Source organism: Spermophilus citellus (genome assembly GCF_964194105.1).
Source record: "Spermophilus citellus genome assembly, chromosome: 7".
In the NCBI taxonomy this organism is placed as follows: Eukaryota; Metazoa; Chordata; class Mammalia; order Rodentia; family Sciuridae; genus Spermophilus; species Spermophilus citellus.
In genome coordinates this window covers 82,877,842-82,949,930 of record NC_138188.1, presented here as the reverse complement: position 1 = coordinate 82,949,930, position 72,089 = coordinate 82,877,842, and the positions used below count along the sequence as shown (strand labels likewise).

At 35.6% G+C, this 72,089-nt stretch overlaps 2 protein-coding genes and 1 pseudogene across 3 annotated transcripts; all 3 read right to left on the bottom strand.

The window, feature by feature from the left end:
- Positions 1 to 17,950: 17,950 nt before the first annotated feature.
- LOC308653879 (olfactory receptor 5AC1-like) lies at positions 17,951 to 18,862 on the bottom strand (annotated as a pseudogene). Its single transcript has one exon. The product of its transcript is annotated as an olfactory receptor 5AC1-like (transcript).
- A 21,531-nt stretch (positions 18,863 to 40,393) lies between these two features.
- Positions 40,394 to 41,317, bottom strand: LOC308653927 (olfactory receptor 5AC1-like; the record flags this gene model as incomplete). The annotated part of the gene is made up of 1 exon (XM_081302699.1): positions 40,394 to 41,317. One exon carries the CDS (start codon positions 41,315 to 41,317, stop codon positions 40,394 to 40,396), a length of 924 nt encoding a protein of 307 aa, XP_081158825.1.
- Positions 41,318 to 66,400: 25,083 nt separating this feature from the next.
- Positions 66,401 to 67,324, bottom strand: LOC308653774 (olfactory receptor 5AC1-like; the record flags this gene model as incomplete). Its single annotated transcript, XM_081302451.1, has 1 exon — positions 66,401 to 67,324. One exon carries the CDS (start codon positions 67,322 to 67,324, stop codon positions 66,401 to 66,403), a length of 924 nt encoding a protein of 307 aa, XP_081158577.1.
- Between the last annotated feature and the right edge of the window lie 4,765 nt (positions 67,325 to 72,089).

Sequence of the window (72,089 nt, the reverse complement as noted above, 5' to 3'; positions counted from 1 at the left end):
TAAAGGGTGCTTGAGGGCCATAGGTTGTTACAGCCTCCTTTAATTGCTCTACTGTTTTGAAATCTAAAGCACAGTGAATACATTGCCCTCCTGCCTGCTCAAGTACAGGGCATGCTAATCTTTGGGGTCCTGCCTCAGAATTCCGTCCATCAACTACGGGAGTTGAGGGCCGCTCAGCTGTAGATGGAGCTGTTGGTTGAATTACGCCCTCTGGTGATAGAACGGAGTTAGTAGCAGCCTCCTGTTGTAATTCTCCACCTGATGGCTGTTTTTCCTCTAAGCTTTCTTTCTTTAAATTTTCCTCTGTCTGACTAGCTTGAGAGACCTTCTCTTTTGCTTGACCTAACGTTCTTTCTACCATAGTTTGGACCTCTAACAATTTACTTAACAGTCTTTTGGTTTGTTTTTTACTAGATTCTAATCTACTATAAAGGTAACGTAACCCAATAAGATAGGATAAAACAAAGCCGAAGCAGAATGAAACAAAAACGGAGCAGAGAATGGTTGTATCAATTTTCTCTTACTCAGGGCCGAATAACTTCAAACCTTGAGCCAACCATTTTTCCCAGTTCACCTGAGAAAATTCTAGGGCTAGGGAGCTTGAAATAAAAACAAAATGAATCAAAACAAGAACACATTGTTTTTTGAAATGGTCACCCGTTCTGTCGCCTTCCCTCAGGGGCAAGCAATTTTACTCATCTCTAAGCTTCAGGCGTTCCCCGTCCGGGCCACCAATTGCCGCAGTCTAGCTGGGCACAGAATCACGAGCCACTCAAGCAGGAACAAAACTTTATTTTTGAAAATGCCGCCAATACCACATACACGTCCGGCAAGCAAGCTGGTTCACCCACGTCTACCGGAACCAGAGCCCAGGACCTCCCCCGGAATTCCCTCCTACTATCCTTCCCCAACCAATGGGAACTCTCCAGGAGTCCCGTAACATGAGTCCCATAGCAGGCCAAGGTGAACAGCAGGAGTCCAATTTCCATATGAATGTAAATCTAAACATAATCATATCATCTCAATGGCTAGCTGGCGTCACCTTACAACCAAAAGTGCCATGCATCATATTATTTCATATTATTGGTTATGGTTCCTAGCAACTTTTTATACCCTAACCCCAATACTATCCCCACCCAAAATTCAGTACTAAGCCTCCATTTACTTCAAGAACTGCAGCAAATTGTACATGAAGCCATACATATTTAGATGAATGTTCATCAGACTTTTGGCTTCCATGACTACATTTTCATTGTATAATCATAAACTGGTTCACATTTACACATTTAAATATACTTTACAGTTGCATCCCTCATATATTAAAATGTATTTGTTTGATGAGCATTGAACCATCCCCTATTGCAAAATATGTACATTTCTGTTTTCACACATATATACTTATGAATATTCATGTTTCCTCACATATCTTTTTAATCACTAACTCTAACCCTAACCCCACCCAAAATTCAATGCTAAGCATATGGTTACCCCAATAACTGCAGCTGAATTTAAATGAAACATACATACATAGATGGAAGTCTTCAGGCATTTTGGCTTTTAAGCTTGAATTTTCACTGTATAGACAAAAACAGATTCATGTATTGAAAAAAAAATGTGTTTATACGATCAACATTGAACCATTCCCCAGTGCAAAAAAAAATGTACATTTCTAGTGTTTTCCTACATGTTTTCCCACATACATTCTTATAAATATTCATGTTTCCTGATATATATTTTCATTCCCTAACCCTAACTCTAGCCCTACACAAAATTCAATGTTAACCCCAACCATATCCAAACACTTGCCCCTGATTGTACCAAAGCCATACACAATTAGATGGATGTTGACAGTTTTGGCTTCCATGACTCAATTTTCACTGTATAATTATAAACAGATTCACAGTTATGCATTGAATACAATATACAGTAATATCTCTCATATTTGCAAAATGTGTTTCTTCAACTAATATTGAACCATTTCCCATGGCAAAACATGTACATTACTATATGTTTTCCTACATGTTTTCACACATACATTCTAATGAATATTATGTTTTCTGATATAACTGTGTAGTAACTAACCCTAACCCTACCCCCACCCAAAATTCATTGCTAAGAAAACCCTTACCAAACACCTGCAGCTGATTTTACATGAAACTTTAGATACATAGATGGATGTTTACAGGCCTTTTGGCTTCCATCCCAGAATTTTCACTGTAAAATAATTACTGATGCACATGTGTTCACATATATCATTTATATATGCATCCCTCATATTTAAAAATATGTTCTTCAACCAACATTGAACCATTCCTCATGGTAAAAAACTATACATCTCTATATTTTTCCTACATGTTTTCACTTGAACATACTTATGAATATTCATGTTTCCTAATATACCTTTTCAATCCCTACCCATAACCCTAGCCCCACCCAAAACTCAGCAGCTGAATTTACATAAAACCAGAGGTACTCTGATGGATGTTTTTGGTTGTTTTGGTTCCATGCTTGAATTTTCATTGTATAGTCATAAACAGATTCATGTGTATGCATATGGATAATTTACATTTGAATAACTTCTATTGAAAAAAATGTATTCATATGACCACATTGAACCATTCTGCATTGCAAAAAATGTACATTTCTATATGTTTCCTCACATACATTCTTATGAATAGTTTTCCTAAATACCTTTTCATTCCCTAACCCTAACCCTTGCCCCACCTGAAACTCGATACTAAGACTACACTTACCCTAACACCTGCAGCTGACTTTACATGAAAATATAGATACTTAGATGTTTTCGGGTGTTTTGGCTTCCAAAACACTGAATGGTCATAAACAGATTTACATTTATACATTTAAATATACTTCACAGTTGCATCTCTCATATATTAAAACATGTTTGTTCAAACAACATCGAACCATACCCCATTGCCAAATATGACGTTTCTATAAGTTTTCCTCCATGATTTCAGACATACTTATGAATATTCATGTTTCCTGATATACCTTTCCAATCCCTAACTCTAACCCTAACCATGTTATGCTTGAATTTGGGACCCCCCAAAAGACCACCAGAGACCAAGATCGATGTAAACAGCAAAGAGGTGTTTATTGCGAGCTAGCTGGGTCCTCCACACACACACACACACACACACAGCAACTGGTGACACTGAGAGGCCGAGAGCCCAGGGTTTGCAGCAGTTTTATACATTCTTAGGAGAAGGCAGGGACCCCCACATACATCATAGCATCTCTTAGCAAATCATCACACACCACGGGAAAATCAAATAACAACTCTAAAACATGATTAGCACATTCATTGGCGGGAACAAGTTGGGTAGAGGTGATTGGTTACTACAAGAGGGGGATTCATTTGAACTCATTGGTTTAAGCCAAAAGGGGTGTTCTGCTGAACTACATGGTTTCCCAACATGTTATCAACCACCATAAACTACTGGGAGGGTCATCTGGCATCCCAGGTATTTCCCTGTCTCATGCTGATTGGTGGCTGCTAGGGGGTTACTATGGGTCTCCACCTAGCCTGACTGAGTCAGAGACACCTGGTGCAGCAGATCTCTCCTGTTATTTGTAGATAAACAACTTAGCAGGGTGGGAATGTGCCTAGGAGTGCTCTGTGGGTCTTTTCAAGGACAAAGGTCATGTCCCTTCCTTGGACAGGCTTTGCTCTGAGGTAGAGGCTGGTTTTTCAACCCCACCCAAAATTTGGTGCTAAGCCTACATTACCCCAACAACTGCAGCTAAATTTAAATGAAACCATACATACATAGATGGTAGTTTTCAGGCATTTTGGCTTCCAAGCTTGAATTCTCACTGTATAGTCATGAACAGATCTATGTGTATGCATATGTGTTATTTACATTCACATACCTCCTATTGAAAAAAAAATGTGTTCATATGACCAACATTCACCCATTCCCCATCGCATCATGGTTCCCATGATTCAATTTCACTATACATTTCTATGTGTTTTCCTACATGTTTTCACACACACTCTTATGAATACTCATGTGTTTTGGTAGACCTTTTCATTCCCTAACCCTGACCTTAATTCCATTTGAAATTCAGTGCTAAGCAAACCCTTACCCAAACATCTGTAGTGGATTTTATATGAAACCATAGATACATAGATGTATAGATATGTATAGATACACAGATGGATGTTTACAGGTGTTTGGGCTTCCATCCCTGAATTTTTATTGTGTAATCATTAACTGATTCACAAGTATGCACCTAGATCATTTATATATTTATTCCTCATATTTTAAAAAATGTGTTCTTAAAACCAAATTTAACCATTCCCTATTACAAAAAAATGTACATTTCTATATGTTTTCCTACATGTTTTCACTTGAACATACTTTTGAATATTAATGTTCCTAATATACCTTTTCATTTCCTAACCCTAATCCTAGAACCACAAGAAATTCAGTGCTAACCCTACACTTACCCCAACACCTGCAGTTGATTTTACATGAAACCATACATACTTAGATGGATGTTTATGGGCACTTTCTTTCCATGACTCAATTTTCACTATATAATATGAACAGATTCACTTTTAGGCATATAAATATAATTGATGCATCCCTCATATAAAAAATATGTTCATGAGACCAGCAATGAACCAATCCCCATTGTAAAAAATGTACATTTCTATAAGTTTTTCTACATTTTTTTCACAGATGGATATTTACAGGTGTTTGGGCTGAATATTCATTTTTATGAATATTCACGTTTCCTGATATCATTTTTATTCCCTAAAAATATTGCCAGCCCCACAGTAAATTTTGTGCTACCCAAATGCTTACACAAATGCCTACAGTTTATTTAGATGAATGTTTATTAGTGTTTTGGCTCCCATGATTCAATTTTCACTGTATAACCATAAACAGATTCAGATTTATGCATGTAAATATAACACATAGTTGCATCCCTCATATTTAAAATACATTCATTGAACCAATTTCCGTTGCAAAAAAAATGTATTTCTCTATAAGTTTTCCTATATCATTTCATGAGAATATTCTTATGAATATTCATTTTTTCTGGATCCAGAACATGGCCGCCGACAAGGAAGCAGCGATTCTAATGTCTCCACATTAACGGGATCAGAAAGACCCTTTGGAACAGCAGCAGTCTACCTACTGAGGAACTTCTAGCAAAATTCCGTGAAGTGGGGTCGTGCCGGGAACTGGTAGGTTTATTAAAAGTGACAGTTTGTGGCCGCCGGGACTCGGGGCCCGGGTACTGCGGTACTTGCCGGAGAGGGGCTGTCGCCTCCCCGGCCCCGGGCGCCGCTGGAGCCGCGAGCCGGAGAGACACGGAACGGGCCTCGGTGCGGCCAGAAGCCGGGAACGCCGGGGGCGGAGAGAGTGACCGGGGCAGCGCTGGCTGTGGGGGCCACGGCAGAGAGAGGCGCGGGAGCCCGAGGCTGAGACACACCGGAGGGAGCAGAACGAGAGCCCCGCCATCATCCCGAAATAGCGAGAAGAGGAAGATGGTGGCGGGAAGTGAGTAAGCCTCTCCGTGCTCCGCGCCCCACCCCGCCGCGTCTGAAAAGCTGAGACAGACAGCTGTGACTCTGCATTAATCCATCCGGCTGAGGCGGCTGGTCAGCCCTTCCCATCCTACGGAGGTGGATGCCTGCCGGGCCTTCGTGGGTAGTGGCCGCAGGTTCCAGGCGGGGCTTGGGAGAGACAGTGGGGACCCGCCCGTTGCGTTGGTCACCCGGCAGGGGGAGGCGAACTGTTGCCGTTTGCGGGGGACACCACTGTGGCGGAGGGCTGGCGTCGCAGGGCTGCGGCGGAGGAGATAACTTCATTGAAGCCTGCTGCTACAGGTGTGTAACCCCCTAGATTTCCCTCTCCACACATCAGGGAAACCTTAAGGGCCCCTCCCAGCTCTCCCGTGAGTGCTACAGTCAGCCCGAGGGAGTCAGAGGTGGTGCGGAAACCGCGGTGTGGGACTGCCGCTCCCGCCAGGGCTGACTGCTGAGGTCTCTTGCACCAGCTACGGGGGAGTGGCTACCGGAGGACAAGTAAAATTCACTGAGGATTCTCAGCCCCAAGCTCTACAAACTTAGGGTATGAGGGAATGGCAAACTGGAAGAGTGTGCCCAGTCGTTCATGAAAACAGGGCTCCCGGGAGCAGCAGACCTGGCCTGTAGCCAATATTGTGGTGAGAGGGGCCTGGCTAGAGGAAAAGTGGAAGTGATTGGACACAAGAGGAGGCCCTAGGCACTCAGGATTGGAGACTCGCCCAGTCTGGGAGGAGCTGCTGCACAGTGATTGGTTCCCGCATACTGACAGGAGACACTTGACCTGGTGGGCACATCGCCACCTAGTGGAAGAGAAGTTAATCAAACTCTAAGACGGCATTTATTAGTTTGTTTTTTTTTTTTTTTTTGATTTGGGTTTTTCTTTCATCTTCATTTTTCTATTTTGTTTTTTTCTTTTTTTTCTCTTTTTCTTCTTCTTTCTCTTCTAATTTTAATTTTAATTTTTTTAATTATTATTATTATATTTAAAATTTTTTTTTCTTTTTTTAGTTCCTATTTCTTTCTTCTTTTGTCTTTTCATTTTTCTTATCCCCCTTTCCTTGAATTCTACCTGCCTACTCTCATTCTCTTTAGTGACTTCTTCCCTTCCCTTCAAATACCTTTCCTCCCAAGCATCAAATAAATTTATAGGAGTAAACAGTAACTCAGCAGTCAAACAGAACAAGAAGCAACATGAGCAGCTTCAAGAAGCAAGGAAGAAAAGGAGTACAAACAATGCAGGACAGCCTAAATATTCAGGAGGACCTAGAGTCATCAGAAAAATGGTCATATAAAGACCTCAAGGAACACCTTAGACAGATGGAATGGAACCTTAAAGAGGATACAAGACAGCAAATTCAAGGAGCGAAAGAACACATTGAGAATGAATTACATAAACAGCTAAAAGAAGAAGTTAATCATCTTTATCAGGAGATAGAGATTATAAAAAAGAATCAAACAATAATTCTAGAAATGAAGGAAATGATAAACCAAATTAAAAACTCAATTGAGAGTATCACTAACAGAGTGGAGCAAGTAGAAGCCAGAACGTCAGATAATGAAGACAAAATATACCATCTTGAAAAGAGTCTAGCCAACTCAGAAAGGCTGGTAAAAAATCACGAGAAAAACATCCAAGAGTTATGGGATAACATGAAGAAACCAAACTTACGAGTCATTGGGATAGAAGAAGGTACAGACATTCAAACCAAGGGAATGAGAAACCTGCTGAATGAAATAATTACAGAAAACATTCCAGAAATAAAAAAGGAAACAGATATACAAATCGAAGATGCATACAGGACACCGAGCACACAAAATCACAGTAGACCAACGCCAAGACACATTGTTATGAAGATATCCAATATACAGAACAAAGAGAAAATATTAAAAGCTACAAGAGAAAGGAGACAGATTACATTTAGGGGTAAACCAATACGGTTAACAACGGATTTTTCATCACAGACCTGAAAGCAAGAAGGTCATGGAACAATGTATTTCAAACACTGAAAGACAATGGATGCCAACCAAGAATTCTGTATCCAGCAAAATTAAGCTTCAAGTATAACAACGAAATAAAGATCTTTCATGATAAACAAAAGTTAAAAGAATTTGCAGCCAGAAAACCAGCATTGCAAAGCATTTTGAGCAAAACACTACACGAGGAAGAAATGAAAAACAATAACCAAAACCATCAGTGGGAAGTGCCTCAGTAAAGACAGAGGGCGAGGGGAAAGATAATCACGAAGAAACAAACTAAATTTTTTTTAAAAAAAAGGATAAACAATCAAACATGGATGGAAGTTCAAACCATATATCAATAGTAACTCTGAATGTTAATGGCTTAAACTCTCCAATAAAGCGACATAGGCTGGTATCATGGATTAAAAAAACAAATCCAACAATATGCTGCCTCCAGGAGACACATCTGATTGGAAAAGACATACACAGGTTGAAGGTGAAAGGATGGGAAAAAATATATCACGCACACAGTTCTCGTAAGCAAGCAGGGGTGGCCATCCTCATATTGAATAAAATCGACTTCAAGACTAAGTTAATCAAAAGGGATAAAGAGGGTCATTATATACTGTTAAAAGGAACCATTCACCAACAAGACATAACAATTATCAATATTTATGCACCAAACAATGGTGCTGCGACATTCATAAAACAAATTCTCCTCAAGTTCAAGAATCAAATAGACCACAACACAATAATTATGGGTGACTTCAACACACCTCTCTCACCATTGGACAGATTCTCCAAACAAAAGTTGAATAAAGAAACTATAGAACTCAATATCACAATCAATAACCTAGATTAACTGACATATATAGAATATATCAACCATCATCAAATGGATCTACTTTTTTCTCAGCAGCACATGGATCCTTCTCAAAAATAGACCATATATTATGCCATAGGGCAACCCTCAGTAAATATAAAGGGGTGGAGATAATACCATGCATTTTATCTGATCATAATGGAATGAAACTGGAAATCAATGATAAAAGAAGGAAGGAAAAATCCTACATCACATGGAAAATGAACAATATGTTACTGAATGATCAATGGGTTACAGAAGACATAAAGGAGGAAATCAAAAAATTCTTAGAGATAAATGAAAATACAGACACAACATATCGGAATCTATGGGACACAATGAAAGCAGTTTTAAGAGGAAAATTCATCGCCTGGTGGTCATTCCTCAAAAAAAGAAAAAAACCAACAAATAAATGAGCTCACACTTCATCTCAAAGCCCTAGAAAAGGAAGAGCAAAACAACAGCAAATGTAGCAGAAGGCAAGAAATAATTAAAATCAGAGCGGAAATCAATGAAATTGAAACAAAAGAAACTATTGAAAAAATTAACAAAACTAAAAGTTGGTTCTTCGAAAAAATAAATAAGATTGACAGACCTTTAGCCATGCTAACGAAGAGAAGAAGAGAGAGAACTCAAATTACTAACATACGGGATGAAAAAGGCAATATCACAACAGACGCTTCAGAAATACAGAAAACAATTAGAAATTATTTTGAAAACCTATATTCCAATAAAATAGAAGATAGTGAAGACATCAATAAATTTCTTAAGTCATATGATTTGCCCAGACTGAGTCAGGAGGATACACACAATTTGAACAGACCAATATCAATGGATGAAATTGAAGAAGCCATCAAAAGACTACCAACCAAGAAAAGCCCAGGCCCGGATGGGTATACAGCGGAGTTTTACAAAACCTTTAAAGAAGAATTAATACCAATACTTTTCAAGTTATTTCAGGAAATAGAAAAAGAGGGAGCTCTTCCAAATTCATTCTATGAGGCCAACATCACCCTGATTCCGAAACCAGACAAAGACACCTCAAAGAAAGAAAACTACAGACCAATATCTCTAATGAACCTAGATGCAAAAATCCTCAATAAAATTCTGGCGAATCGAATACAAAAACACATCAAAAAAATTGTGCACCATGATCAAGTAGGATTCATCCCTGGGATGCAAGGATGGTTCAACATACGGAAATCAATAAATGTTATTCACCACATCAATAGACTTAAAGATAAGAACCATATGATCATCTCGATAGATGCAGAGAAAGCATTTGACAAAGTACAGCATCCCTTTATGTTCAAAACATTAGAAAAATTAGGGATAACAGGAACTTACCTTGACATTGTAAAAGCTATCTATGCTAAGCCTCAGGCTAGCATCATTCTGAATGGACAAAAGTTGAAGGCATTCCCTCTAAAATCCGGAACAAGACAGGGATGCCCTCTATCTTCACTACTATTCAATATAGTTCTGGAAACACTGGCCAGAGCAATTAGACAGACGAAAGAAATTAAAGGCATAAAGATTGGAAAAGAAGAACTTAAATTATCACTATTTGCAGATGATATGATTCTATACCTAGAAGACCCAAAAGGGTCTACAAAGAAACTACTAGAACTAATAAATGAATTCAGCAAAGTGGCAGGATATAAAATCAACACGCATAAATCAAAGGCATTTCTGTATATCAGTGACAAAACTTCTGAAACGGAAATGAGGAAAAACACTCCATTCACAATATCCTCAAAAAAGAAATAAAATACTTGGGAATTAACCTAACAAAAGAGGTGAAAGATTTATATAATGAAAACTACAGAACCCTAAAGAGAGAAGTTGATGAAGATCTTAGAAGATGGAAAAATATACCCTGTTCATGGATAGGCAGAACTAACATCATCAAAATGGCAATATTACCAAAAGTTCTCTATAGGTTTAATGCAATGCCAATCAAAATCCCAACGGCATTTCTTGTAGAAACTGATAAAGCAATCATGAAATTCATATGGAAAAATAAAAGACCCAGAATAGCAAAAGCAATTCTAAACAGGAAGTGTGAATCAGGTGGTATAGCGATACCAGATTTCAAACTATATTACAGAGCAATAGTGACAAAAACAGCATGGTACTGGTACCAAAACAGGCGGGTGGACCAATGGTTTAGAATTGAGGACATAGAGACTAATCCACAAAGTTACAACTACCTTATATTTGATAAAGGGGCTAAAAGCATGCAATGGAGGAAGGATAGCATCTTCAACAAATGGTGTTGGGAAAACTGGAAATCCATATGCAACAAAATGAAACTGAATCCCTTTCTCTCACCATGCACAAAAGTTAACTCAAAATGGATCAAGGAGTTTGATATCAAACCAGTGACTCTGCATCAGATAGAAGAAAAAGTTGGTTCCGATCTACAGATTGTGGGGTCGGGCTCCAAATTCCTTAATAGGACACCCATAGCACAAGAGTTAACAACAAGAATCAACAAATGGGACTTAATTAAACTTAAAAGTTTTTTCTCAGCAAGAGAAACAATAAGAGAGGTAAATAGGGAGCCCACATCCTGGGAACAAATTTTTACTCCTCACACTTCAGATAGAGCCCTAATATCCAGAGTATACAAAGAACTCAAAAAATTAGACAATAAGATAACAAATAACCCAATCAACAAATGGGCCAAGGACCTGAACAGACACTTCTCAGAGGAGGACATACAATCAATCAACAAGTACATGAAAAAATGCTCACCATCTCTAGCAGTCAGAGAAATGCAAATCAAAACCACCCTAAGATACGATCTCACTCCAGTAAGATTGGCAGCCACTATGAAGTCAAACAACAACAAGTGCTGGCGAGGATGTGGAGAAAAGGGTACACTTGTACGTTGCTGGTGGGACTGCAAATTGGTGCGGCCAATTTGGAAAGCAGTTTGGAGATTCCTGGGAAAGCTGGGAATGGAACCACCATTTGACCCTGCTATTGCCCTTCTCGGACTATTCCCTGAAGACCTTAAAAGAGCATGCTACAGGGATACTGCCACATCGATGTTCATAGCAGCACAATTCACAATTGCTAGACTGTGGAACCAACCCAGATGCCCCTCAATAGATGAATGGATAAAAAAAATGTGGCATCTATACACAATGGAGTACTATGCAGCAATAAAAAATGACAAAATCATAGAATTTGCAGGGAAATGGACGGCACTAAAGCAGATTATGCTTAGTGAAGCTAGCCAATCCCTAAAAAACAAATACCAAATGTCTTCTTTGATATAATGAGAGCAAATATGAACAGAACAGGGAGGAAGAGTGGGAAGAAAAGAGTAACATTAATCAGTGACATGAGATGGGAGGGAAAGAGAGAGATGAGGAAAATTGCATGGAAATGAAGGGAGACCCTCACTGCTATACAAACGTACATATAAGAGGTTGTGAGGGGAATGGGAAAATAAACAAGGAGAGAAATGAATTACAGTAGATGGGGTAGAGAGAGAAGAAGGGAGGGGAGGGGAGGGGGGATAGTAGGGGATAGGAAAGGTAGCAGAATACAACAATTACTAATAGGGCATTATGTAAAATTGTGGATGTGTAACCGACGTGATTCTGCAATCTGCATTTGGGGTAAAATTGGGGGTTCATAACCCACTTCAATCTAATGTATGAAATATGATATGTCAAGAGCTTTATAATGTTGTGAACAACCAATAAAAAAAAAGAATATTCATTTTTTCTAATGTAACTTTTTATTCTCTAATCATAACTAGCTCCATCCAAGTTTTGGTGTTGAGCCCTACCTTTATCCGAATATGTAGCTGAATTTACATGAACCATGACACTTAGAAGGATGTTTTCAGACATTTTGATTTCCATGCTTGAATTTTCACTGTGGAACCATAAACTGATTCACATGTATACATATATATTTTTTATATTTGCATACCTCCTATTGAAAAAAATGAACACATTCAACCATTCCACATTGCAAAAAAATGTATATTTTATGTGTTTTCCTACATGTTTTACACATAGATTCACATTAACATGAATACTCATGTTTCTCGGTATTCTTTTCATTCCTTAACCCTATCCCTTCGCCGTTTATAATTTGGTGCTAAGCAGAACCTTATGCCTGCAGCTGATTTTACATGAAATCATAGATACATAGATGGATGTTTACTGGTGCTTTGATTCCCATTCCTGAATTTTCACTGTTTAAACATTAACTGATTCACAAGTATGCACATATATGATTTACATATGCATCACTCATATTTAAAAAAAAAAACGTGTTTTGAAGACCAAATTTAACCATTCACTATTACAAAAAAATGGATATTTTTATGCTTTCCTACAGGCTTTCACTTGATCATACTTATGTATATTCATGTTTCCTCATATATCTTTTCATTCTGTAACTCAAATCCTAGCTCCATGAGAAATGTGGTGCTAATCCTCCTGTTACCACAACACCTACAGCCAATTTTACATGAAACCATAGATTCTTAGATGGATGTTTTTGTGCATTTTGACATCCATGCTTGAATTTTCATTGTGTAGTCATAAACAGATTCACATGTGTACATATAGATCATTTACATTTTCATAACAAGTCTTCAAAATATGTGTACATATGGCCAACAATTCCCCATTGCAAAAATGTACATTTCGATAGGTTATCCTACTTGTTGTCATGTGAACATTCTTACAGACATTCATGTTTCCTGATATACGTTTTCATTCCATGTCCCTAACCCTAGCCCCACCCAAAATTCAGTGCTAAGTCTACCTTTACCGCAACAACTACAGCTGAATTTACATGAAACTATACGTACTGACATGGATGTTTTTGAGCGTTTTGGTTTCCATGTTTGAATTTTCACTACATAGTAAAAAGAGATTCAGATGATGCATATATAGCAGTTACATATGCATACCTACTATTTTTTAAAATGTATTAGTGTGACCAACATTGGACCATTTCCCATTGCCAAAAATGTACATTTCTATATGTTTTCCTACATTTTTCACATGTACTTTCTAATGAATATTCACGTTTCCTGATATAATTTTTCATTTCCTAACCCTAACCCTAGCCCCTCCCAAAATTTGGTGCTAAGCCTACACTTATCCCAAAGACTGCAGCTGACTTTAGGTGAAACCAAGGTTATTTATATAGATATTTATTGGTATTTTGGCTTCCATAACTCAATTTTCAATGTATAATCATAAACTGATTCATATTTATGCATATACATATAATTTACAGTCGTTTAAAAAATGTGTTGGTACAAACAACATTGAACCATTCTTCATTGTAAAAAAATGTACTTATCTCTATGTTTTCCTTGATGTTTTCACACGTACATTCTTATGAATATTCATGTTTCCTGGTATAAGCTTTTTTCCCTAACTCTAACCCTATCTCCTCTTGAAACTTGCTGCTAAGCTACATTTATCTTAACACCTGCAGCTGATTTTCATAAAACCTTAGATACTTAGATAGATATTTTCAGATGTTTTGGCTTCATGCTTGAATTTTCACTATATACTCATAAAGAGATTCACATTAATGCATATATATTATTTACATTTTCATACCTCATTGAGAAATGTGTTTGTAAAAACAACATTGAATTATTCCTCATTCCAAAAAACATACATTCCTATATGTTTCCCTAAATGATTTCACACATACATTCTTATAAATATTCATGTTTCCTGATAATACCTTTTTATTACCTAACCCTAACTCTAGCCCCACCCAAAATTTTGTGCTAAACTTACACTCACTCAACTCCTACAGCTGATTTTACATCAAACCATAGATACTTAGATGGATGTTTTCAGGTGTTTTGGCTTCCATGCTTAAATTTTCACTGTATAATCATTAACAAATTCACATTTATGCATATAAATATAATATACAATTATATCCCTCATATTTAAAAAATTGCTCATTAATAAATATTGAATTATTCCCCATTGCAAAAAAAAAAAAAGTAAATATCTATGTTTTCCTGCATACATTCTTATGGATATTAGGCTTTTGTGTATCATGTTAGTCACCTTTTCACCACTGTGACCTAAATAACTGACAAAAACAATTGAGAAGTGGAAAGGCTTATTTTGGCTTAAGGTTTTAGAGGTTTCAGTCCATGATCAGCTGGCTACACCACTTTAGGCCTGAGTACAAGTATCACATGGAAGACAATGCAGAGCTCACAGCGGCCAGGAAACAGAGAGAAAGATAGGAAGAACCAGGGAGATATATTCCCCAAGGCCACGCGTCCAGTTACCTAATTCCTCCAGCCATGCCAACTTGATGGGAGATTTTACCACCACCCAGAAATCTAACCAAATAATTGATCCATTGAATTATATTAATCCACTGATGAAATCAGAGTTCTCATCATCCAGTCTTTTCACCTCTAAATATTTCTGCCTAAGACACAAGTTTTCTGGAGACATTCTAAATGTCTAAACACCCACACACATATATGTATATGTGCACCCACTTACATTCATATTCATATTTAGTGGGCACTTGGAACACAGTAACCTTAGGACTTTGGTTTTATGTATATCTCCATATTCTCCTCTCAGCACTCAGTGAAATACTGTAGTCCAATATTTTTTTCTACCCTATTAATGCTCTTAGACTCCTATGGACTGGGCATGCTGCTCAATTTTCCAACAAAAGTCAGTCCTGTTGGAACTTGTGATCTGGCCTCTCTTGATTGGGATAAGTCCTGGCTGCCCTCCAAGACTCTTCCGTCTCTCTGTCTGCCCTCATTCCTATAGTCATTCTGCAGGGTCTCTAACATGTCCTCCACCTACATGATCTAACCCACCCACTATGATGCAGTCTTCTCGTTCTTTGGACAAGTGGGTCTCATGGCTGCTTTTCATCTTCAGGTATTTCCAGGGTTTTATCATGCAATGTGAAGGGGAACAGCTCCAAAACTAAATCCAAGGATCTCCTGCCTACACATTCTGTGAAACCAAGTTTATTTTTAGGTAGTCAGGAAAGGAAGGAGCATAGACAGAAATTATTTCTCGCTGGTCCAGTAATTTGGAATCTAGAAAATAATATTCTTTTCTACCTATGTTGGTCAGACTGACCACCCACAGATGTAACATCCTAAATCTCGATAACCTGGGAATACATTAGGCTGCATGGAAAGGGGGAATTATTATTTACAGTGCCATTAATATTGTTAGCGAGTAAACTTAAAATTCACAGATTATTCTTAAGTATCTAGGAAGGTTCGGTGTTAGCACATGTAGCCATAGAGAGGAAGAGGATGGCAAAAGAGTCAGGATCAAATGGAGATGTGACAGAAGATAGGCACAAGGAGATGCACCAGTGCTAGTTTTGAGGACAGATTAAGGGGTTCAGGAGTTAAAATGTGTACTTGGCCACTAGATACTTGAAAAGAAAATAAATTATTTCCTAGAATTTACAGAGAAGAATACATCCCTACCAATGCTAACTTGAGCCCAGTGGGATCCAGTTCAAAACTATGCACTCCAGAAATGTAATATAATAAATTTATGATGTTTAAGTCAATAAATATTTGATAATTTATAACAGTAGCAACAGAAAACACACTACCTTATACCTATCTAATTTGCTTCTTCCAATTCAAAATCTCCAAAGTGAAATTAAAACCCACAGCCCTTTTCCTCCCAACTACTGCCATCATAATCTCTACCACCAGAGGTAAATATTTCCCACCAATGCTATAGTATCAAATCCTGTTTCTAACAGAGTGACAAGTTTAAAGCCAAGAAAGGCATAAATAGAAAGACCAGATGTCAGTCCCCCAAACTCAGTGAAAGATATAACTAGGAAGACATAAATAAATTTAGAAAGTCTACTCCTAAGACTGTTTTTGTTAAAAAAAAAGTCAAGAAATAGTTTTTTCCCTCCCAAGAAACCATGAAAACAAACTTGTTTAAACAGGAAATTATATTTCCATTGTTGAACATATGCATAGATATTTTCCCCATTAACTATAGAACTATATGTAGCTATCTTACTTGGGGAGGATATGAGGTTGACAGCCTGCTTTATATGGTCCTGGCTGCAGAAGACATATAGCATGTAATACTATGATCTTCAGGTCACACCATAAATAATCAGAAATTATTATTGAAATAATGAAGGTATGGAAGTCACAGAGGGTTTATATGCTGATACATAATAATTGTATATCCAAGATGAATCTGTCTGTATGAAACATTAAAAAATATTAGTAGCCTCTGCAATAGACCTTGACTAGTAAGAAAAGAAGACAGGGGCTTCTAGAGAGATTCTGTAACCACAAGGAGTGAACCGGTGGGATTGGATACCCTACAGCCCAAGGCACAGTACAGATGTAGTGATATACCTGTTCTGAGGAAATAATCCCCAAACGAATTGTGTCTGAAGCCAGCCTGCCCCACCTTGGGCATTGGTTAAAGCAATCAACAAATAGCTAGTTCTTCTGATAAGTTTTTTTTTTTAACTCCAGGGATAAAAAGAATGTGTCATATATGAGGCAAAACATTCCCTTTTATTATACATATTGAAAAGGTCACATAAAATAAAGTCAGGAGATTAAAGAATGTTCAAGAAGACTGGAAAAAACAAAGCATTTCTAAGGGAAAAATATCAACTTCACTTATTTAACTGACAGATGATCAAATATAGCTGGTATTTTATTTTTTTATTGGTTGTTCAAAACATTACATAGTTCTTGATATATCATATTTCACACTTTGATTCAAGTGGGTTTTGAACTCCCATTTTTATCCCGTATATAGCTGGTATTTTAGACAATTGACAATTCTAAAAAAAAAAAACTGAATTCAGGAACAGATTTCTAAGCAAGTATACTAAGTAAAATACAGGTAGAAGTATTGAAAGAACTCAAACCTATTTATATGAATAATATCAAATATAACTAAATTATCTTAAGCATCTTAGTTATTTTTATATATTTTAATGAATGTCATAAAATACAAGTTACTTTTCAATATCATATTTAAATCACATAAAATTATTCATTCTAAATTATTCAAAGGGATATTTTTTGCTATCTTTACTCAACAAATTTACTTATATATTGTCTTTGCAATGACGATGATCTATTAAAGTAAGAACTGGAAAAATACTTAATTCAAGAATTAGGAGAGCATAAATACTCTATAAATGAAGGATTTAAACAGGCTGAGTCTTAAAAGAATGTTAAGTTCAAAAGAGTATCAAATATGTATATCTAGAAACAAAATAGTTCATTCATCTTACAAAGACTTTGTAATGCAGTGATCTCAGTTTCATCTTTGAGTGTGGATTTAAAACAACCACAATTCTGATCTATTCTTAAAGTACAATGATCATAATGGTTTATAATTAAGACAAACATATCTAGCCCAAATTTTTCATTCATTGATTGAACAATACATTTTAAGTTCTTACTGTGAGCCAAAAAATTACTATATATTGGGATTTATTTTTTAAAAATTGTAAAATAGAAAGAATAAGGAAGATTTCCTGAACAATACTTACTTCTTCATCACCTTCCTCAATGCAGTTTCTCAGGCTATAAATGAAAGGATTTAGCAGGGGAATTATAATGGTGTAGAACAGTGAATACATTTTATTTTGATATTTATCTGGACCTGACCCAGGGCGCACATACATGAAGAAGAGAGTGCCATAGAACAAAGACACAGAGAGCAGATGGGCCCCACAGGTAGAGAAAGCTTTGCTTCTTCCCCTCTCAGACTTCTTTTTCAGGATGGCAAAAAGGTCACGGGCATAAGAGACTATGATACTCAGAAGAGAAAACTCTTGTATGGAAGTGGCGAATATAAAAGCCACTAATGCATTAATAGATGGGTCAGTGCAAGAAATTGTAAACAGTGGCAAGATTTCACAGTAGAAATGGTCTATTATGTTGGACTTACAGAAAGTCAATCTATGTAATAATCCTACATGAATTATAGGGTGCAGAAAACCAATTACATATGACATACTTATCAGCCAAGTGCAGAGTCTTTTCGACATCACCACTGGGTAAAGCAAGGGATTGCATATGGCTACATAGCGATCATAGGCCATCACTGACAGGAGAAAAATTTCTGTGGTTGCACTGTTACAAAAAAAAAAAAAAACTGGATGGAGCACTCAACCAAGGATATCTTATGATTCTTTGATAAAATGTTGATAAGCATCTTGGGGGTCACAGTGGATGAAGCACACGCATCAGCCATGGCTAAACTACTGAGGAATAAGTACATAGGGGTATGAAGGTGGGGGTCCTTCCAGATGAGAGCAATCAGGCCAAGGTTGCCCACCATGGTGATGAGGTAGATCACAAGGAACACCAGGAACAAGGGCACCTGCAGCCCTGGACGGTCTGTAAGTCCTGTGAGAACAAACTCAGTCACCTGTGTCTCATTTGACTCCATCATATATACTCAGGCTAATCACTGCAATGAGAGAGGTTAAAAACATTAATCAAGTCTTATACAAAATGATATGGAATACAAGTGGAATTACTTTGTTTCCACTGTAATTTGCTGATGAAGATGAGTGCAATGTAATATGAAGATACAGTGCTTCAGCTTTTAAAATATTATTTAAAAATAAGTTTCATATATTTAATTGTGAAGTAAGGTTTTTAAAATGCATATAGTTACTTAAACAATGTGGGAAAAGCTATAAACACTAAGGGATTTGGTCTGAAAACTTGTCATTCACAAATACCTTAAGATTGAATGTATTAAGGAGGAAATGCTTTATGGAATAAAGACTAAAAAAACAATTGCTGGGCACAGTGGCACAACAGTGAGCAACTCAGTGAGATCCTGTCTCTAAATAAAATACAAAAAAGGGTTGGGCATGTGGCTTCGTGAGTGCCCCTTAGTTCATTCCCGGTACCCCTCCCCCAAAAAAAGAGAAAATAAAAAAGACAATTTACATTTTATGTTAAAAACTATGAAAATAAGACTCTGGTTCAAAGTCTAAATGTTATCTCTCTTTCCAGGAATTCTTTCATGTCTTTCCTAATCAATAAAACAAGGGTTCTCCTTTGATAATAAGGATATTTCATTCTTTCCTCCAAGACATGAATGAGCCAAACAATAGACACTAAGTTTTCTATTTTCATGCTTTTCAGTCTGTTAACTTTATGTTACTTGATTATATGTTCCCCAAAAACCATCCCAGAGGGTTAATTAAACCATATAAATTAACCTTATAAATTCCTCAAAACTTGCCATATTCCTAACACAATTTTTAGTAGTTTTCTCCAAATACCTTCATAGGTGAACACAATTACTTACTCATTTGGTTAACAAATATATATTTAGTAGTTTTAAGTTAGAGCACTGTCATTTGTAGGTCAGGCACACAGACTTGTAACTCTGGTGTTAACCTTGCAATGCTAAAATAAGTCCTATTTTTTAAAAAATGAAAAATAAAAACACTAGCCAATTCATTTGTAGACTTTGGATACTTCTATGAGTATCATTAAAGATATCAATGCAGATAGTAATCAGCCCTTTACTAAGAATGTCTTAATATTTCAAGGGAACAAAATGCTAAAGCAATTGTAAGAATTTTTTATTCCCTCTTTTTTTGACATTGCGAATGAGACTATCACATTCAAAGTAGAGTGAAGTATTACAGAAGACACCCTACACCCTAATAGAAAGAACAGCCATCTTTTCCAATCTAAATGTCAAAATTATAACTTTTATTTAAATACCAAATCAAAAAAGGAGAAAAGATTAAACCAAAATGATTAAATCAAAGGACAATAATGAACATAATGATAGGAAAGGCAGGAAAAAACACAAAAGCTGAAATATAACCATAAGTTAAATAAATGAGGGAAGTAAATGAGAAGAAAAGGTCCCACAGAAACCCTGGGGTGGGGAGGTGGGGGGTCTAAGTCAACAATACCAAGGGCTTTTTTATTGTTGTCATTTTGCTTTTTGTACTGGGGATTGAGCCCAGGATGTTTAACCACTGAGATACACCCGTAACCTTCCCCCCCGCACAACACATATTTTTCAGAAAAATTTTGAGACAGATTCTCACTGATTTGCCCATGCTGTGCTTAAACTTGCAATTCTCAAACCTCCTGCCTCATCCTCCAGAGTAGCTGAGATTACAGAAGTACATTTTCTTAATAAAAAATTATGCATGATTCTGTAAATACATGTTTTATATGCCCAATCTCTGTCTTGATGATCTAAAATAGGAGCAACCTATTTAGTCTAAGTTGATAACTATTTAAGAGAGTATTTACAATGCTTGGTTTCACAACTCCCAGGTTCTTAGGACAGATCCAACCAATGTGTGTAATACTGAAAAATATTTTCACTTCTATGGCTTAGTCACCAGCTCTGTACAAATTTAGCCGAATACTTCATTCCTTGAGTTTGTGATGGCATAAAACTAATATCTTAAAGGACCCTCCTTGTAACTCAAAAAGGCACAAAAAGAAGGTAGCTGAAAACCCAGTTCTGAGAATAATAATCTCAGAATAGTAAAAACATACAAAAGTGAGTTATTTCATACAGAAAAGTACCTGCCCCCATTCCATCCTTACGAAGAGGACCTATTCTGTGGAAACTAGTTCTTCATAGTCAATGGGAGTACAACAAGAAATTTCATTTGAGGTTTTTATTAGTAAAATGTACCAACAGAGGAGCCAGGAATGTTTAGAGTAATCATGGAGAAAATGTGCTTCTCTTAAATCTTCAGCAGTATTAGATTATCCTTATTTTATATCTACAAAGAATACAATGAGGATGTTTGCTGCAGATGTGGAGAATTCTTCCTTTCTGGATATTTCTAGGATATCTAGAAACAAGAACCATATGAGGAGGAAAATATAGACCCCTTTCATTTTATACCAAAAATCCTTGCCATCACCAGTTTCTAGAAAGTCATGATTCTGTGAGGTTTCTAAAGCTAAAGTCAGAGTGAAATTCATTTTTTAAAGACAAAACTAAAATAATTAGTGTTTTATTATATAACTTACTAGTATCATGAACAAGAACAATGTCAACCAAAATTTTAAAAATTTTAGATTTTGAGTCTCAATTTCAACTCCAACCTGGGTTTAAGGTTTGCATCTGGAATTCCGGATTTTCCAAAGTTCTTTTCTACCCATCATTTGTGACACAGTGATTCTTCATTGTTATTAAGTAAACAACATAAAGTAGTGTTTAAACATACAGATTCAAAAACTCAATCACAAAATAAAATTTTCATTACACAAATATATAGCTGTATTTTTATCAGGATTCAGAGGAATTTGATTAAAATATTTATTTAGTATTTGAGTTCAGAGCTCTTCTCTGTTCCATGCGATAGGTAAATTATTTGGAATAGTTTTTAATTTAATATTTTAATAGTTCATTAGAAACCACTGATGCTGAAATGATATGACTTTACAAGAAATAAAGTGACAATGAATAAAGCATTTTACTCTCACCCAATTCCAACAAGAAGATACATGAATTCGAGAAGATGTAAATTTTCATGAGGAACTCTTAAGGTTCAAGAACAAAGATATCAAATATAATTACTCCTCCCACATTTTTTTGTTTTATTTGTTTTCCAAATGCCATTTGGAGTAACTGGTATTTATTTCTCTCCATCTTCAACCCTGCTTGTGATTTTAATGCCGAAAGTCCCTCAATGCCACCTAAAATTTCCCTGTAGGATAAGGTCAATCTATTGGGCATTGTAGACTAATCAACAAATGACTTCTGATACCCATTACCCAATTTCAACTATTATTTTTATAACTCTTTTTCTTTCTTCTGAAAACAAAAGCACTACAGATTAATTGTAGAAAATTTGAAAATTTAGAAGAGTACAAACAAAATAAAAGGCAATGATCTCACAAATCACTGGTAAATAGATAATTTTTCATGTTTATTTATTACACTTTTACTTATGCATGTATTTGTACTGTTTTTACATAGCTTTTAAAAAACAAAATTTATATATCAGTGTTCATAATTTTTCATAAAGTATTCTTTACTTGCTAATACAGGTTTTACATATTTAAATCTTTTGTTAGCAAAATGTGATCCTTTTTTCCAATCTGGTGATTTGGGGTGGGGGAGTTACCAGGGATTGAATTTAGGGGAACTCAACCACAGAACCACATCCCCAGCCCTATTTTGTATTTTATTTAGAGACAAGGTCTCATTGAGTTGCTTACCACCGCAATGTTGCTGAGGCTGGCTTTGAACTCACAACCCTCCTGTCTCAGCCTCCCAAGCCTCTGGGATTACAGTCATGTTCCACCACACCCACCCAATCTGGTGGTTTTTCTTAAAAATCTGCAAATTCTTAAATTTGCACATAATTTGTCAAAGTATGTGCACCTTATTGAGATATTTGCTACAAATTTGCAGTGTACGCTCTGGGGAAATTGTACCAACTTACATTGCATATATCCCAAACTTAATCATTAACAAAAAGGAATGAAAATATGTGTGTATGTGAATGGGCAAGTTTATAAGGAACTGGAAGAGAGAGAGAGGGAGAGGGAGAGGAAGAGAGAGAGAGAGAGAAAGAGAGAGAGAGAGAGAGAGAGAGAGAGGTATCTATACATCTACCACATATATCTGTATGTAAAGATAATATACTCTGATATGAAAAGAAGTTAAGAAAATAGCCCTATTGGCAATCACATCAGAAAAATTTTAAGAATAAATGTAACCAAGTAGTAAAATCTGAACACTGAAAAAACATAAAACATTTGAGAAATTGAAGAGGACACAAATAAATGAAATATATTCTATGTTCATAGATGAGAGAATTAATTATTTACATACTGATATGTTTATATCTGTATCTATGCAGAGATGCTATGATTCAACTGTGCAAGAAATATGACAGATTTTGTTTTAAAAATTATAAACTCCTACTCAGTGGTATCATATATGAAAATTCTTAATTTTACCATTTAGAATAGCTTGATCCCATAGAGTGTTTTTACAAATTAATATATAAATTTGATACGATTTCAAACAAAATGATATGGAGATAATTTAGCTAGAAAATTTGAACTTATGTGTAAGGAAGATGAACTAAAATAAATAAATAAAACCCAATATTTTTTAGAAATAAACAAAGCAGAGGTTTTATGCAAGATCTTTTAATGTCATAAAGTTATAATAATTGCAACTACACTTCAACTCATCAAGGAATGCTTTGGGTATCAATTCACTAAAATTTGAGCACTTGCTTCTAAACATTATAAAGTTGAATGAGAGCACACACTTTTGAAAGGGTTAGGTGAATTGCTTCTAATACTTTGGTCAAACAAGTTAATTTTTTTAAATTTTGGTGTAGTCATTGGTAAAATAGAGTTAATAATGTTGCAAGAGTCACATGAGAGGGTAAATGTCCAGCCCTTTATCACTGTAGTAGACAGATAGTAAGGGTCATAAATGGTTCAAGTGAATTACAACTTTTTATTATTTTATTTATCCATAAGGAAATCTTCTAAGATCTTTTGTAGGGGAACAGAGTTTTGCTTGAACAAAATTGAGAAAACTGCTGTCCAATTGACAATTTGTAACAATGACAATTAAACTCTGCATATAAAATGAATTTAACAGACACCTAAAGTCATCTACAAGATGTAAAAACTAGTGACTTAGATGAAGCAATTGAGACATTTCTTCCGAAAGGAAAAAAATGTAGTTTTAAAGAAAAACATTTATATATTGTAATAAAACTTGTGCCCCCAGTGACCTACTTACTCCAGACATGCCCAACCTGTCTATAATTTTCACCACCACCCAGTAGTCCAATCACATTATTAATACATTCAACTGGATTAATCCACTTATAAATTCAGAACCATCATGATCCAATCTTTTCATCTTTGAACATTCCTGCATTGCCTAACACATGAAATTAAGGGGACATTCTAGATCTACACAATTTTATATATTTTCTTCTCCATCCATTCATCATTGAGGCACACCTAAGTTGCTTACATAGCTTGCTTGTTGAGCAAAATGCTGAAACAAGCAGGAAAATGAGATATCCCTTGGACATACTAAATTCATGTTTTATAAACATTCAAAAGTCATGTTATTATGTCATATAATAATTCTATATTTAAGAACTTCCATATTATTTTCCAAAATGACTGTAGTAATTTACATTTCTATAAAGTGTGTACAAGGATTCTCTCCACCTTTTGGATAGTAGCCACTCTTACTGGGGTGAAGTGGGATCATACTATGGATTTTACTTGTATTCTCCTGATATTTAGAGATGTTGAGCACTTTTTCGTATACCTTTGGGATATTGTATTTAAAATAGAATGCATAATTGCCAGAGTATTGAAAAAAGAAAAAAAGGAATTTCAGGCCACAAAGTCAATCTTAGCAAATATAAAAAAAAAAATTGAGAAAATTCCTTGCATCGTATCATATCACAATGGAATGAAATTAGTAATCAACATGACAAAAACCCACAGAAACTATATAAAAACTGAAAAATAGAACAATATACTTTTGAACCAAGAATGGGTGATAGAAGAAATCAAGGGAGTAATTTAAAAATTCTTAACCTTAAATGAGAATAGTGATACAACATATTAGAACCTCTGGGACACTACAAAGGAAGTTTTAAGTAGAAAGTTTATAGCTATGAGTGACTACATAAGAAAATCAGGAAGATATCAAATAAACAACCTAATGATGCATCAAGCCCTTTGAAAAAGAAGAACAAATGAATTCCAAAACCAGTAAAGGAAAAAAAATAATTAAGATCAGAGCTGGAGCTAAAATCAATGAAATTGATAATTTTTTTAAAAAATGCAAAAAATCAGTGAACGAAAGAATTGGTTCTTTGAAAAGATAAATAAGATATGTAAGACCTTAGCCAAATTAAATAAAAGAAAAAGAGAGAAAACCCAAATGAATAAATTAGAGATGAAAAACGAGATCACACCACAGATATAATAGAAATTCAGGAGGTCATTAGGGTTTATTTTGAAAACTTATACTCTAATAAATTGGAAAACCTAGAATAAATGGATAAACTTCTAGAAAAACACAAGATGCCAAAACTAAAGCAAGAGGACTTAGAAAACCTAAATAGATCAATAACTAGCAATGAGATAGAAGGAGTAATAAAAAGCCTTAAAAAAACAGCCAAGGACCAGATGGATTCTCAAATAAATTCTACAAAAAGTTTAAAGAAGAACTAATGCCAATATTCTCAAATTATTCCATAAAATATAAAGAGATGAAACACTTTCAAATTCTTTCTACAAAGCCAGTATCACACAGTAACTAGTATAGCAAAACCAGATAAGAACACTTCAAGGAAAGAAAACTACACATCAATATCCCTGATGAACTTAGATGCAAAAATACTTAGTAAAAATGTTAGGAAATTGTGTTCCACAATATATAAGGAAGATTGTACAATGGCCAAAGACCTTTTATTCTGCAGATGCAAGGATGGTTTAATACATGCAAACCAATAAGTGTAATTCACTACATAAATAAAAGTAAGGACAAAACTACTTAGTTATCTCAATAGATGCAGAGAAGGCCCTTGAGAGAATTCAGCACCTATTCATGATAAAGTGCTGAAGACACATGGATCTAAGTAACTTACCTCAACATCATAAATGCTATCCATGAAAACCCAAAAACAATCTCATAGTATATTGGGGGGAAACTGAAACCACTTACTTTAAAGTAGGATGCCTATTCTCACTTCTTCTATTTAATATAGTGCTAGAAATTCTAGCCAGAGAAATTAGGCAAGATAAGGAAATAAAAGGGATAAAAACAGAAAAAGAAAAGTCAAATTATCATTGTTTACAAATTATATGGTTCTTTACCTAGAAGATTAAAAAAAAGAAAACATTCCACCAAAAGATTTCTAGAACTAAAAAATAAATTTGGCAAAGTGGCAGTTTACAAAATCAATATACAAAAGTCAATAGTTATCCAATATACCAACAATGAATCTGCTGAGAAATAAATCAGAAAAATAATTCCATTCACAATGTCTCAAAAAAAATACATAGCAATAAATCTAACCAAGGAGTTGAATGATCTCTAATGATTTCATTTTGAAAAATATAGAACATCAAAGAAAAATATGGAAAAAGACCCCAGAAGATAAAAACATCTCCCATGTTCATGAATAGGCAGAATCAATATTGTTAAAATGGTCATAATGTCAAAAGCAATACAATATCAATGCAATCCTCATCAAAATACTAATGACATTCTTCATAGAAAAAACAGTCCTAAAATTCATTTGAAAGAATAAAAGACCCAGCAGAATCAAAGCATTGTAGAATGAGTTTGGAAAGGTTTCCCTTTCTATTTCATGGAATAATTTGAGGACTATTGGTGTTAATTCTTCTTTAAAGTTCTTGTAAATCTTGGATGAGAATCTGTCTGCTCCAGGTATTTTCTTGAAAGGTAGGCTTTTGATGATGTCTGCTATTTCATTTCTTGAAATTAATCTGTTCAAATAGTTCATGTCCTCCTGATTCAGCTTGGGTAGTTCATATGTCTCTAGAAATCTGTCAATGTCTTCAAGATTTTCTATTTTATAGCAGTATAAATTTTCAAAATAGTTTCTAATTACTTCTGTTTTTTCATAGTGCCCATTGTGATAATTCCTTTTTCATCACATATTTGAGTTTTCTCTATCTCATACTAGACAAAGACACAAAAACATTCATTGGAGAAAGTATAGCCTCTTCAACAAGTGGTATTTGGAGAACTGGAAATCTACATGTAACAAAATGAAATTAAAACCCCTACCTCTAACCCTACACAAAACATAAGTCAAAGTGGCTTAGGCCCTAAAACAGAAACACTGTGCCTAATAGAAGAAAATGTAGGCCCAAATCTTCAACATGTTGATCCTTCCTTAACAAGACTCCTAAAGTGCAAGAAATAAAACCAAGAATCAATAAATGGGATGGAGTGAAACTAAAGAGTTTCTTCTCATCAAGGAAACAATAAATAACATGAAGAGAGAACCTATAGAATGGGAGAAAATCTTTACCACATGCATCTCAGATAGAGCATTAATTTCCAGGATATATAAAACACTCAAACACACACACACACTCACACAAAATAAACCAATCAACAAATGGGCTAAGGAACTCAATAGACACTTCACAGAAGAATAAATATGATTGATCAACAAATACATGAAAAAATGTTCAACATCTCTTGCAATTTGAGAATTGCAAATCAAAACTAAGACTTCATCTCACTCCAGTCAGAATGCAGCTATTAATAATACAAACAATGATAAGTGTTGGTGAGGATGTGGGGGGAAAGGCACACTCATACATTGCTTGTGGGATTGAAAATTGGTTCAACCACTCTGGAAAGCTGTATGGATATTCCTCAGAAACTTGGAATGGAACCACCATTTGACATAGCTATCTTACTCATTGGTTTATACTCAAAGGACTTAAAATCAGCCTACTACAGTGATGCAACCACATCAATATTTATAGCAGCTCAACTCATATTAGCCAAACTAAGGAACCAAACTAGGCATCCTTCAACATATGAATGGATAAAGAAAATGTGGTATATATGCACAATGAAATATTACTCAGCCTTAAATAAGAATGAAATGCTGGCATTTGCTGGTGAATTGATGGAACTGGAGAATATCAAGCTAAGTGAAATAAGCTGATCCCCAAAAACCCAAAGGCTAAATGTTTTGTCTGATATGCAGATGCTAATTCACAATAAGAGGGGGAGGGCATCTAGAGAAGAATAGAGTTACTTTGGATTAGGTAGAGGAGAATGAAGGGAGAGGAGGGGAAATGGGGGTAGTAAAGGTACTAGAATAAATCAGACATTGTTACCCTGTGTACATATATGATTACATGACTTGTGTGATTCTACATTATGTACAACCAAAAGAATGACAAATTTTATTTAATTTATGTATGATATGTCAAAGTGCATTCTACTGTCATGTATAATTAATTAGAACAAATTTAAAAAGATAAAAAAAGAAATGTATTCTAGAGACATCACAATATCTGTTTTCAAATTATACTACAAAACTATAGTAAAAATTGCATGATACTGGCATGAAAACAGACACTTAAATCAATGGTATAGAACAGAAGACACAGAGAGATAATCACACATCTATAGTCATTTGATTCTTGACAAAGGTGCCAAAAACATACAATGGAGAAAAGACAGCCTTTTTAACAAACAGTGCTAGGGAAAATGGTTATCCATATGTAAAAAAAATGAAACTAGTCATCATACCACAGTGAAACCTGCATATCCATGTTTATAGACCCACAATTCAAAATAGCAAAACTATAGAACCAGTTTAGGTATCCATAAATGGATGAATGAATAAAGAAAATATAGTATTATACAATAGTGTTTTATTCAGCCATAAAGAAAAATGAAATCATGTTATTTGCAGGAAAATGGATGGAACTAGAAACCATAATGTTCAGTGAAATAAGTCAAACTCAGAAGGATAAGGGACATATGTTTTCTTTCAAATATGAAAGTTAGAGAGGGAAAATCAAATCTCCCTAAAAATCAAAGGGAGATCAGTAGAGGACAGGGACTAAAGGAGAGAAGGTGGGAAGAGAGGAGGGAAGTTCTGGAGAGTGATACTAACAAAATTTTATTTTTATATTGTGTGCATGTGCAAATACATGGCAACAAATTCCATCATTATGTACAAATATAATGCTCCAGTAAAAAACTGTGAAAAAAATAAATAAAAGAAATACATATAGGAAAGAAATAAGTGATACTATCTCTGTTAGCTAATGTGATTTTATAAGGAAAAAATACTAAGTATCCTTATACAAAATATTAGAACTCATAGAGCAATTCAGTAAACTTGCAGGTACAAAATCAACCAATGAAAATGAGTAGCATTTCTATATACTAACAAGAAACTAGCTGAAAAAACAAATAAGAAAATAATTCCATCTTCAATCACAGCAGAAAACATTTAGGAATAATTTAACCAAGAGTAAAAAACATTGATACTATAAAATATAAAACATTGATAAAAGAAATTGAAAAATACATAAGTAAATGAAAGACACTATAAGGTTATGAATGAGAAGAATTAATATTATGGCAATGATTTGCTATAAAAAACAACCTAAAGATTCAGTGCAATCTCTAAAATAATTTCAATCATTTTTCAGGATGATAGAAAAACTATCCAAAAATGTGTATGGAACCCAACAAGACCTCAGAGTGAAAGCACTTTTGAGAAAAAAAAAAGAAAGAAAGAATAAAGTTGAAATAACCACACTCCCAGAATTTGAAACATTTAATAAAGCTATGGTAATCAAAGCAGAATGGTACTGCCAGAAAAACACATACATCAATCAATGGAAGAAAAAGAAGTCCCAGAAATACACCCAAGTGCCTGGGCTCTCTCTCATCCATCGAGGAGATCCACGGAACTGGGTACAGGAGAGTGTGGCTGTGGAGTTGCTAAACAAGACCTCCAGAGACCAAGCAGGAAGCAGGTCTAATTTTATTGCTGCAGTTACCATGTATATATACTCAGGCAGCAGCTAAGCAGATTAGAAGCAGCCACCAATATAATTTCTAGCCAACTGTCCCTGCAGCAACCAATGGAGGAGTGGGCCATGGAGCAAGTGCAGGGACTGCAACATGCAGCCTCTCACCCAGTGATGTGCCTGCTGGGTAAGCAGTTTGCTGCTTATACACCTACCACGAGGGATTGGTTTACCACTCAGATGCCCTTAACATAAGCCATGTATGCAGTACTCCATGTACTTGTCCCCACACCCAAGTATTTATAACAATTGGCTTTTCTGCAATGGTGCCAAGAACATACAATGGGAAAAGATCAGTCTCTTCCCATAAAGTTTTAGGGAAACTGAATATACACATGTGAAAGATTGAAATTGAACCATTATTTTATACCATATAAAAAACAAACTCAATATGGTTTAAAGGCTAAATATGAATTTTTAAAAACATTAAAATGTTAGAAGTAAACAATAGTGAAAACCTTTTTGACATTGTTTGCAAAGGCTTTATGGACCTGAGCTACAAGCACAGACAGCAACAGCCAAACTAGATGAGTGGGATTGCTTCAAGATACAAAGCTCTGAACAACAAAGCAAACAGTCAGAAGTGGGGAAAAGGTGACCCGCAAATGAGAGAAGATATTTTTATGTATCATAGGATGTTAATATACAAAATATATAAGGAACCAAACCAACTCAATGGCAAGAAAACAAATAATCTGATTTGAAAATGGGCAAAGGATTTGTACAGACATTTCCCAAAGACACTTTAGCATTAATATGTCCAAATCTCAAACCTAGTCCTCACCCAGTGTTCCTTTTCTCTGGGAATAGGATAACCAAAGAAGTACTTATATAATAATAAGAGACATCTGCATTCTTGATATTACCTTCATTCTCAACCCTATTATTTTAACTACTGCCAACTCCTCTAGATTTTATCTCCTAAAGATTTACTAAAAACAGCTATTCTTTTCCATTTTTACATGTTCTCTCAAAATCAAAGACACAGTCAGGCACAATGGCACATGACTGTAATCCCAGCAGCTCTGGAAGCTGAGGCAGGAGGATCACAAGTTCAAAGCCAGCATCAATGAAAGCAGGACAGTGTCTCTGAATAAAAATACAAAATAGGACTAGGGATGTGGCTTAGTGGCCAAGTGTCCCTGAACTCAACCCCTCGTATTCCTCCACAAAAATAATCAAAGAAACATTAATCTCTTACATGAACCTAATAAATAGTCTCTGAAGTACAGCATCTGCATTTGCTCACCATCATTAAATTTATTTCCCACACTGATACTATGCTAATCTTTACATAATGGACATCATTTCACCACCACTCCATGCACACAGAATAACATTTAAAAAATATTTAGACTCTATATGCATGTCCCTATACTGAAAAACAATCCCAATAATTGACTGTACACAGTTAATCCACAATATCTTAGTGAATGGATGCAATAGAAATTTAGTTCATGTAAAGTATAAAGCAAATATTCATAAATAAAAGAATATTAAAATTATTTAGGGATTCCAAATCCTATATTCTTTCTATCTTGTTACTTAAGAATTTTCCAGTAAACATCTTTAATGTCTATGCTTTCTTTGGGGTCAAGCTTTGAAGGAAAAGTTATCAGAGGATTTTGAAAGTTAAGTACTTATGACCCAGAAATTTTGGTGATGTTAATATTTTCAATCTGAAACTCATATAACCACAATTAAATCAAAGGGTGAGGTGATTGTGTTTCTATAAAGAAAGTTGATTTGGTGAACAGATAATAGTTTCTCCTCCTGTTCCTCCTCGGGTTAACATCTGTTAGCCCTTGTCACACATACAAGACACTTTTACATCTTCCCACGATAATCGAATCCAATTCTCATCTAGTCCCTATCTTAATTAAAACTAGAATCTCCAGGTGACAGTCTCCTACAGTGAAATCCTACTGTGGTTGGTCAATGCCTAGGTACCAAAATTTTCTTTTAAATATGTTACTGCTTGTCTCAAAATAAAAAACAAAAGGAAGCTGGAAGCAGTGAAACATACCTGTAATGCCAGCAGCTCAGGAGTCTGAGGCAGGAGGATCCCAAGTTCAAAGCCAGCCTCAACAAAAAGCAAGGTGCTAAACAATTCATTGAGATCCTGTCTCTAAATAGAATACAAAATGGGGATGAGGATGTGGTTCAGTGGTCAAGTAAGTGCTCCTGAGTTCAATCCTCTGGACCCCCAAAAAATACAAATAAAAAAATAGAAGGGGCTAGGGGTGTGGCTCCATGGTTAAGTGCCTTTGGCTTAATCCCTAGAATAAAAAAATAATAATAATGTTACTGTTGCCACTTGCTCCCCTTACACAATTTTGATAGTATTTATATTACCTCATGCAGTTCAAAAACTGTACAAAGTTATTCAGAATACTCATCAAGTCCCAATAGTATGATGTGATATCATTATAGAATGGATCAACATGCTGCTCTGCAACATAAAGAGTAAAAGGATTCTTTCATTCACAGAGCAAAGCAGCCTGAGGCGAGACCACAAACATGCATATTTGCCCATCCCAGGTGAATTTAAAATGTTTCTCATCCTCATTCATGATCTGAACTGAAATTCAATTATTTCCTAAGCAATGATCACATATCTCATGCCAGATATGTGTCCAAGTAATGTTTGGAAAAAAATAGCAATGACTAAGTATGTGGTTGTCTATCATTACTGAACATGACCACATAACCAAGAGTGACACCAATCTCTAAAATATACTAAAAGTTATGTGCTCTAAGACACAAACATCTTCAGGGACTAAAGATGTCAGACTCCATAGCTCTCATACAGAAGACCCCAAGGGACAATTTGGTGAAAGTTTTTCTTCTAAAGAAGGTTATATTAATAAAGGCCACCAGAGTTTTCAAGTCCTCTGAACACCAGGGCAAGTCCTCTGAACCCAGTGCCATATTTTTTGAAAATGCTTTGACTATCTTGAAATAACTGGACTACTTAAAAATATTAAATTACACCATCTGTGATAAAATAAAACAGACAGTGTTATTTACACAACAGATGTTCATGAATAGCAAAGTTTGCCTCTAAGATTTAACATACAGAAATCTTGTATGAGCCTCTCTCAGTGAAGGAATGAAATTTGTTCTCCATGGATTTTCACCGTTTGTGCTTTCAAGGCCATGGATTGTCCTGCTCTTTAGTATAGTAGCAGCCTGAAAATCAAATCCAAAGATATTACTCAAGGGTAAGAAGGAAATGTTACATAGTATTAAGTGCTTGTTTGTTTGTTTGTTTTCATTAATTTTGGTGGTTTTGTTCTTGTTTTTTTTACCAGTAGTGAAAACAAACACGAGGATTTTTCTATTAAACTTTTTCTCCCCAGAAATGTTAACAGTCTGGTGTTTTGCAAAAGAAATAAATATCTAGATTCAATGAGGTATATGCAAGAACAAATTAAATTTTGTGCAAATTCAAGAACTTCAGTAAATCAACCCAGTAGAAAGTCACATACAACCTGGAACCACCCTTCATTGATAAGGCAGAGATGTTTGATCCCTTCACCACACATGGGAATGGAGAGGGCTGAACACCATCTCTGACTTCTGTGCTGCTGGTCACGCCCAAGAGTTACAGAGAAAACGTGTTGGTGGCTCTTTCCACACTCTCAAACAATACCCTGAACAGAAGACTCTTCTCAGATTCCAGCAGAATTATCCACACACATCCTGATAGCAGATTGGAGCCTGGCAAGACCAACACAGGACATAGTCACCTATAGTCTTCAGTTTCCTATCTATCTCCATATTCTTTTCATCTCACCATAGTTAAAAAAAAAAACTTCTCAATTCATATGCTCCTTATACTATAGAGAAAGATCCTTGCCTAGCAAGCAGAACCACATGTAAAGGTATATAAAATTCTGCAAGCTAAATCCTCCAGTTTAGTTCTTAACCTATTAAGGAGCTGGATAAAAGAATTCAATACATGCCACAGTCTGGCTGGGCACAAAAATAACTGAGCCACCACAAAGCCTTGTAGATTCAAACAGCAACTCTTTATTCCCGAACTCTCACTGACACTCTACCCACACTTCCCATGAACACCCTGCCTTCACCCGGCTCCGTGCACCAATTCTCTCAGAACCCCTTGAGAACTCAACAGGAACTCCAAAAGAGCAGGCACCTGAGGCATCAGGATATGCCCTAATCCCAGGAGGATCTGCCATAATCCTGGAGCCGCCCTATTCCCAGCAGGATCCACCCTAAACCTGGAGCCACCCTAATCCCTGAGCAGGGTCACCTTTCAACCCAAAATCCCATATTTCATTCCTACTTGGCTATGGCTCTCAGCAAATACATATTCTTTGAACAAATTTTTTTTTATTTTGAAGTCAAAAGATGGATTATTTCTTTATCCTTTCACTGATGCCATAAAAATTTTAAACATAAATCCGGACCAATATAAAACTAATGCCAACAGTGGAGCCAACTCCATAGTTAGAGAAGAAAGAGAGAAAATTCATATCCTCTTTCTTCTTTGCCTCATTACATTTCTCCTTAGTAACCTGAATCCACTCAGGAGATATCATCTTTTTCTCAGGGTTCAACCACTTTCAACAGCACCCATGTTCCAAATATAATTTTCTGTCCTACATTTCACTAAAAATTGAGTATGCAAAATAGGAAGTTGAATGAAAGTCTTTCTCATAGTAGGAAACTAACTTCTTCACCCACAGTTCAGTACACCCAGTCCCAGAGATCCCACACAGTCATCAAGGTGTCCCTACTGTAGATATAAATAAAGGGTGGTTCTCAACTAAAGGTTGCTTAGTTAACATTTGTAAGGGTATCAGAAAGTGTAGACTTTCATCCCATCCCAATTATTCTCTTGCTCCTCATCCACACACTCACACCCACTGTCTATGTGTACTTCTATCTCTGACTCATCTATCTGACTTGAGGGGAATTGATGCTGCATAAACTCATTCCTCAAAGACTGAGTGATTTTACTCTCCCATCTTCCAGAATCTCTCATGCTGCAGTTTGCTCCAATATGACAATTTTCAGGTTCTCATTCAAACTTCCCTAGAACTTCTGAAAATATGTTCCTGGATCTGGTCTCTTTAGTATGTCCAGGATCACCTCTCATGACCTGACTCATCCTTCTTGGACGTGGGCTGTTCTCACTGAAAAGTGATTCTTCCAAAAATTTAGAGTCTAAGAGGAAAGAACCAATTACTTATCTTCTACTTCCCCTCCTTTCTCCCATGAGGTTATAACTTAGCCCTTCAGATGACCTGGATCTCTAATACTAGTCAGTGAGTTTCTTAACATCATGGAATATTTTGGTATGGTTTAGAGCATTCTTAATGGCAGAAGAGAATTATTAGTTTCAATCAGTTCATGTAACTCTTTGAGAAGAATATGAGAACATAGGACAAGAAGTGGCATGTGGTCTGTTGGGAGCAGAGTGAAGATCCCTAATGCTAATTTTTTTCCCATTTGCATTGTCTGACTCCAATGAACTGAGCATGCTACCCAATTTTACAGCCAGTAAGTGCCTGTTAGAATTTGCAAACAGGCCTCTCTTGATTGGGATCTATCTGACTTGACTTCCCTCCAAAGCTCTTTGCCTCTCTCAGTTCCTTTTCATGTAGTCACCCTCAGGATCTCTAATATGTCCTCCACCCACATGTTCTAACTCATCCACTATGATGCAATTTCCTCCTTTCTTGAGCAAGTGAGTCTCCAGGCACCTTTCCATCACTGAAGGAATTTCCAGGATTTAACATGTAATGTGAATATGGGGAGCAGCCTCCAAAGTTAAACACAAGGGTCTTTTGCCTATGTACCATGTGGGAACAAGCTTATTTCAAGATAGGAAAGGAAGGTGCATGGCAGAAATTATTATTCTGGAAAGGGCAGAAATTATTCCTCTTCAGCCCAGTAATTTGGTATCTAGACAATGACACTCTTTACTAAGTCTACCTATGACCCATCCTAATCCCCCCAATCTGGGAATACATGAGGTGACATGTCAGAAAAGAGAATTAATTTTCTGGATTCCACTAAAATTAGTAACAAGTTGACCTTAAACTACACAGAGTATCTTCAATTATCAAGGTGGGCCCAAAGTCAGTTCAAGGAGCCCTTGAGTAGAAGAGGGTAGCAGAAGACTCACAAAGGAAGATGTGGTGACAAAAGTCCAACACAGAGAGAGGCTTTGAAAATGGAGAAATGTGTTTATGAGTCAAAAGTGCATGCTCAGCCAATCTAGAAAAGGAAGAAAGCAAATTCTTCTCTACAGAAATGACTGCAGCCCTGCCACCACTAATACATTCCCAGAGAGACCCACATTAGAATGCTGCCCTCCAGAACTGCAATATAATAAATTTGTGTTACATGACCTGAAAAATTTGTACTAATTGGTAACATTAATAACTGAAAAGATACTGCCTCACACTAATCATATTTGCCTCTCCCATTTCAAAATCCCCTTCTTCTTCAAGGCAAAATTTGAAAATCCATGTGTCTGATTTTCCCAATCACTGCCATCTCCTGTCTTCTGCTCATAATCTCTCCAGATTCCAAGAGGGGAACATTTCCTCCTACTACTGCAGTATCAAATTTTGCTTCTAACAGAGTGACAATTTTGAAGGCTGCTAAGCATGCATAGACCAGAAAAGGCAGTCCCCCCAAACTCAATTAAAGATATAATTAAGAAGACATAAAAAAATTAGGTCTACTTCTCACTATTTTGATAAAAAGTGAAGTACTAGCTTTTTCACACCCAAGAAAATATAAAAAGAAACTTGTTAAAACTGGAAATTACATTTCCATTGTTGAATACATGCAAAGATATTTTCCCCATTGACTAAGGAAATACCTGTGTTCCATTTGGGAGATAGGAGGATAAAAGCCCTGCCTCATACGATTATGATTGAAAAATACATATAGCAGGTAATACTTCTCTATGTCTAGCTCATGCTACAGATAGCATTAGTAGGCGGAGAAGAAGATGATGCTGAGTGGAAAAAGGAAGCATGTTTTTGCACTTCTTTAGCACCAGACTTATAAAGCAAGAAGACTGCCTCTCACGGAAGTGACTAACAACCTCACTGCAACTTATTACTAAACTTTTTTTTAAGAGAGAGAGAGAATTTTAATGTTTATTTTTTTAGTTTTCGGCAGATACATGTTTGTATGTGGTGCTGAGGATCGAACCCGGGCCGCAGGCATGCCAGGCGAGCGCGCTACCACTAGAGCCACATCCCCAGCCCCTAAATTGGTTTTTAAAAAATCATAGAGTTACAAGAAGTCAGTAACTTCAGCATAAGAAATAATACCTTAGAGACACACCAGCTCCAGTCGCCAGCAGTGGCAGCAGAGGAAGCAGAGAGAGCAGAAAAAAGAGATGCGTGGCCAGCAAATAAAGGAATTTTAAAATAAAGAAAAATTGTGGAGCAGTACAGGAGGCTGAGGTAGGAGGATCACGAGTTCAAGAGTTCAAAATCAAACTTAGTAACAGCAACAGCGAGGCACTAAGCAACTCAATGAGACCTTGTCTCTAAATAAAATACAAAATAGGGCTGGAGATGTGGCTCAGTGGCCAAGTGTCCCTGAGTTCAATCCCTGATAGCCCTTCTCAAAAAAAAAAAAAAAGAAAGAAAGAAAGAAAAGAAAAGAAAGAAAGAAAAATTGACTTAGGAAAATCTTTGGTTTATGTAGGGAGGCTGATTTTAATGAACACAGAGTTAGTAGGGGAAACACCTCAATGGAAACAAATTCAAAGCCTTCCATGGGGGCAGAATGGAAAGCCCTCCAAGGGCTCAATGCAGAAGGCCTTTGTTGGGACAGGCCCCAAATGGCTATAGTTAGGCTCCCTTGCCAAGGCTTCCTGCAGGCTATGTTTTGGTCTTAGTATGTGACTGAGACCATGAATCAGCTATGTTATGTTAGCATGTAGTCAAAGTCAGAAACGTATATACTCAAAGTCATAAACATTTGCTTGTAAGCATGTGTCCACTTTTGTAACCTCTTGACACTGTGCCTTCTTTGTTTGGCCTGCATTTAAAAAAGGCTATGGAAATGTCTAACAGGCTGGCTAAGATCTATTGCCACATCCAAATAAAAGATGACCAATACTCCCATAAGACTCACATCTTCTTTCAACTGCCCAATCCCTGGAATCCCTAAACCTTGCTTCCCAAGCCTGAGCCTCACCCTCAGTCTCACAGCCTTCCACAGGCACATTAGGGAAAGCTCTCTGCAGGTGTGAAAGACAGTGGCAAGTGAGGAAAACACTCCCAGGTGCTGAAAGCTGTCACCCATGCAGTTTACACAGCTACAAACAGAGGCAGATTTGGGAACTCATGAAGAAAGTTACCAGCATCCAATTAAAAAAAAAAAAAATTCCCAAAGCGTTTCTGAACAAAAGGGACCGAAATAAGCACAAAGAACATTTTACCTAGACCATTCAACCTCTGGATCCCAGAGGAGAAAAATCCCATAATTGCTTGCCTCCTGTAAAGCTATTGCAAAGAATCTGACTGCAGCCACACAAGCACATCTGCACTCCAGGGCATGTATATACACAATGCAATGAAGAGTTCATTCTTTGAAAAGATAAGTAAAATTGATAAACCTTTGGCCAAAATAACCCCCCAAAAAGGAGAAGGTCTAAATCAATAAAATTAAAGATGAAAAAGGTGATATTACCATAGACCCTGCTGAAATCTAGAGGATCATCAGAAACTATTTTGAAAATTGATACTCCAATAAACTGGAAAATTTAGAAGATATTGACAAATTTCTAGACACATGTGACCTGCTCAAATTTAAGCAGGAAGATATAGAAAACTTAAATAAACCAATAGCAAGTAAAGGGCTTTTCATTGAAATACCAATTAAAAGGCTTCCAACAGAGAAAATCCTAGGACCAGATAGATTCTCAGCTAAGTTCTACCAGACCTTTAAAGAACTAAGACCAGTCTGACCGAAGTTATTCCATAAAAGTGAAAGGAAGGGAAAACTCCCAAATACATTCTTTGAAGTCAAAAAATCAATAGAGATTATTATTGAAATAATGAAGATATAAAGGTCAAAAAGTCTATATATTGACATATTGACATTGCTATATGCAATATAGATGTATATTTCTATATTACATGTAGTAATCATATATCCAAGCCTAATCTGCCTGTATAGCACCTAAAAAAAATTAGAAAGTTTTGCACTGGGCTTCACTAGTGAGAAAAGGAGACAGAAACTTCTATAGACATTCTGAAACTAAAAGGAATGACCTTCTAGGATTGGAGCCCACATAGTTCAAGGCACAGAACAGACACAGTGAGATCTGTGTTCTGAGAACTCTAGACTCTAAAGAAACTATGCCTGATTCAGGCTGCCCCACCTTGGGTTTTGGTTAAAGGAATCAACAAATTGCTATTTCTTCAGATAAGGTGTTAAAAAAATTCTGGGGATGAAAAGAATGTGAAGTATTTTTTTATAATTGTACATGTTGACAAGGCCACAATATAACAGGAGATGCAAGAGTATACACCATCAAGAAGGCAACACATAAAACACACAGCTTTTCTAGGGGGAAAATATCAATTTCATTTATTTAAGTGACAGGTGATTGAACATAATTGCTATTTTAGGTAATTAATTCCCAGAAAACTGTACTCAGTAATAGAGTACTAAGCAAGTTCATCAATAAATCCAAAAATATATGTTTTGAAAGAACTCAGAAATCTTTATAAATATGATACAGAATCATTAAATCATTTAAAATCTATTAATAGATTTATATATTTAACCATCACAATAAAATGAAAATTGCTTTTAAGTATTACTTTTAAACTACATAGAATTAGTCACTTAAAATTTCTCAGGAAAATGTTTCCATATTTAACAATAATATTTTAATTTATAGATTGTTTTATGTATTGATAGGCAACTACAAAAGGGAGAATTTGAAAAATACATTGCTCAACAAAAATTTAGGAAGGTATAAATGTATTTTAAGCTGAGAATTTACACAGGCTGAGTCTTAAAAGAATGTTAAGTTCAAAGAGTATCAAATATATGTATCTGGAAACAAAAGATTACATTTATCTTAATATTGAAATGATTTCAGTTTTAACTTTGAGTATGGATTTAAAACAACCAACAATTTGGAATCTTCTCTTAAAGTGCACATTATTAGCCTTTGGTGGTCATAATAATTTATAACTGAGACAAGCATACCTAGCTAAAGAATTTATTCATTCATTGAGCAAAATGTATTAAGTTCATACAATGTTCAATAAAAAGCACAATATATTGCAATTTATTTTTTTTAATTGTAAAACAGAAAGAATCAGGAAAGTTTCCTGAGCAATATTTATTTCTTCATCACCTTCCTCAATGCACCTAAAACTTCCTTGTTTCTCAGGCTATAAATGAAAGGATTTAGCAGGGGAATTATAATGGTGTAGAACAGTGAGTACATTTTATTTTGATATTTATCTGGACCTGACCCAGGGCGCACATACATGAAGAAGAGAGTGCCATAGAACAAAGACACAGAGAGCAGGTGGGCCCCGCAGGTGGAAAAGGCTTTGCTTCTTCCCCTCTCAGACTTCTTTTTCAGGATGGCAAAGAGGACACGGGCATAAGAGACTATGATACTCAGAAGTGAAAACTCTTGTATGGAAGTGGCAAATATAAAAATCACTAATGCATTAATAGGTGGGTCAGTGCAAGAAATTGTAAACAGTGGCAAGATTTCACAGTAGAAATGGTCTATTATGTTGGACCTACAGAAAGTCAATCTATGTAATAATCCTACATGAATTATGGGGTGCAGAAAACCAATTACAAATGACATACTTATCAGCCAAGTGCAGAGTCTGTTGGACATCACCACTGGGTAAAGCAAGGGATTGCATATGGCTACATAGCGATCATAGGCCATCACTGACAGGAGAAAAATTTCTGTGGTTGCACTGTTACAAAAAAAATAATACTGGATGAAGCACTCAACCAAGGATATCTTATGATTCTTTGATAAAATGTTGATAAGCATCTTGGGAGTCACAGAGGATGAAGTACACGCATCAGCCATGGCTAAACTACTGAGGAATAAGTACATAGGGGTGTGAAGGTGGGGGTCCTTCCAGATGAGAGCAATCAGACCAAGGTTGCCCACCATGGTGATGAGGTAGATCACAAGAAACACCAGGAACAGGGGCACCTGCAGCCCTGGACGGTCTGTAAGTCCTGTGAGAACAAATTCAGTCACCTGTGTCTCATTTGTTTCCATCATATCTACTCAGGCTAATCACTGCAATGAGAGAGGTTAAAAACATTAATCAAGCCTTATACAAAATGATATGGAGTGCAAATGGAATTACTTTGTTTCCATTGTAATTTGCTCATGAAAATGAATATAATGAAATATAAAGTTTCAATGCTTCTTTTAAGAGCACATCGAAAGCTCTTATGTACTTTATAAATAACTTTTGAAATAAGGTGTTTTAAATGCATATAGTTACTTAAACAATTGTGGAAAAAGCTATAAACACTAAGGGATTTGGTCTGAAAACTTGTCATTCACAAATACCTTAAAATTGAATGTATTAACGAGGAAATGTTTTAAGGAATTAAGACTAAAAAAACAGTTGCTGGGAACAGTGGCACATGCCTGTAATCTCAGCCAGGCTTAGCAACAGTGAAGCAGTAAGCAACTCAGTGAGATCCTGTCTCTAAATAAAATACAAAAAAGGGTTTGGGGTGTGGCTTAGTGAGTGCCCCTTAGTTCATTCCTGGTACCCCTCCCCAAAAAAGAGAGAATAAAAAAGACAATTTACTTTTTATGCTAAACTATGAAAACAAGACTCTGGTTCAAAGTGTAAATGTTATCTCTCTTTCCAGGAATTCTTTCATGTCTTTCCTAATCAATAAAACAAGGGTTCTCCTTTGGTAATAAGGATATTTCATTCTTTTCTCCAAGATATAAATGAGCCAAACAATAGACATTGAGTTTTCTATTTTCATGCTTTTCAGTCTGTTAACTTTATGTTACTTGATTATATGTTCCCCAAAAACCATCCCAGAGGGTTAATTAAACCATATAAATTAACCTTATAAATTCCTCAAAACTTGCCATATTCCTAACACAATTTTTAGTAGTTTTCTCCAAATACCTTCATAGGTGAACACAATTAATTACTCATTTGGTTAACAAATATCTATTTAGTAGTTTTAAGTTAGAGCACTGTCATTCTTAGGTCAGGCAGACAGACTTGTAACTCTGATATTAACCTTGCAATGCTAAAATAAGTGCTATTTTAAGAAAAACAAATAATAAAAACTCTAGCCAATTTATTTGTAGACTTTGGATCCTTCTATGAGTATCATTAAAGATCAGTGTAGACAGTATTCAGCCCTTTACTAAGAATGTCTTAATATTTCAAAGGAACAAAATACTAAAGCAATTGTAAGAATTTTTTATTCCCTCTTTTTTTTAACATTGTGAATGAGACTATCACATTCAAATTAGAATGAAGCATTATAGAAGACACCCTAGTAGAAACAACATCCATCTTTTTCAATCTAAATGTCAAAATTATAACTTTTATTTAAATATCAAATCAAAAATGGAGAAAAGATTAAACCAAAATGATTAAACCAAAGGACAATAATGAACATAAAGATAGGAAAGGCAGAAAAAAAGAAAAAAAACACAAAAGCTGAAACATATCCATAAGTTAAATAAATGAGGGAAATATATGAGAAGAAAAGATCCCACAGAAACCCTGCGGTGGGGAGGTGGGGGGTCTAAGTCAACAATACCAAGGACTTTTTAATTGTTGTTGTTTTGCTTTTTGTCCTGGGGAATGAGCCCAGGATGTTTAATCAATGAGATATACCTGTAACCTCCCCCCACAACACATATACTTTTTTAAAAAATATATTGAGGCAGATTTCACTAATTTGCCCATGCTGTACTTGAACTTGTAATTCTCAAACCTCCTGCCTCAGCCTCCAGAGTAGCTGAGATTACAGAAGTACATTTTCTTAATGAAAAATTATGCATGATTCTGGAAATACATGTTTTATATGCCCAATCTCTATCTTGATGATCTAAAATAGGAGCAACCTATAAAAAATAGCAAGTCTAAGTTTATAACTATTTAAAAGAGTATTTACAATGCTTAGATTCACAACTCCCAGGTTCATAGTACAGATCCAACTAATGTGTATAATACTGAAAAATATTTTCACTTCTATGGCTTAGTCACCAGCTCTGTATAAATGTAGCTACACTTCATTCCGTGAGTTTGTGATTGCATAAAACTAATATCTTAAAGGACCCTCCTTGTAACTCAAAAAGGCACAAAAAGAAGATAGCTGAAAACCTAGTTCTGAGAATAATAATCTCAGAATAATAAAAATATACAAAAGTGAGATATTTTATACAGAAAAGTACCTGCCCTCATCCCATCCTTAGGAAGAAGACCTATTCTGTGGAAACCAATTCTTCATAGTCAATGGGAGTACAACAAGAAATTTCATTTGAGGTTTTTATTAGTAAAATGTACCAACAGAGGAGCCAGGAATGTTTAGAGTAATCATGGAGAAAATGTGCTTCTCTTAAATCTTCAGCAGTATTAGATTATCCTTATTTTATATCTGCAAAGAATACAATGAGGATGTTTGCTGCAGATGTGGAGAATTCTTCCTTTCTGGATATTTCTAGGATATCTAGAAACAAGAACCATATGAGGAGGAAAATATAGACCCCTTTCATTTTATACCAAAAATCCTTGCCATCACCAGTTTCTAGAAAGTCATGATTCTGTGAGGTTTCTAAAGCTAAAGTCAGAGTGAAATTCATTTTTTAAAGACAAAACTAAAATAATTAGTGTTTTATTATATAACTTACTAGTATCATGAACAAGAACAATGTCAACCAAAATTTTAAAAATTTTAGATTTTGAGTCTCAATTTCAACTCCAACCTGGGTTTAAGGTTTGCATCTGGAATTCCGGATTTTCCAAAGTTCTTTTCTACCCATCATTTGTGACACAGTGATTCTTCATTGTTATTAAGTAAACAACATAAAGTAGTGTTTAAACATACAGATTCAAAAACTCAATCACAAAATAAAATTTTCATTACACAAATATATAGCTGTATTTTTATCAGGATTCAGAGGAATTTGATTAAAATATTTATTTAGTATTTGAGTTCAGAGCTCTTCTCTGTTCCATGCGATAGGTAAATTATTTGGAATAGTTTTTAATTTAATATTTTAATAGTTCATTAGAAACCACTGATGCTGAAATGATATGACTTTACAAGAAATAAAGTGACAATGAATAAAGCATTTTACTCTCACCCAATTCCAACAAGAAGATACATGAATTCGAGAAGATGTAAATTTTCATGAAGAACTCTTAAGGTTCAAGAAAAAAGATATCAAATATAATTACTCCTCCCACATTTTTTTGTTTTATTTGTTTTCCAAATGCCATTTGGAGTAACTGGTATTTATTTCTCTCCATCTTCAACCCTGCTTGTGATTTTAATGCCGAAAGTCCCTCAATGCCACCTAAAATTTCCCTGTAGGATAAGGTCAATCTATTGGGCATTGTAGACTAATCAACAAATGACTTCTGATACCCATTACCCAATTTCAACTATTATTTTTATAACTCTTTTTCTTTCTTCTGAAAACAAAAGCACTACAGATTAATTGTAGAAAATTTGAAAATTTAGAAGAGTACAAACAAAATAAAAGGCAATGATCTCACAAATCACTGGTAAATAGATAATTTTTCATGTTTATTTATTACACTTTTACTTATGCATGTATTTGTACTGCTTTTACATATGCTTTTTAAAAACAAAACTTTTATACCACTGTTCATAATTTTTCATAAAGTCTTCTTTACTAGTTAATACAAGTTTTACATATTTATATCTTTTGTTTGCAAATGTGATTCTTTTTTCCAATCTGGTGATTTGGGGTGAGGGAGTTACCAGGGTTTGAATTTAGGGGAACTCAACCATGAACCACATCCCCAGCCCTATTTTGTATTTTATTTAGAGACAAGGTCTCATTGAGTTGCTTACCACCGCAATGTTGCTGAGGCTGGCTTTGAACTCACAACCCTACTGTCTCAGCCTCCCAAGCCACTGGTATTAGGCATGAGCCAACACACCCACCCAATCTGGTGGTTTTTCTTAAAAATCTGCAAATTCTTAAATTTGCACATAATTTGTCAAAGTATGTGCACCTTATTGAGATATTTGCTACAAATTTGCAGTGTACGCTCTGGGGAAATTGTACCAATTTACATTGCATATATCCCAAACTTTACATTAACAAAAAGAAATGAAAATATGTATGTATGTGAATGGGCAAGTGTATAAGGAACTGGAAATGAGAGAGACGGATGGACCTATACATCTACACATATATGTGAATATAAAGATAATATACTCCGATATGAAAAGAAGTTAAGAAAATAGCCCTATTGGCAATCACATCAGAAAAAATTTAAGAATAAATGTAACCAAGTAGTAAAATCTGAACACTGAAAAAACATAAAACATTTGAGAAATTGAAGAGGATACAAATAAATGAAAAATATTCTATGTTCATAGATGAGAGAATTAATTATTCAGATACTAATATGCTTATATCTGTATCTATGCAGAGATGCTATGATTCAACTGTGCAAGAAATATGACAGATTTTGTTTTAAAAATTATAAACCCATACTCAGAGGTATCATATATGAAAATTCTTAATTTTACCATTTAGAATAGCTTGATATCATAAAGTGTTTTTACAAATTAATACATAAATTTGATACAATTTCAAACAAAATGATACAGAGATAATTTAACTAGAAAATTTGAACTAATGTGTAAGGAAGATGAACTAAAATAAATAAATAAAACCCAACATTGTTAGAAATAAACAAAGCAGAGGTTTTATGCAAGATTTTTTAATGTCATAAAGTTAGCTTTAATAATTGCAAATACACTTCAACTCATCAAGGAATGCTTTGGGTATCAATTCACTAAAATTTGAGCACCTCCTTCTAGACATCATGAAGTTGAATGAGAGCACACACTTTTGAAAGTGTTAGGTGAATTGCCTCTAATACTTCAGTCAAACAAAACATATTTGAGTTTTGGTTATTTTTCTCTATCTCCTACTAGACAAAGACACAAAAACATTCATTAAAGAAAAGATAGCCTATTCAACAAATAGTATTGGGAGAACTGGAAATCTACGTGTAACAAAATGAAATGAAAACCCCTACCTCTAACCCTACACAAAACATAAGTCAAAGTGGCTTAGGTACTAAAACAGAAACACTGCTCCTAATAAAAGAAAATGTAGGCCCAAATCTTCAATATGTTGATCCTTCCTTAACAAGACTCCTAAAGTGCAGGAAATAAAATCAAGAATCAATAAATGGGATGGAGTGAAATTCAGAGTTTCTTCTGATCAAGGAAACAGTAAATAACATGAAGAGAGAACCTATCAAATGGGAGAAAACATTTAACACATGAGTCTCAGATAAAGCATTAATCTCAAAGATACATAAACTCTCAAAACACAAACACACACTCACACACACACACACAAAATAACCCAATCAACAAATGGGCTAAGAACTCAATAGACACTTCACAGAAGAAGAAATACAATCGATCAACAAATACATGAAAAAAAGTTCAACATCTCTAACAATTAGAGAACTGCAAATCAAAACTAAGACTTCATCTCACTCCAGTCAGAATAGCAGCTATTAATAATACAAGCAACGATAAGTGTTGGTGAGGATGTTGGGGAAAGGCACACTCATACATTGCTTGTGGGATTGAAAATTGGTTCAACCACGCTGGAAAGAAGTATGGAAATTCCTCAGAAACTTGAAATGGAACCACCATTTGACATAGCTATCCCACTCATTGGTTTATACTCAAAGGACTTAAAATCAGCCTACTACAGTGATGCAACCACATCAATATTTATAGCAGCTCAACTCATATTAGCCAAACTAAGGAACCAAACTAGGCATCCTTCAACATATGAATGGATAAAGAAAATGTGGTATATATGCACAATGAAATATTACTCCGCCTTAAATAAGAATGAAATGCTGGCATTTGCTGGTGAATTGATGGAACTGGAGAATATCATGCTAAGTGAAATAAGCTGATCCCCAAAAACCCAAAGGCTAAATGCTTTCTCTGATATGCTGATGCTAATTCACAATAAGATGAGGAGGGCATCTAGAGAAGAATAGAGTTACTTTGGATTAGGTAGAGGAGAATGAAGGGAGAGGAGGGGGGATGGGCGTAATAAAGGTACTAGAATGAATCAGACATTGTTACCCTATGTACATATATGATTACATGACTGGTGTGATTCTACATTATGTACAACCAAAAGAATGGCAAATTTTATTTAATTTATGTATGATATGTCAAAGTGCATTCTACTGTCATGTATAATTAATTAGAACAAATTTAAAAAGATAAAAAAGAAAGAGCCAAAGCAATTCTAAGCCAAGAAATGTATTCTAGAGACATCACAATATCTGTTTTCAAATTATACTACAAAACTATAGTAAAAATTGCATGATACTGGCATGAAAACAGACACTTAAATCAATGGTATAGAACAGAAGACACAGAGAGATAATCACACATCTATAGTCATTTGATTCTTGACAAAGGTGCCAAAAACATACAATGGAGAAAAGACAGCCTTTTTAACAAAGAGTGCTAGGGAAAATGGTTATCCATATGTAAAAAAAAAATGAAACTAGTCATCATACCACAGTGAAACCTGCATATCCATGTTTATAGACCCACAATTCAAAATAGCAAAACTATAGAACCAGTTTAGGTATCCATAAATGGATGAATGAATAAAGAAAATATAGTATTATACAATAGTGTTTTATTCAGCCATAAAGAAAAATGAAATCATGTTATTTGCAGGAAAATGGATGAAACTAGAAACCATAATGTTCAGTGAAATAAGTCAAACTCAGAAGGATAAGGGGCATATGTTTTCTTTCAAATATGAAAGTTAGAGAGGGAAAATCAAATCTCCCTAAAAATCAAAGGGAGATCAGTAGAGGACAGGGACTAAAGGAGAGAAGGTGGGAAGAGAGGAGGGAAGTTCTGGAGAGTGATACTAAAAAAATTTATTTTTATATTGTGTGCATGTGCAAATACATGGCAACAAATTCCATCATTATGTACAAATATAATGCTCCAGTATAAAACTGAAAAAATAAATAAAAGGAATTCATAAGAAAGAAATAAGTGATACTATCTCTGTTAGCTAATGTGATTTTATAAGGAAATAATACTAAATATCCCAATAAAAAACTATTAGAACTCATAGAGCAATTCACTAAACTTGCAAGTACAAAATCAACCAATGAAAATGAGTAGCATTTCTATATACTAACAAGAAACTAGCTGAAAAAAGAAATAAGAAAATAATGCCATTTTCAATTACAGCAGAAAATATTTAGGAATAATTTAACCAGGAGTAAAAAACCTTGATACTATAAAATATAAAACATTGATAAAAGAAATTGAAAAATACATAAGTAAATGAAAGCCACTATAAGGTTATGAATGAGAAGAATTAATATTATGGAAATGATCTTGCTATAAAAAACAACCTAAAGATTCAGTGCAATCTCTAAAATAATCCAATCATTTTTTAGGATGATAGAAAAACTATCCAAAAACGTGTATGGAACCCAACAACCTCAAAAAAAAAAGCACTTTTGAGAAAAAATAAATAAATAAAAATAAAGTTCAAGTAACCACACTCCCAGAATTTGAAACATTTAATAAAGCTATGGTAATCAAAGCAGAATGGTACTGCCAGAAAAACACATACATCAATCAATAGAAGAAAAAGAAGTCCCAGAAATACACCCAAGTGCCTGGGCTCTCTCTCTCATCCAGTGAGGAGGTCCACGGAACTGGGTACAGGAGAGTGTGGCTGTGGAGTTGCTAAACAAGACCTCCAGAGACCAAGCAGGAAGCAGGTCTAATTTTATTGCTGCAGTTACCATGTATATATACTCAGGCAGCAGCTAAGCAGATTAGAAGCAGCCACCAATACAATTTCTGGCCAACTGTCCCTGCAGCAACCAACTGAGGCATGGGCCATGGAGCAAGTGCAGGGATTGTAACATGCAGCCTCTCACCAAGTGATGTGCCTGCGGGGTAAGCGGTTTTCTGCTTACACACCTAGCATGAGGGAGTGGTTTACCACTCAGATGCCCTTAACGTATGCCATGTATGCAGTACTCCATGTACTTGTCCCAACACCCAGGTATTTATAACAATTGGTTTTTCAACAATGGTGCCAAGAACATACAATGGGAAAAGATCAGTCTCTTCCCATAAAGTTTTAGGGAAACCGAATATACACATGCGAAAGAATGAAATTGAACTGTTATTTCATATCATATAAAAAAACTCAATATGGTTTAAAGGCTAAATATGAATTTTTTAAAACATTAAAATATTAGAAGAAAACAATAGTGAAAACCTTTTTGACGTTTGCAAAGGCTTTATGAACCTGAACTATAAGCACAGACAGCAACAGCCAAACTAGATGAGTAGGATTGCTTCAAGATACAAAGCTCTGAACAACAAAGCAAACAGTCAGAAGTGGGGAAAAGGTGACCCGCAAATGAGAGAAGATATTTTTATGTATCATAGGATGTTAATATACAAAATATATAAGGAACCAAACCAACTCAATGGCAAGAAAAACAAATAATCTGATTTGAAAATTGGCAAAGGATTTGTACAGACATTTCCCAAAGACACATTAGCATTAATATGTCCAAATCTCAAGCCTGGTCTTCAACCAGTGTTCCTTTTCTCTGGGAAAAGAATAACCAAAGAAGTACTTATATAATAATAAGACACATCTACATTCTTGATTTAACCTTCATTATCAACCCTATTATTTTAACTACTGCCAACTCCTCTAGATTTTATCTCCTAAAGACTTACTAAAAACAGCTAATCTTTTCCATTTTTACATATTCTTTCAAAGTCAAAGAAACAGTGGGGCATGGTGGCACACCACTGTAATCCCAGAAGCTCAGGAGGCTAAGGCAGGAGGATCACGAGTTCAAAGCCAGCCTTAGTGAAAGCAGGACACTGTCTCTAAATAAAAATACAAAATAGGGCTAGATGTGGCTTAGTGGCCAAGTGTCCCTGAGCTCAACCCCTCGTATTCCTCCACAAAAAAAAATAATCAAAGAAACATTGATCTCTTACCTGGACCTAATAAATAGTCTCTGAAGTACAACATCTGCATTTGCTTACCATGATTAAATTTATTTCCCACACTGATGCTATGCTTATCTTTAAATAATGGACATCTTTTCACCACCACTCCATGAACATAGAATAATATTTTTAAAATATTTAGACTTTATATCCATGTTCCTATACTGAAAAACAACTCCAATAATTGACTGTACGCAGTTAATCCACAATATCTTAGTGAATGGATGCAATAGAAATTTAGTTCATGTAAAGTATAAAGCAAATATTCATAAATAAAAGAATATTAAAATTATTTAGGGATCCCAAATCCTAGATTCTTTCTATCTTGTTACTTAAGAATTTTCCAGTAAACATCTATTAATGTCTATGCTTTCTTTGGGGTCAAGCTTTGAAGGAAAAGTTCTCAGAGGATTTTGAAAGTTAAGTACTTATGACCCAGAAATTTTGGTGATGTTAATATTTTCAATCTGAAACTCATATAACCACAATTAAATCAAAGGGTGAGGTGATTGTGTTTCTATAAAGAAAGTTCATTTGGTGAACAGATAATAGATTCTTCTCCTGTTCCTCCTCTGGTTAACATCTGTTAGCCCTTGTCACACATACAAGACACTTTTACATCTTTCAAAGATAATCAAATCCAATTCTCATCTAGTCTTAATTAAACTAGAATCTAGTCTTAATTAAACTAGAATCTCCAGGTGACAGTCTCCTAGAGTGAAATCCTACTGTGGTTGGTCAATGCCTAGGTACCAAAATTTTCCTTTAAATATGTTACTGCTTGCCTGAAAATAAAAAATAAAAGGAAGCCAGAAGCAGAGGCACACACCTGTAATACCAACAGCTCAGGAGGCTGAGGCAGGAGGATCCCAAGTTCAAAGCCAGCCTCAACAAAAAGCAAGGTGCTAAACAATTCATTGAGATCCTGTCTCTAAATAAAATACAAAATGGGGATGAGGATGTGGTTCAGTGGTCAAGTAAGTGCTCCTGAGTTCAATCCTCTGGACCCCCCAAAAAATAAAAAATAAAAGGGGCTAGGGATATGGCTCCAGGGTTCAGTGCCTTTGGTTTAATCCCTGAAATGAAAAAATAATAATAATGTTACTTTTGCCATTTGCTCCCCTTACACAATTTTGATAGTATTTATATCACCTTATGGAGTTCAAAAACTGTACAAAGTTATTCAGAATACTCATCAAGTCCCAATAGTATGATGTGATATCATTATAGAATGGATCAACATGCTGCTCTGCAACATAAAGAGTAAAAGGATTCTTTCATTCACAGAGCAAAGCAGCCTGAGGCGAGACCACAAACATGCATATTTGCCCATCCCAGGTGAATTTAAAATGTTTCTCATCCTCATTCATGATCTGAACTGAAATTCAATTATTTCCTAAGCAATGATCACATATCTCATGCCAGATATGTGTCCAAGTAATGTTTGGAAAAAAAATAGCAATGACTAAGTACGTGGTTGTCTATCATTACTGAACATGACCACATAACCAAGAGTGACACCAATCTCTAAAATATACTAAAAGTTATGTGCTCTAAGACACAAACATCTTCAGGGACTAAAGATGTCAGACTCCATAGCTCTCATACAGAAGACCCCAAGGGACAATTTGGTGAAAGTTGTTTCTTCTAAAGAAGGTTATATTAATAAAGGCCACCAGAGTTTTCAAGTCCTCTGAACACCAGGGCAAGTCCTCTGAACCCAGTGTCATATTTTTTGAAAATGCTTTGACTATCTTGAAATAACTGGACTACTTAAAAATATTAAATTACACCATCTGTGATAAAATAAAACAGACAGTGTTATTCACACAACAGATGTTCATGAATAGCAAAGTTTGCCTCTAAGATTTAACATACAGAAATCTTGTATGAGCCTCTCTCAGTGAAGGAATGAAATTTGTTCTCCATGGATTTTCACCGTTTGTGCTTTCAAGGCCATGGATTTTCCTGCTCTTTAGCATAGCAGCAGCCTGAAAATCAAATCCAAAGATATCACTCAAGGGTAAGAAGGAAATGTTACATAGTATTAAGTGCTTGTTTGTTTGTTTGTTTTCATTAATTTTGGTGGTTTTGTTCTTGTTTTTTTTACCAGTAGTGAAAACAAACACGAGGATTTTTCTATTAAACTTTTTCTCCCCAGAAATGTTAACAGTCTGGTGTTTTGCAAAAGAAATAAATATCTAGATTCAATGAGGTATATGCAAGAACAAATTAAATTTTGTGCAAATTCAAGAACTTCAGTAAATCAACCCAGTAGAAAGTCACATACAACCTGGAACCACCCTTCATTGATAAGGCAGAGATGTTTGATCCCTTCACCACACATGGGAATGGAGAGGGCTGAACACCATCTCTGACTTCTGTGCTGCTGGTCACGCCCAAGAGTTACAGAGAAAACGTGTTGGTGGCTCTTTCCACACTCTCAAACAATACCCTGAACAGAAGACTCTTCTCAGATTCCAGCAGAATTATCCACACACATCCTGATAGCAGATTGGAGCCTGGCAAGACCAACAGAGGACATAGTCACCTATAGTCTTCAGTTTCCTATCTATCTCCATATTCTTTTCCTCTCACCTTAGTGAAAAAAATATTTGTCACTTCATATATCCCTTATACTGTAGAGAAGCAAGCAGCAGAAGGAAGCAAGCAGAACCACATTTAAAGGTATATAAAATTCTGCAAGCTAAATCCTCCAGTTTAGTTCTTAACCTATTAAGGAGCTAGGTTTCAGAATTCAATACATATTCTTTGAACAAAGATTTTTTATTTTGAAGTCAGAAGATGGATTATTTCTTTATCTTTTCACTGATTCCATAAAAAATTTAAACATAAATCCAGACCAATATAAAACTTATGCCAACAGTGGAGCCAACTCCATAGTCAGAGAGGCAAGAGAGAAACTTCATGTCCTCTTTCTTCTTCACCTCATTATATTTCTCCTTATTTCTCCTTAATAACCTGAATCAACTCAGGAGATGTCATCTTTTTCTCAGGGTCCACCAACTTTCAAGAGCACCTATGTCCCAAATCTAATTTTCTGTCCTACATTACACTAAAAATTGAGTATGCAAAATAGGAAATTGAATGAAAGTCTTTTTCATAGTAGGAAACTGACTTCTTCACCCACAGTTCAGTACACCCAGTCCCAGAGATCCCAACCACACAGTTGGCAAGGTGTCCCTACTGTAGATATAAATAAAGGGTGGTTATCAACTAGTTGTTAGTTAACATGTGTAAGGGTATCCGAAAGTGTAGACTTTCATCCCATCCCAATTATTCTCTTGCTCCTCATCCACACACCCACACCCACTGTCTATGTGTACTTCTATCTCTGACTTATCTATCTGACTTGAGGGAAAGTCGATGCTGCATAAACTCATTCCTCAAAGACTGAGTGATTTTACTCTCCCATCTTCCAGAATCTCTCATGCTGCAGTTTGCTCCAATATGACAATTTTCAGGTTCTCATTCAAACTTCCCTAGAACTTCTGAAAATATGTTCCTGGATCTGGTCTCTTTAGTATGTCCAGGATCACCTCTCATGACCTGACTCATCCCTCTTGGACATGGGCTGTTCTCACTGAAAAGTGATTCTTCCAAAAATTTAGAGTCTAAGAGGAAAGAACCAATTTCTTATCTTCTACTTCCCCTCCTTTCTCCCATGAGGTTATAACTTAGCCCTTCAGATGACCTGGATCTCTAATACTAGTCAGTGAGTTTCTTAACATCATGGAATATTTTGATATGGTCTAGCACATTCTTGATGGAAGAAGAGAATTATTAGTTTCAATCATTTCATGTAACTCTTTGAGAAGAATATGAGAACATAGGACAAGAAATGGCATGTGGTCTGTTGGGAGCAGAGTGAAGATCCCTAATACTAATTTTTTTCCCATTTGCATTATCTGATTCTATGAACTGATAATGCTACTCAATTTTACAGCCAGTAAGTGCCTGTTAGAATTTGCAAACAGGCCTCTCTTGATTGGGATCTATCTGACTTGACTTCCCTCCAAAGCTCTTTGTCCTCTCTCAGTTCCTTTTCATGAAGTCACCCCTCAGGCTCTCTAATATGTCCTCCACCCACATGTTCTAACTCATCCACTATGATGCAATTTCCTCCTTTCTTGAGCAAGTGAGTCTCCAGGCAGCTTTCCATCACTGAAGGAATTTCTAGGATTTAACATGTAATGTGAATATGGGGAGCAGCCTCCAAAGCTAAACACAAGGGTCTTTTGCCTATGTACCATGTGGGAACAAGCTTATTTCAAGATAGGAAAGGAAGGTGCATGGCAGAAATTATTATTCTGGAAAGGGCAGAAATTATTCCTCTCCAGCCCAGTAATTTGGTATCTAGACAATGACACTCTTTACTAAGTCTACCTATGACCCATCCTAATCCCCCCAATCTGGGAATACATGAGGTGACATGTCAGAAAAGAGAATTAATTTTCTGGATTCCACTAAAATTAGTAACAAGTTGACCTTAAACTACACAGAGTATCTTCAATTATCAAGGTGACCCCAAAGTCAGCTCAAGCAGCCTTTGAGTAGAAGAGGGTAGCAGAAGACTCACAAAGGAAGATGTGGTGACAAAAGGCCAGCACAGAGAGAGGCTTTGAAAATGGAGAAATGTGTTTATGAGTCAAAAGTGCATGCTCAGCCAATCTAGAAAAGGAAGAAAGCAAATTCTTCTCTACAGAAATGACTGCAGCCTTGCCGCCAACTAATACAATCCCAGAGAGACCCACATTAGAATGCTGCCCTCCAGAACTGCAATATAATAAATTTGTGTTACATGACCTGAAAAATTTGTACTAATTGGTAACATTAATAACTGAAAAGATACTGCCTCACACCAATCATATTTGCCTCCCCCATTTCAAAATCCCCATCTTCTTCAAGGCAAAATTGAAAGTCCATGTGTCTGATTCTCCCAATTACTGTCATCTTCTGTCTTCTTCTCATAATCTCTCCAGAATTTTAGAAGTGAACATTTCCTCCTACTACTGTAGTATCAAATTCTGCTTCTAACAGAGTGACAATTTTAAAGTCTGCTAAGCATGCATAGACCAGAAAAGGCAGTTCCCCAAAACTCAATTAAAGATATAACTAAGAAGACATAAAAAAAAAATTAGGTCTACTTCTCACTGTTTTGAAAAAAAGTGAAGTACCAGTTTTTTCACATCCAATAAAACATAAAAAGAAACTTGTTAAAACTGGAAATTACATTTCCATTGTTGAATACATGCAAAGATATTTTCCCATTGACTAAGATTCTACCTGTGTTCCATCTGGGAGTCAGCAGGATGAAAGCCCTGCCTCATACAATTATGGTTGAAAAAGGCATATAGCAGGTAATACTTCTCTATCTCCAGCTCATACCATAAATTAGTAGAGGGTGAAGGAGAAGATGCTGAGTGGAGAAAGAAAGCATGTCCTAGCACTTCTTTAGTACCAGACTTACGAAGCAGGAAGACTGCCTCTCAGGGAGGTGAGTAACTAACAACTTCACTGCAACTTAATACTAAACTGGTTTTTAAAAAATCATAGAGTTGCAGGAAGTCAGTAACTTCAGCATAAGAAATAATACCTTAGAGACACATCAGCTGCAGTCGCCAGCAGTGGCAGCAGAAAAAGCAGAGAGAGCAGACAAAAGAGATGCGTGGCCAGCAAATAAAGGAATTTTAAAATAAAGAAAAATTGTGGAGCACTGTGGCACACACCTGTAATCCCAGCAGTACAGGAGGCTAAGGCAGGAGAATCACAAGTTGAAAATCAACCTTAGTAACAGCTGCCGCAGTCTGGCTGGGCACAATTCAGGAGCCTCTTGTCAAAAGAAACAAATTTTATTTTTAGTACACAGCTCCTCAGGAAAAACCCTCAGAGCCCAACTGCCACCACCCGCTTCCCACAAGCCTCTCAACTGGATGGGTCATGTGGGCGGGGCCAAAAAAGTCCCCCAATGAGCAGCTCTGTGGTCTGAAAGGGCAGGGAAACAGCCCAATGAGCATCACAGCAGAGGAGCTAATCAGTTGGCAGCTAGAAGTTTGCTGGGGCCACTGTGAGCCAATCATCAGCTGGCAGCTGGAAGTTTGATGGCAGCTGGAAGTTTGCTGGGGCCCCTTCGGCTGTGGCTCTCAACATCTCCCCCTCTCTGTTTAAACAACAAGCATATGGCTTAGGGACCGTGGCTGCCTTAGGTTGTCCAATAGTACATATGGTCCTTACCCATCATCGGATGAGCTGACCTCAAGGCGTCAGCCTCCTGTCTTAAGTTGCTACCATTGCAATTGGATCTTACCCGTCATTGACTACTGGTCCAGCATACAGCCACACCTGTGGATAGGTCTTTGTACCAGCGGGGGGTGAGGTTCTTTGCCTCACCTCTGTTGGCCCCCAAATTTTAGCTGAACGACCATGACAAGCAGAAGGGAGGAAGATACACCAAGCCAATTTACAGCTCCTTTAGAAAAAATTGTACCACTGATGACACCATCAGCAAAAATACCCCAACACTACCACAAGTCGCTGCACCAACAGATAGTTCATAATGCATACAAGTGAGTTCACAATGCATACAAGTGATACATAGTCCAGGCAAGTTCTGCAAGCAGTTCAGTGATGGCTATTGCAAAAGCTGTAGATTGGTTTTATCTTTGTCTTCACTGGCACTGGGATGAAGATAGGAATTCTGGTAATAATGGCTAAAGAAAAAAATTATGTAACATTCCAAAAGGCACTAAAAGAAAACAATTTTCTGAACAATTTAGATTACCTTGAACAGAATTATTAAATATAATGAAAAGGAAAGGTGAAAGTAAACAAACAGATCTGTTAACCTCCTTTTTTGTTCACATATTAAAACAATCCTCAACAGCTGTTTATCCAATTTAAATTAAACCATTTAAATCACGTGAATAAAAAAAAAATATTTGGATCCGTTTTTTCATGAGCGCTCATCATATATGATATATGGACATACGTACATACAAACATACAACATAAAACACAAGTGTGCACACATAATATAATACATAAAACACACAACATAGTAGTAAAGGCCTTATAACTTTTTACAGGTGAAATCTCCATTGCAATGTTTAAAAACTCTATAGTCAAAAAATAGAACTGAACAGCAAAACATTAACCTAGGTCTGTATGAGCTCAAAAAACAAAATAGAACTTCATGATGTGGGAAAGTGTAGTAATAAAATAGATATTGAAAAAAAGCACCCTGGTTCTGTCAAAGATGTAAGGATAGCCAAATTGGAGTTTTGGATATCATCTGTTATGGATTTGAGCCAAATCATCTTCTTTTTGGTCTGTAGAAATCGCTTTAGTTAATCTCTCTGGAATCCAAATCAGCTGCTGTTCTCCCTGTGGAAGCACACAAACAGACCCCTGACTCCAGACAATTACTGGGTCAGTACCTTTCCATTGTCCTGTTAGAATATCCTTCCAAAGTACCTTGGGCTTATGTACATTTTTTGGACACGTATGCCTTTCCGCAGCACTAAGTCCTGATGAATCCAAATTTAAAAAGTTTAGAGTAAAAAGTGTTATTTTAAATTTATGTTTGGGGAATATATACCCCTTCCCAATTCCCTCATTTTGCTTTAATAAGTACATTTTAATAGTTTGATGAGCTCTTTCAACTATGCCTTGTCCCTGTGGATTGTATGGGATTCCTGATATATGAGTAATGCCAAATGATGAGCAAAATTGTTTAAAAGAGGTAGAAGTATAACCAGGGGCATTATCTGTTTTTAACTGTTTTGGAATGCCCACAGTGGCAAAATTTTGTAAGCAATGATCTATAATATCTTTAGTTTTTTCTCTGGCATGAAGGGAGCCCATCAAAAATCCAGAAGAAGTATCAACTGTCACATGCAAATATTTTAATTTTCCAAATTCTGGCAAGTGTGTGACCTCCATCTGCCAAATATAGTTAGGTATCAGTCCTATAGGATTGACTCCAAGATTAACTTGTGGTAAAAAGGTCACACAGTTTTGACATTGTTTTATTATTTGTCTAGCTTGTTCCTTAGTTATTTTAAAATGCTTTTGTAAAGTATTAGCATTGACATGGAACATTTTATGAAAATTTGTATCTTCCTTTAGTGTAGAGAAAATATGTATGTCATGTGTAGAATTATCTGCTAAATCATTGCCCAAACTAAGGGCTCCAGGCAATCCTGTATGTGCCCTGATATGTCCTATAAAGAATGGACCTTTTCTGTCCCAGATTAGACTTTGTATAGTGAAAAGCAAAGAGAAAACAGTAGAAGAAGGGGAAATCCTACCAGCATCTTCAAGGGATACTATAGCATTAACTATATACTGACTATCAGAAAAATAAAATAAATACGGAAACTTTAAACATAACAAAAGCTTGTAATACTGCATTAAGCTCTACCTTTTGAGCTGATTGTTTGGGTACTAAAAATGTAAAAGTTTGATCAGGTGTAACTATTGCTGCTGTACCAATATTTGACCCATCAATGAATATATTTGGAGCATTCATGTAGGTGTTTTTCTTGTCATTTTTGGAAAAACTACAGGATGCAATGACCAAAAAGACAATAAAGGATTAGATGGTAAGTGGTTATCAAATGAAACATTAGATTTGCTCATGATTATTGCCCAAGTATTTAACTCATTAGCTAACTCATCAATTTGACTCATAGTATATGGAGTAATAATTTTATTGGGAGAAATTCCAAACACTCCCTTTTCTGCTTTTATTCCTTTGAGTATTAATTGTCCTACAGCCTCAGGATACCTAGTAAGAATAGTGTTAGGAGAATAAGATAAATGTATCCATAATAATAGACCTTCTTGCCAAAATACTCCTGTAGGAATATTTTTTGTTGGTAGTACAATAAATAATAAAGGCAAACTTATATCAATTCTATCCAAATGCATATTTTCCATATATGTCTCAATGATTTTTAATGCTTTTCTTGTTTCAGGCGTTAACATTCGGGGTGAATTTGGATCTGATGGACCTTTTAGGATATCAAATAAAGATCCCAACTCTCCTGTTGATATACCTAGATAAGGCTTTATCCAATTTATGTCTCATAATACCTTTTGAAAGTCATTAAGTGATTTGAGTTGATCTACTCGTATTTGAATTTTTGGTGGACGGACCATGGTTGAGGATAATAGAACTCCTAAATAATTAATTGGAAAATTTAATTGTACTTTATCTGTTGCTATCTCTAGATTATAATTTTTTAACCAGTTTGTAAGTGTGACATAACATTCTAGCAATATGTTTTTAGCTTTGTGTGCTAATAATACATCATCCATATAGTGAAATATTTGTAGTTCAGGATTTTGATTTCTCAGTGGCTGGATTACTTTGTTAACATAAATTTGACACATAGTTGGGCTGTTAGCCATCCCTTGAGGGAGTATTTTCCATTCATATCTCTGATCAGGATCTTCATGATTCAGTGCAGGGATAGTAAATGCAAAACGTGGACTATCCTCAGGATGAATTGGAATTGAAAAAAAACAATCTTTAATATCTATAACTAAAACATACCAGGTTTTTGGAAAAGCAAAAACCTGATTGACCATGTCCCATAATAACCATCTCATTATTAATGGTTCTTAAATCTTGCAATAATCTCCATTTACCAGATTTCTTTTTGATGACAAAAATGGGAGTATTATGGGGAGATACAGAAGGTTGTATATGTCCTTCCACTAATTGTTGTTTGACCAGGTCATGGGCTGCTTGTATCTTTTCTTTAGTCAGGGGCCACTGAGGAACCCATACTGGTCTTTCTGATTTCCAAGTAATTTTTAATGTCTCAGTGGCCCCTTCTGAAAATCCAACCCATGTCTGTCCGTTCCTTGATCTATTTGTATTGGTGCTGCTATACCTTGTTCTTGTTTTTCTAATCTTTTTCCTTTCCTAAAAACTTGTCTAGTCATAATAGTGGGTGAATTTTTGTTGATGTTATTTGTTAATGTCAAACCTAATTGATCTAGGACATCTCATCCCCATAAATTTATGGGAAGATGATCCAATACATATGGCTGTAGAGTTCCTTCACATCCTTCAGGATCCTTCCAATCTAATACCATTGAACTTCTATGGGGATTAGTCGCCACTCCTAGGCCTCAAAGTGTTTGAGTGGCTTGTTGTAATGGCCAATGTTTTGGCCATTCTTGACTAGAGATGATGCTAAGGTCTGCACCTGTATCCAGTAGCCCATTAAATTCATGTCCTTGAATATTTAGTTTTAGCATGGGACGAGAAACTAAATTTAAAGACAGCATAGCCCAATCTACACCTGTGGAGCCTAATCCCTTGGAACCTCTTTCTACAGTACGACTGGAAAATTTATCATGTAGGCTGGGTATTATTAGTAACTGTGCTATTCTATCTCCTGGTGAAATTACTGATATAGCCTTTGGAGAACTGGCTATAATTTTTATTTCACCTTCATAATCGGGATCAATTATCCCAGGACTTATCATAAGTCCTTTTAGAGTAGAAGAACTGTGTCCCAATAATAAGCCTACTGTTCCTTTGGGAAGAGGTCCTTTTACCCCTGTGGGAATGATTTGAACTCCCATCTCTGGAGTTAGTACTACTCTGGCGGAGGCGCAGATGTCCAACCCTGTGCTCCCTCTGGTTTGTCTGATGAGAGATGTAATGGACAATTTGTCCTGGGCACTACCCTGATAGGGTTGCTGGGTTCCTCCAGTGCTCTGTATATTTGTGGTCTTGGGCCCTGGAGCATTGGGCCCCCCTGTCCATTTTTTGGCAATGGAGCCCGATGCCTTTCTCCATGATATCGTGGATAAACACCTGGTCCTTGTTCTTTTTTTGATAATAGAGTACCCTCTATGGTGGTTTGAGAATGGCATTCATTAGCCCAATGTCTCCCTCTATGGCATCATGGGCAATACCCGGTATTCTACTCCTTTTTATACCTAGTTTTGTTAAACCCTCCTCCTAATTGGCAATTCCTTTTAAAATGTCCTGTTTGTTCACAATTGTAGCATGTTCTTGGCCTGGCATCTAAAACCTATTGTACTGCAGCTGCCATGACTTGCCCTTGTTCATTAATGTCTCTACATAATTTAATATATGTGTTTAAATCTTCATGTTTCCATGGTCTAATGACTTCTCTGCACCAACGATTCGCTTGCTCATCAGCCAGTTGTTTTATTAATGGCATTGCTTGTTCTGTATTCTCAAAAACTCTGGTAGCTGTTTGAATAAGCCTATCTACAAATTCAGCATAAGGTTCATTAGCTCCTTGTATTACCTTAGATAATTGACCTTGTAAACCTCCATGTCCTTGTAAAGTCTTCCATGCCCTAACCACATCTACAGCAATTTGTGCGTATATGCCAGGATAATATTCAATTTGTTGCTGCTGATCCTCATAAGGTCCCTTTCCTAACAATGTATCTAGATTTCTCTGAGGATAACCAGCTGCTGCATTTCGTCTAGCCGTCTCCTTCCAAAATTCCTCATTGGCAACCTTCCATAACAGGTATTGTCCTCCATTTAGCACAGCTTTACACATATTAGCCCAATCTGCTGGCGTCATGTTCAAGTTGTAATGGATTACAGTGAAGGGTGCTTGAGGACCATAGGTTGTTACTGCCTCTTTTAGCTGCTTCACTGTTTTGAAATTTAAAGCATGGTGAATTTGCTGCCCTCCTGCCTCAAATACAGGGCATGTTAATATTTGAGATCCTGTTTCAGGATCCCAACTACCAACTGCGGGGGTTGGGGGCCTCCCAGCATATGGAGGTGGTGTTGTTCGTTGGACACTTACGCCCTCTGGTGATAGAAAGGTGTTAGTAGCTGTCTCCTGTTGTAACTTTTCCCCTGATGGCTTTTCCTGCTCTAAACTTTATTTCTATGTCTGACTAGCTCAAGAGGCCTTCTCTTTTACTTGAATTTTTTCCTCTGTCTGACTAGCTTGAGAGACCTTCTCTTTTACTTGAATTTTTTCCTCTGTCTGACTAGCTCAAGAGGCCTTCTCTTTTACTTGAATTCTTTCCTCTGTCTGACTAGCTCGAGAGACCTTCTTTTTTACTTGAATATTTTTCTCTGACTAGCTCGAGAGACCTTCTCTTTTACTTGAATATTTCTACTATAACTATAATACAACCCAACAAGATAACACCAAACAGAACTAAAACCGAATGAAACAAAATTGGAACAACAGAAAATCATTATAGCCTTTCTATCCTCCTGAAATGTCCATCTGTCCTTTCTCCCTATCTGTTCCTCAGATGTGAGCAGTTTTTCTTCCATCTTACACATCTTCAGGGACAGGCAACCTAAAACAAAAGTGAAGCAAAACAAAAGAAGAATCTTAAAATGGCTACCCATCCTCTCGCCCTGCCTTCAGGGGCGAGCAGTTTACCTTATCACTTACCTTCAGTCATTCCCTGTGTGAGCCACCAATGCAACAGTCTGGCTGGGCACAATTCAGGAGCCACTTGTCAAAAGAAACGAACTTTATTTTTAGAACACACACACCACACCACACAGCTCCTCAGGAAAAACTCTCAGAGCCCAAATGCCTCCACCTTCTTCCCACAAGCCTCTCAACCTCCCCCACTCCCCCTGCTCTTGAGGCCGATTGGATGGGTCGCATGGGCGGAGCCAGAAAAAGTCCCCCAATGAGCAGCTCTGTGGTCTGAAAGGGCAGGGAAACAGCCCAATGAGCATCACTGCAGAGGAGCCAATCACTTGGCAGCTAGAAGTTTGCTGGGGCCACTGTGAGCCAATCATCAGCTGGCAGCTGGAAGTTTGCTGGCAGCTGGAAGTTTGCTGGGGCCCCTTCGGCTCTGGCTCTCAACAAACAGCGAGGCACTAAGCAACTCAGTGAGACATTGTCTCTAAATAAAATACAAAATAGGGTTGGGGATGTGGCTCAGTGGCCAAGTGTCCCTGAGTTCAATCCCGAATAGCCCTTCTCAAAAAGAAAAAGAAAGAAAGAAAGAAAGAAAGAAAGAAAGAAAGAAAGAAAGAAAGAAAGAAAGAAAGAAAGAGGGAGGGAGGGAGGGAGGGGAAGGGAAGGGAAGGGAAGGGAAGGAGGGAGGGAGGGAGGGAGGAAGGAAGGAAGGAAGGAAGGAAGGAAGGAAGGAAGGAAGGAAGAAAAGTTGACTTAGGAAAATCTTTGGTATGGAGGAAGGCTGATTTTAATGAACACATAGTTAGTAGGGGAAACACCACAGTGGAAACAAATTCAAAGCCTTCCATGGGGACAGAATGGAAAGCCCTCCAAGGGCGCAATGCAGAAGACCTTTTTTGGGACAGGCCCCAAATGACTATAGTTAGGCTCTCTTGCCAAGGCTTCCTGCAGGCTATGTTTTGGTCTCAGTGTGTAACTGAGGCCATGAATCAGCTATGTTATGTTCGCATGTAGTCAAAGTCAGAAACGTAAATACTCAAGGTCATAAACATTTGCTTGTAAGCATGTGTCCACTTTTGTATCCTCTTGACACTGTGCCTTCTTTGTTTGGCCTGCATTTAAAAAAGGCTATGGAAATGTCTAACAGGCTGGCTAAGATCTATTGCCACATCCAAATAAAATGTGACCAATATTCCCATAATGATTCACATCTTCTTTCAACTGCCCAATCCCTGCAATCCCTAAACCTTGCTTCCCAAGCCTGAGCCTAACCCTCAGTCTCACAGCCTTCCACAGGCACATTAGGGAAAGCTCTCTGCAGTGTATGGAAGACAGTGGCAAGTGTGGAAAACACTCCCAGGTGCTGAAAGCTGTCCCTCCTGCACCTTACACAGCTGCAAACAGAGGCAGGATTGGGAACTCATGAAGAAAGTTACCAGCATCCAGCAGAATAAAATAAACATTATTATTGCTGTATGTATATAGGTGACTGTATGACCAATGTGAATCTGCAACCTGTACAATCAGAAAAATGAGAAATTATACCCCATTTGATTCAAATGTAAAAAATAAAATAATATCAATTAAATGAAAAAAGGAAGTTACCAGCATCCAATAAAAAAAAAAAAAATTCCCAAAGTGTTTCTGAACCAAAGAGACTGAAATAAGCACAAAGAACATTTTACCTAGACCATTCAGCCTCTGGATCCCAGAGGAGAAAAATCCCATAATTGCTTGCCTCCTGTAAAGCTATTGCAAAGAATCTGACTGCAGCCACACAAGCACATCTGCACTCCAGGGCATGTATATACACAATGCAATGAAGAGTTCATTCTTTGAAAAGATAAGTAAAATTGATAAACCTTTGGCCAAAATAACCCCCCAAAAAGGAGAAGGTCTAAATCAATAAAATTAAAGATGAAAAAGGTGATATTACCATAGACCCTGCTGAAATCTAGAGGATCATCAGAAACTATTTTGAAAATTGATACTCCAATAAACTGGAAAATTTAGAAGATATTGACAAATTTCTAGACACATGTGACCTGCTCAAATTTAAGCAGGAAGATATAGAAAACTTAAATAAACCAATAGCAAGTAAAGGGCTTTTCATTGAAATACCAATTAAAAGGCTTCCAACAGAGAAAAATCCTAGGACCAGATAGATTCTCAGCTAAGTTCTACCAGACCTTTAAAGAACTAAGACCAGTCTGTCCGAAGTTATTCCATAAAAGTGAAAGGAAGGGAAAACTCCCAAATACATTCTTTGAAGTCAAAAAATCAATAGAGATTATTATTGAAATAATGAAGATATAAAGGTCAAAAAGTCTATATATTGACATATTGACATTGCTATATGCAATATAGATGTATATTTCTATATTACATGTAGTAATCATATATCCAAGCCTAATCTGCCTGTATAGCACCTAAAAAAAATTAGAAAGTTTTGCACTGGGCTTCACTAGTGAGAAAAGGAGACAGAAACTTCTATAGACATTCTGAAACTAAAAGGAATGACCTTCTAGGATTGGAGCCCACATAGTTCAAGGCACAGAACAGACACAGTGAGATCTGTGTTCTGAGAACTCTAGACTCTAAAGAAACTATGCCTGATTCAGGTTGCCCCACCTTGGGTTTTGATTAAAGGAATCAACAAATTGCTATTTCTTCAGATAAGGTGTTAAAAAAATTCTGGGGATGAAAAGAATGTGAAGTATTTTTTATAATTGTACATGTTGACAAGGCCACAATATAATAGGAGATGCAAGAGTATACACCATCAAGAAGGCAACACATAAAACACACAGCTTTTCTAGGGGGAAAATATCAATTTCATTTATTTAAGTGACAGGTGATTGAACATAATTGCTATTTTAGGTAATTAATTCCCAGAAAACTGTACTCAGTAATAGAGTACTAAGCAAGTTCATCAATAAATCCAAAAATATATGTTTTGAAAGAACTCAGAAATCTTTATAAATATGATACAGAATAATTAAATCATTTAAAATCTATTAATAGATTTATATATTTAACCATCACAATAAATGAAATTTGCTTTTAAATATTTCTTTTAAACTACATAGAATTAGTCACTTAAAATTCCTCAGGAAAATGTTTCCATATTTAACAATATTATTTTAATTTATATATTGTTTCTGTATTGATAGGCAACTACAAAAGGGAGAATTTGAAAAATACATTGCTCAATAAATATTTAGGAAGGTATAAATGTATTTTAAGCTGAGAATTTACACAGGCTGAGTCTTAAAAGAATGTTAAGTTCAAAGAGTATCAAATATATGTATCTGGAAACAAAAGATTACATTTATCTTAGACTTCATAATGTAATGATTTCAGTTTTATCTTTGAGTTTGGATTTAAAACAACCAACAATTTGGAATCTTAAAGTGTTCATTATTAGCCTTTGGTGGTCATAATAATTTATAACTGAGACAAGCATACCTAGCTAAAGAATTTATTCATTCATTGAGCAAAATGTATTAAGTTCATACAATGTTCAATAAAAAGCACAATACATTGCAATTTATTTTTTTTAAATTGTAAAACAGAAAGAATCAGGAAAGTTTCCTGAGCAATATTTATTTCTTCATCACTTTTCTCAGTGCACCTAAAACTTCCTTGTTTCTCAGGCTATAAATGAAAGGATTTAGCAAGGGAATTATAATGGTGTAGAACAGTGAATACATTTTATTTTGATATTTATCTGGACCTGACCCAGGGCGCACATACATGAAGAAGAGAGTGCCATAGAACAAAGACACAGAGAGCAGGTGGGCCCCGCAGGTGGAAAAGGCTTTGCTTCTTCCCCTCTCAGACTTCTTTTTCAGGATGGCAAAGAGGACACGGGCATAAGAGACTATGATACTCAGAAGTGAAAACTCTTGTATGGAAGTGGCGAATACAAAAGCCACTAATGCATTAATAGATGGGTCAGTGCAAGAAATTGTAAACAGTGGCAAGATTTCACAGTAGAAATGATCTATTATGTTGGACCTACAGAAAGTCAATCTATGTAATAATCCTACATGAATTATGGGGTGCAGAAAACCAATTACAAATGACATACTTATCAGCCAAGTGCAGAGTCTGTTTGACATCACCACTGGGTAAAGCAAGGGATTGCATATGGCTACATAGCGATCATAGGCCATCACTGACAGGAGAAAAATTTCTGTGGTTGCACTGTAACAAAAAAAATAATACTGGGTGAAGCACTCAACCAGGGATATCTTATGATTCTTTGATAAAATGTTGATAAGCATCTTGGGAGTCACAGAGGATGAAGTACACGCATCAGCCATGGCTAAACTACTGAGGAATAAGTACATAGGGGTGTGAAGGTGGGGGTCCTTCCAGATGAGAGCAATCAGGCCAAGGTTGCCCACCATGGTGATGAGGTAGATCACAAGAAACACCAGGAACAGGGGCACCTGCAGCCCTGGACGGTCTGTAAGTCCCGTGAGAACAAACTCAGTCACCTGTGTCTCATTTGTTTCCATCATATCTACTCAGGCTAATCACTGCAATGAGAGAGGTTAAAAACATTAATCAAGCCTTATACAAAATGATATGGAGTGCAAATGGAATTACTTTGTTTCCACTTTAATTTGCTTATGAAAATGAATATAATGAAATGTAAACTTTCAATGCTTCTTTTAAGAGAACATCGAAAGCTCTTATGTACTTTATAAATAACTTTTGAAATAAGGTGTTTTAAATGCATATAGTTACTTAAACAATTGTGAAAGAGGCTGTAAACACTAAAGGATTTGGTCTAACAACTTATCATTCATAAATACCTTAAAATTGAATATATTAACAATTGAAATGTTTTATGGAATTAAGAATAAAACCAAATTTTATATTTTATGATAAAGTCTGTGAAAACATAACTTTGGTTCAGGATCCACAGGGCTTTATCTCTTTCCAGAAACTCTTTCATGTCTTCCTATTGAACAAAACAAGGTTTTTGTTTCTGGGATTTTACTAAAACATTTCATTCTTTCTTCAAAAACATTAATGGGCTGCAAATAAGAGAGTAATTCAAATTCCTTTTTTTTACTGTTTTCTGTTAACTTTATGTTACTTAATTTTATATACATGTATATGCATATTGCATATGAGATATATATATATATATATATATATATATATATATATATAAAATATCATCCAAAAGTTAATCAGTATGTTATTATAAATACCTCAAAACTTGCCATATTTCTATTATACTCTTTTTCATAGTTTTATACTAATATTTTTCATATATGAACACCATAATTCATTTATTTGTTCAACAAATGTATATATAGTAGCTCTTAAGTTGGAGCTTGTCATCTTAGCTTGGGTGCACATAGACCTGTAACTCTGGTGTTACCCGGGTGATGCTAAAAGAAGCCCTGTTCCCCACAACTGCTTTGTCCAGGCATCCTATAAAGAAATTCTGGAGCCCACAGCAGCAGGAAGGGGTCTTGGATTCAAGTATTATTCTGTCACTAGTATTCTGAAAAATAAAATATTTAACCAAAATTTTAGAAGTTTCTCAGTCTTGATTCCAACCTGGCTTTAAGGTTTACATCTATAATTCTTCAGATTTTCCAAGGTAAATTTCCACCCACCAGTCTGTGAAGCATGATTCTTCATTGCTATTCAGTAGACAACAGAGAAAAATTGGTAAAACGTACAGACACAAAAATCCAATCACAAGTTCTAATTTTCATTCCTTAAATATGTACCTGTTTATGAGAAATTCTTGGTACTGAAATGATACAACTTTATGTAGAGAAAAATAACAATGAAATAAAGCAGTGCATCTCACCTAATTCCTATGAAATGTATGGATGCCATAAGATTTAAATTTTCATGAAGAACATTTAAGGTACAAGAACAAAGACATCAAAGACAATTGTTCCTCCTTTGTTACTTTATTTCAGAAATGACACTTGTATGGTCTGATATTTATTTCTTTCTATTGTCAACCGTGTTTGTGATTTTAATGCAGAAATCCCTCAATGCCACCAAAAGATTCCCTGTAGGATAAGGTCAATCTATCTGGCATTGTAGACTAATCAACAAACGACTTCTGAGATACACATTACCCATTTCCAAATATAACTTTTACAGCTGTATTTCTCTCTTCTGAAAACAAAGGCATTACAGATTGATTGTAGAAAAAAATCAAAAATTAGAAAAGCAAAAAAGAAAGCAAAATGCTATAATCTCACTAATCACCAATAAATACAGTTAACTTTTGGGTGTATATATATATTTTTATCCATGCATGTATTTGTATTGATGTACATTTACATATACTTTTCAAAACAATGACTCTTCTGTAGATAATTTTTCATAACTATTTTAAGTACTAATATAGAATTTATATATTTATGTCTTTAGTTTTTAAAACGTATTTTTTCATCTTATAATTTTTTTCAAAAAAATCTGTAATTCGAAAGTCCTAAAATTGAAACTAAAATGTCCAGGTATGTGCACAATAAAAAATATTTTGTTCTGCAATATTCCCTTTTGGAAAATGGCATCAATTTACACAGAATATTTCTCAAAATTTACACTAGCAAAAATAATGCATATGCACACACTTGTGCATGGGCACAGGGAGAGAGAAATCTATATATCTACACATATACAGATATCTGTATATCTGTGTATACAATTCAACTTGGTAAGAAATACCACTTCTTTTTCAAAGGAGCCAACTTTTACTGAGTGGTATAAAAAATGGCATAATGTATGAAAATCCATAATTTTACCATTGGGGAAGGCTTGCTCAAGTATTAGTTTTCACAATTTAATATATAAATTTGATGCAATTTCAAACAAAATGATAAGGTGATAATTCACTAGAAAATATATAAATTTATCTGAAAGAGCAGATGGATTCAAAAGCAGCCAAATGATTTCTTAGAAATAAAAGAAGCAGTTGTTCCATGCAAGACACTGCACTATATCATAAAGCCAGCTTTAATGATTACAACTGTGCTTTATGTCTCAAGGAACACTAGAGCTATAAATTAATTAATATTTGATTGTCTGTTTCTAGACATTGCAAAGTTGAGTAAGAGTATAGACTTTGGAATGGACAGGCTTGAGGCTTTTGCTTTAACAATTAGGAAATAACTTTAATTCTCTAAAACTTGCTTTTCTGATTTGTGGAATAAATAATTATAAGTTAATAATGTACACTTTCAAGGCTGTTGCAAGAGTCACATGAAAAGATGAATGTCCAGCCCTTATCACTTACTTGACAGATGACAAGGGTCATAAAAGGGGTGAATTTAATTACTCTTTTAGTTATTTTAGATATTCATAAGGAAATCTGCTAAGCTCCTTTGTAAGAAAATAGAGTATTGAGTGAGGAAAATTGACAAAAGTGCATTTCTACTGCCAATTCATGACAATAGTGATTTAACTCTATCATAAATGACTTACGTCCAGCTGATAGTGACTTGGGTGTATCACATTGTTCCACCTTCCAGAAGAAAAAAAAAACTACATATACAGTGTTTTAAAAATAAGCATTTTTATATTTTAATAAAAATTACATTGTGCATTTTATAACTAAACACTTAAGGTGGATTTTTAAAACATGGGACATTTTTCTTCCTAACCAAATATCATTTTGACACCTGACCAAATTAACTGTAATCTTGAAATACCATCTTTAAAGTACTCTATATTCCTGTTTCTTTCTGCCAAACTATCTTTTAGAGCATTGCATTTGTTTGCATTTTCTGTCAAGATGATTTTCATTCTAGAATAGTTTTATCTCTTTACCCTTCTTTCCTTTTCTTCTTTTTTCGTTTCTTTCTTTTTTATGACAATGACTTTTTGGAACCTGGGTAAATTGTCCAATTAATTGTCTTGTGGAATGTTCCATATATTCTGAATTCACCTAATTGGCATTATTTAGCTTGTTTTACTATTTTCTGTACTTTGTGTTCCCAGTGGAAATTACATCCAAACCCTTGATTAAACATTTTTTGGCAATAACACTCCATAGATGACGCATTTCTTCATATATTCATCACATCTGGAAGCACATACAGCCTGCTATCCTAGGTCAGTGAAGCTCAATACGATCTCTGGATTAAAGTGGAATCAGATCTCACAACTCTAAAGTTGCACTTTCCCCCCTTACGTTTAGCAAATAGTAAATGATGTGATACTTGAGTACCTTGTGAATATTCAGGATGCCATCCATTTTTTAATTGAGTTAGGAACCTCAGATCATCCTTGCCAGAATCAATTACAGCATTAAGGATTTTAAAATAGTAATCGCTTTAATTCTTTTTTCCTATATGATGCTTAGACATCTTGTGAGTATCCAGAATTCTATCAAACTTTTAGCTAAAGTTTTTAGTGTCCTTTTCTGAATTATGTCGTTAGATATTTAACAATTGTAACTTTTAAAATTCTACCATTTGTTCTATTTATGTTAGCTGCGGTACTTCTACACAGCAAAAAAAAAAAAAAATGTTTTTAAAAATGACAAAATCTTGAAGCTTTACACATTTTTTTCCTTCTTTGATCTTGCCAGAAGTTCCCAGTTGCTTCCCCAAATGACTGGAAGCTCAATTCCCTTTTTATATGCAGTCAGAATGTAAATGATTAAAGAAAGGCTTTTTCAAAAAAGCTTAGTCATTCAGTAACAAGTATTTTTGAGTGTCTATTCTGTCGTATAATCCAGCCTGGAAACTTCTTTTAAGGAAAGAAAAGTGTTATTTAAGTTGCAAATCAGTCCAAATTCTATCTGGCTTATAATTCCTGTTTTTCACACTTTGAAAGAAATGGATTTTTCTATCTGATAGAATTATTTCTTTCCAGAAAAAGTCCATTTGATCCAAGTTCATCAAAACTATTTAATTTGATCCAAACTATTTTGAAGAGTTTCTGCCAATGAGGGGTTTTAGAGATCATATGCATTCTACATAGCCTAGTTTTTAAAAACATATATTTATAAAAGTAATAGTTATTATTGTAATATATTTTATTTTGTTTTTGCACTTAACTTGAAGCAAAATTTATTCATATAAAATAATTTCTCAATAAAGGATCAAACCTTACTCACATACAATGATACAATGAGAATAATTCTAGTGTGTTCACATTGACAATCTGTGACAATGTAGTTTTAGATTGGCTTATTGGTTTGTCCCTTCATAGGTTATTTAACATTAGGAAAATCATATCTTAGTGTCTTAAAAATAAAAACTTATATTTATATAGTAATTTAGATTCTGAAATATA